Below are 70,675 nucleotides of genomic sequence, written 5' to 3'. Positions count from 1 at the left end.
GGGAGAGGTGATATTACTACCAGTATTGCAAGGGGTGTACACCCCTCCTGTGATACTGTTTCTTATATCCAGGAAAGGAGAAGATGGTGTTAGTACCAATATTGAAGGGATGAACAGCTGCCATGGGATATTGTTCTAAAGATACAGGTTGAAAGAAAATGAGATTCCATCCAATATAACAAGGGGTGTATACCCCGCCTGTGATATGAATCCTAAAACCTAAAAGAAGAGAGAATGACATTGCTTCCAAAAACACACAGGGTGTACACCCACCCTGTGATATTGTTCCTGTCATCTAAAGGAAGAGATGATGATACTACTCCCACTACCGCCAACCAACTACCACTTCTTTAAGCATCTTGACAACTTTTTGCAGGGAAAACAAGTACACAACCAGCAGGATGTAGAAAATGCTTTTCAAGAGTTCATCCAACCCTGAAAGCACAGAATAAACAACTTTATTTCTCATTGGCAAAAATGTATTCATTGTAATGGTTTCTTTTCTTTTTCTTTTTCTTTTTTTTTTTGACAGAGTCTCACTCTGTCACCCAGGCCAGAGTGCAAAGGTGCAATCTCGGCTCACCGCAACCTCTGCCTCCTGGGTTCAAGAGATTCTCCTGCCTCAGCCTCTTGAGTAGCTGGGATTACAGACACATGCCACCACTCCCGGCTACTTTTTGTCTTTTTAGTAGAGACGGGATTTCACCATGTTGGTCAGGCTGGTCTCAAACTCCTGACCTCCTGATCCGCCTGCCTTAGCCTCCCAAAGTGCTGGGATTACAGGCGTGAGCCACTGTGCCCAGCCCATTGTAATGGGTTCTATTTTGATTAATAAAGATGTGTTGTAGCCTAGTTATATAAATTTAAAATTCATGGTCCAAAACCATAATTACTTTTGCACCAACCTAATACTTTAAGAATTAAAAGAAGCCTTTATATTAGAGAGCCCATGGATGATAAAATCATAAAGAATATTACAATCTCCATAACCCACAAACTTGGTAACTTAGACCAACTGGATGAATTAAAAGACACAATCTATTAATACTAAAACACAGGAGAAATAGGTAATCTATATATATAGATATCTATTAATAAAATGGAATCAATACCTAATAACCTTACAGAAAACTTATATATTCCATAAATCTGACATTCTGTCATGTTATTCTAACTGGTGGGATTCAGGGATTTCCATTTCGATAAGAACATAGGTGAGTCTCACACACTTAATTTTAGTGCTCATTGGTCAGAAAAGCCATGTCCACTATAGGATACTGCGGAGCAATGCGTTATGGAGAATTTAGGCAAGATAATATGATTTTCAGAGTTAAAGGAAGACAACCTGATTTATGTACAATAATTCCTTATAATATCATAGGGGATACCATATTTAAACTTTGGGGTATCCCCAGGTATAATTCTTATTTGAGCCACCTGTGAATTTCAGACACGGAGGCTTCCCAACTTTGGTGGCTTTCAATAAATGTGGAAGTTAACTCACAACCTATTTTGTGGAGGCATAAAATTCAATGAGCACTCATTTAACCTTTTATTTTAAATATTATTTTTGTAAACTTGCATTTCCAGTTAGTTGAAATTTTAAACCTGTTTCAGTTCCTATCCACTTTTTTTTTTCCCCCGAGACGGAGTCTTGCCCTGCCACCTAGGCTGGAGTGCAGTGGCATTGTCTCGACTCACTGTAACCTCCGCCTCCCAGGTTCAAGCGATTCTCCTGCCTCAGCCTCCTGAGTAGCTGGGATTACAGGTGCCTGCCACCACGCCCAGCTAATTTTTGTATTTTTAGTAGAGATAGGGCTTCCCCATGTTAGTCAGGCTGGTCTTGAACCCCTGACCTTGTGATCTGCCCACCTCGGCCTCCTAAAGTGCTCGGATTACAGGCCTTAGCCACCACACCCGGCCTCTCCACTCTTTTTAGGTGGAGGGGAGTAAGGGTTTCTTGGAATTAGGAGGAACTCCCATGTACCCAACCCATTTGGGTAAATTTCTTCCTTCAGAGTTTTTCAAATCAGCATCACCATTGTTAAAGGCCTCCCACATGGTAATAATTGTGCTATAGGGTTTTATAAACATGAAGTTTATGTTTGGCTGAATGAACCTCCTTGCTGTGGCACAAGGGGGCCATAGGTGTTTTCACCAGTTATGAAGCGGGTTCACTGTGCAATGGCTACCAACTTTTCTGAGTACAATGAGGCCAAATACATTCATAGATAAATTCCATGAAGTGAATTTATTACTTACAAATAGCAAACAAAAGACAACAGAAGTCTAGGATTCAATATGAACCACTACCACAAGATCAGGAAGGCTACCCAGAGCAGATGGATAGAGTTTTGACTATAAGTGCTTCACTTGCACTACAACTGAGGGACCCCAGAAAGAAGCCCACATTGAGTTTTCTCCCAGGATGTGGTTTGCTGGACACAAGCGTTAAAGGCCATTCTGTTTCGAGCAGGGACTATAACAGAGCCTGGGCTGTTCTGACCAATGTCACTTGATTATCAGGATATTGCCTTCCCAGCATGTCATACAGTAATCTTGAGAACTACCAGTAAGAAAGGGAGGAAAATGGCCCTGCACCCTTAAAACTGAAGGATCAGGATATTTGCTGTGACAGAGGCACAGACAGTAGCGACAGAGTGTTCTTGTGAGCCATCTACTAGTTCTCTTAACCGGAGCGTGGCACCAGACCGCTTTTCTATTTCCTTTCAATGGAAACTATTTCAGAATATTTTGAATTTCTACATCTATAGAGTTGTGGCACATGATCACTGGCAGTGTAGACTCTCTGCATGGTTAAAGGAAAGAGTTCAGAAGCCCATCAACCCACATTGGAGGAGACCACCTAATCCTCCAGAGAGTGTCACTCCATCTTCCGGGGGTTAGCTCCACATACAGTAAGGCCACTATAACTAAGGCCGTCAAGACTTGCAGTCCAAAGATGAGACTTTTGACATGCTGATAAGCAGCAGTTATAAGAAAAGCCCACACACTGGCCAGGAATTTTTCAATGAAAGCAGCTGAGACGCTTCTTCATATGCTTCGGTAGGGGCTAATATCAAACTAGTTCTTCCCATTTTCTTTACTCAGCAGTGCCTGAACCATGAGGCACCATAGATGTACACCTCATCAGGAGGGTGTATGGTATAGCAGCAAGGGGAGCAGCAGCACAAGAAACAAACAAGGCCACTACTTCTGCTTACATAATAACTATTGTCTTGGAGTGTAAAATAATTAATAATGTTCACATGGCTGCCCTAAGCACACAGAGATGGTGACCAGAGCAGATGCAGGGACTACAGACATACAGCCTGATTCTTGCTAATTAGGACTTAAGTGTTGGCTTACGTGCTGTGCTTTTGTGCATTCATAAGCCAGGGCCTCAAAACTGCCTGCTAAGCACAGGCCAAAGGTCATGCTGGGGTGCAGTTAAACATTGATGTCTAGGAGATGAGAGCATTTTAGTGTGGAAGAAGATGACAACACCTGAAGACCACAAAACACTGTGCAGACCAAAGGGAACGCCCATCGTCAGCTCACGGTTCTGACCCAGGTGACTGCTGATGTGTTACGGAACAGTCAGCCCACAGCAGGTAGGTCAAGTTGAGCTGGTGTCCTTCATGAGGGCTGATCCATTCCATTCGTGTTGCCAATTGTTTCAATAGCGTCTCATGCACCCCACTGGTGAGGAAGGAATTAGCACCCTACGTTTACTGACACCGTTAAACACATAACATCTATTACTAAACAGATAAGCCAGATATCGGTTATTAATTACATACAGGAGGATGGTGTAAGCTCCCACAGGCCCAAACAGGGATTAACTTGAGCGTAGAGAGTGGTATAGCATTTAAAAAGTGAGGATATTCCTTTTTTTTTTTTTTTTTTGACACAGAATCTCGCTCTGTCACCCTTGCTGGAGTGCAGTGGTGTGATCTCAGTGCACTGCAAGCTCCGTCTCCTGGGTAAACTGTATGTACTTAGGAATTAATACCAACTCATTATTAGCAAAAAATAAATATCTTTACATCAAGAGTAGTTTTTCATTTAACAAAAATAGGTGGGATGTGTATAATGGACAAGGGATAATCAAAATTTGCCAAATGAGGCTAGTAAGACAATCCCAAGAATTCACAATAATTATTCACTGGTCCATTAATCACAGGACAATACATACAAATGAAACTTACCTGACCGGGCGCAGTGGCTCATGCCTGTAATCCCAGCACTTTGGGAGGCTGAGGCGGGCAAATCATGAGGTCAGGAGTTCAAGACCAGCCTAGCCAACATGATGAAACCCTGTCTCTACTAAAAATACAAAGAATTAGCTGGATGTAGTGGCGTTCACCTGTAGTCCCAGCTACTCGGAAGGCTGAGGCAGGAGAATCGCTTAAACCCAGGGGGCGGAGGTTGCAGTGAGCCGAGATCGAACCACTGCACTCTAGCCTGGGCAACAGAGTGAGACTCCATCTCAAAAAGAAATAATAATGAAATAAAAAAAATTAAACTTACCTACATGTCCGGAGCTGCACGCCCCGGCCATAGCGAGTAGTAGCTGACGATTGAAGACGCCTGAGCTATGTTCGTTTCCACCCCACACCTTCTCCCTATCTTTGCCTTTTTTCCCTGTATTAATACCTCATAAAAGATGGCGCTCTTCCTGCTTCTTCTTCACCTATTTTTCCCGCGCCCGCGAAAATTACTACCTGACAGCGCAGGTGCAACATGACGTTCGACCAGAGAAACCAATACCTACTTGGTCACGCCCTCTGCGATGAGATCATCTCCGCCTCTGGCCCAACCCCTTTCCCTCCAAGTGTATATAAGGCACTGCATTACCGCCATTAAAGAAGACTTGATCAGAGCACTGTCTTGTCTCCATTTCTCGTATCTCTTGTTCCCCAAATTCCCACCCCCTCTTCCAGGGCCTGCTTCGACTATCCCGCGGGTCGGGAGACCTACATATTAGAAAAACATCCAAATTCAACCATGAATCCAGCACATTATCAAATGAATAGACAAAAATTCTACCAACAGACTTAAGAAAATATCATTATCTATGAAATTCAAGTACTACTGCTTAAAGAACATTTACAGAACTCTCACCTCAAGGTTTCCCTGCAACACAAGGTGAAATGCATACTCAAGACTCTTTAAGAATGGGCCACTGATAAAAACAATATACTTGTAACTTGTGTAACATTTCATAGATTTTTTTTCAAGCACTGCACGATAATTAATTTGCATCAGGCTTTCCAAATTAGAAAAGCTTCACTTACAGAACTTCTTTCCCGTGGGAGTTTTCACACGGCTTTTCAAGTAAATGTTAAAACTGAAAATATTCTTGCAGTTTCTAAACTATTAGAGTTTTAATCCTGTGTACGTTCTTGTATTTACAAGGTCCAGCCAGCTACAGCGTGCATTTACATATGTCCTTGAGTGGGTATGAGAGAAATGAAACACTCAAACATTCTGGACATTCATAGGGTTTTTCTCAGGAATGAGCTGATGTCTTCAAATGGAACTAATACAACCGAAGGCCTTACCATAAATTTAAATTCAAAACCTTTTCTCCACTCTGAGCCCTCCCAAATCTTCAGGAAAATCTGAAGGCTTGACCACATTTCCTACATTCTTAAGGTTTCTCTGCAGTGTGAGCTCTTTCATGTTTATGAGGGAATGGGAAAGAGTAAATGTTTTACCACATTTCTTACATTCAAGGGGCTTTATTTATTTATTTATTTATTTATTTATTTTTGAGATGGAGTCTCACTCTGTCACCAGGCTGGAGTGCAGTGACACAATGTCAGCTCCCTGCAACCTCCGCCTCCTGGGTTCAAGTGATTCTCCTGCCTCAGCCTCCTGAGTAGCTGGGATTACAAGCATATGCTACCACACCCAGCTATTTTTGTATTTTTAGTAGAGACGAGGTTTCACCATGTTGGCCAGGATGGTCTCGATCTCCTGACCTCGTGATCCGCATGCACAGGGCTTCCCCCCAAGCCCCTGTGGCCTTTTATGTCCTTGAAAAAGAACTAAGACAACTGAAATGTGCCACCATGCCCAGCTAATTATTTTCTTTGTTTTTGTTTTGAGACGGAGTCTGCTTCTGTCGCCCAAGCTGGAGCGCAGTGGTGCGATCTCAGCTCACTGCAAGCTCCGCCTCCCAGGTTCACGCCATTCTCCTGCCTCAGCCTCCCGAGTAGCTGGCGTGAGCCACCGGTCCCGGCTTTATTTTATTTTTTGTACAGACAGGGTTTCATCACGATGCCCAGGTTGTTTCACATTGTTTTAATCCAGGCTGGTTATGAACTCCTGGGCTCAAGCAATACACACACCTTGGCCTCCCAAAGTGCTGGGATTATAGGCTGAGGCACTACACCCAACCTCTATATCATGACTTCTTTAGTGGCGCATAAGGTAACTGGAACGAGTGTAGGCTTTACCGCATCTCTTACATTCATAGGGTTTTTCTCCAGTATGAATTCTTTCGTGGAGGTGAAGGGAACTGAGGCGACTGAAGGCTTGGTCACATTGTTTACATTCATAGGGTTTCTCTCCAGTATGAGTACTTCTATGGTTACAAAGGGAACTCAAACGACTAAAGGCTTTGCCACATTGTTTACATTCATAGGGTCTCTCTCCAGTATGAATGCTTCCATGGTCATGAAGGGAAGTGGAACAACTGAAGGCTTTATCACATTTGGTACATCTCTCTCCAGTGTGAGTCCTTTCATGCATCTTAAAACAAGAAAATCTGAGTGTTTTCCCACATTCCTTACATTCGTAGGGTTTCTCTCCAGTGTGAGTTCATCCATGTATTAAACAAGAACCAGAAACAGTGAATGCTTTACCACATTGTTTACATTTATAGGGTTTTTCTCCTGTGTGAGTTCTCTGATGTCTTTCAACTGAATTGAGAAAATGAAAAGCTTTCCCACATATCGTACATTTATAAGCTGGATTTCCACTGTGCGTTATCTTGTGTCTTCTAACACCTGGAACAGAAACAAAGAGTTTCCCTCACTGTTCACATTTATATTGCTTCTCTCCATATGGTTTGTATCCTGAGTGAGCTAGGATGTGCCTATTAAGGAGGGAATGATGTACAAAGACTTTTCCACAAATACTGCATTCACATTGTTTTAATCCAGTAGAAATGTTCTCATTCAGATCAAGATTTGGAATGTGGCTGACAACTTGTCCATACTGACTACCTTCTTTGCTTTCACACAGTCTCTGTACCATATGATTTCTGTAAAAAAAAAAATGACAAGCACATTACTATTGGTTGGTTTAATAACTTTCTACTCATTCATAGGTCTTTGACTTACACTGCTACCAATACTAGGGAAAATGCATTTTTGTTTTGTTTTGTTTTTGTTTTTGTGCCATGACTGAATTATTTGAAAGTAAATGGGCTACTACTGAAAACACAGCTACCACCTGCATGGCTATGACCAAAATAGTAACATTCATATACACAATTTTGTAGTACTATTTTCAAGTAAACTGTTTTCCAAACACTGACTGCTACACTGATGTATGTTACATTTTGGGTGAAATTTTTCTAAAAGGAAATGAATTTCAAGTGACTCTTATTTGCTTTGATTGCTTGTTTTCAAATTCATGACATGCTAAGATTCCTTCAGAGGACTTTATTTCCTCTTCTCGGTGCAAATTATCTTGTATCTTTCCCGTTTTTTGAAGTGATCTTCAATATTCTGGTCTTTCCGTTTTTTCCTAAAATGCAGATGCACAAAATTATCATGAATTATTTCAAACTATAGAAACATTACTAGATTTCATGTTCATTGTACACAGTGCCCATGCCTGATTTATTCACCAAATCATTCCCTTGCCCCATTCCAAATCACAAATAGCACTGATGATAGGGAAATACTTCTGTAATTAAGTGAAATGTGTTGTCATTCTTAGCTACAGAAGCCAGGTTCCTGCAGGTTTCCTGCATCACTTCTCTGGAGAGATTCTTCTGAGAAGAATCTAGCAAAGCCCATTCCTGCTGGGTAAAGTTCACAGCCACATCCTCAAAAGCCATGGAGTCCTAAAACATTCCACACATGTGGATAGAAGGATGAGTGAGACTGAGAGCACTGGGAATGTATACTCAATTCATAAGCTGTTTACATGATTCTAAAATTTCCAAGCATTTATTCTATGACTTGATTGTCACAACTCTTACTCTGTTCACACATACTCCCTCCCACACAGCAGTACTAATGCTAGAATTGAATTATTCAAAAAGGCAACAGCAAAGTAGAAACACCCATCTCATTAGAGAATCCAGGGAGTGAGATTACGATATGCTGCTAGGAGTTACCTTTTAACTTCACTTTGTACATTTCTAGTATCTGTAATACTAAAGTCCTACCTGATGTGCATAAGTGCGTTAATATTATCAGTCCTGAGACTACTTATTCTTAAAAATACCTGCTCGCAAAGTTCAATCTTTGTTTGTATTAGGAACTTACATTTTGAAAGGGATTCCACCAACCCAAGTAATAAGAATGACTCACTGCATCTAAATGGCTTATGCAGTATATTTTCCAAAACTTCTTCTGCTGAAAGTCTATTATTTTGTGTCACTGCAGTGGTACTTAGGGAACCAGACACAAAAACACAGTCTGAACACTAGTGTTCCATTAATTTCCCTGGTAGACAATATTTTACATGTGCTGTCACTTGTTAACTGTGGAAGTGAACCCATTCCACGTGATTACACCAAGAGAGAATAGGCTTATTAAATTTAATTGAGTAGTAAATAAAACCAATAATTGATATTTAACAATACTAATACAACAATTTTTCAAATTTCTATTGCACAATATCAAGGCAGAAAGGAATAAGAGGAAATAGGACACATGCTTTTTAAAATGACATTAATATCACCACCTCCAGATGCTATTCCTATGAAACCACATAAATTCCCAAATCAGGTGGTTTTAGGCAAGAAAATCTACTCTTTCATATGCAGTAAAAATGACCAATGTCTAATCATTTTTAGTCATCTAAAAAAAGAATGATGGCTTGTCTACATACTTCTAAGATTTTCAAACAAAAATATTCAGGACAGCACAGTGTTAGCAAAGAGATGAGCAAGCAGACCAAAGGAAAAAAAAAGTCTTAATGACCCAGCATCTATATAGAAAGTTGAGGAATGATAGAGTAGGCACTATAGAATAGACAAAGAAATTACATGCACTTTAAAATATGAGGCAAACCAGGCTGGCATCTACTTGGGAAAATGTATTGCATTCTTCTCTATTCCATGAACAATAATCATCTTATTATATATTCAAATACAAAAGATAAAACCAGAATACTTTCAGAAGTCACAGGAAGATTTTTTTTAATGAAGGATTAGGCAGAATTTTTTTATGTAAGAAAAAAGTGATAAAGGAACAGACAAACTCAAACATATTAAAATTTAGGGAATAAAAAGAAAATAGAGTGGGCCAGGCGTCGTGGCTCACGCCTGTAATCCCAGCACCTTGGGAGGCTGAAGCAGGGGATCACCTGAGGTCAGGAGGTTGAGACCAGCCTGGCCAACATGGCAAAAATCCCGTCTTTTTGTTGTTTGTTTGTTTGTTTATTTGTTTTTGAGATGGAGTCTCACATTGTCCCTTGGGCTGGGGTGCAGTGGCAAGATCTTGGCTCACTGCAACCTCCACCTCCTGGGTTCAAGCAATTCTCTTGCCTCAGCCTCCCGAGTAGCTGGGATTACAGGTGCCTGCCACCACGCCTGGCTAATTTTTTCGTATTTTTAGTAGAGACAGGGTTTCATCATGTTGGCCAGGCTGCTCTGGAACTCCTGACCTCGTGATCCGACCACCTTGGCCTCCCAAAGGGCTGGGATTACAGGCATAAGCCACCGTGCCAGGCCTAAAACCCTGTGTTTACTAAAAATATGAAAATTAGCTGGGTGTGGTGGTGGGTGCCTATAATCCCAGTTCCTCGGGAGGCTGACACAGGAGAATCACTTGAACTCGGGAGGCGGAGGTTGCAATAAGCAGAGATGGCGCCACTGCACTCTAGCCGGGCTACAGAGCAAGACAGCATCTCCAAAAAACAAAAAAACAACACTCAGACACCCAGATAAGAGGATACACATGTGTCCACTGTCATAAATTCTTCACCAAGCTACAAGAGGGGAACTGACATTTTGGTGAATCTTTATAAATCATCAATTTATCTAACACATTTTATTTCACCAGTAGCATTTACAAAGCTAAGTCCTACAATTCCATTTGAAATTACCCTTAAAAAGAACAGAACTTTAAAACTTACTACACTCACTCTGGGGAAGAAATAAATACGAATTTTTAGCAAATGAAATACATCATTTTACCTTGCCTCTTTGGAAATAGTATTTTTATCTTTCAAGCTGTACTGACAAAATGTATCTTACAGTCAGTGAAAACCTGAAACTCAAATAAGCGGACAAGCCTTTTCAAGGTAACAAACTCAGGGAGAGGCAGTGCTGACTCCAACGCAGACCTTTCTAAGTGTCACGGCAGGCCATTCTATCCCTTAGGACACCCATCCTGTTCAGTAAAGTACTCAATGACCACCTACGAGGCACTGGCACTGCTCTTTGTCCTCCTGTGTGCCTTAAGTGCATTTTAATATTCAGGTGCTTGCACATACTCTCTGGGGTGGGTTTTCCTTGTCCTTTGGGATGGTTTTTCTCTCTTCACAGGTCTGAGACAAGCTAGAGAGCAGAAATCATTTATGTCTTTTCCTCTCAATATCAGCATCCAATTGGCAAACCATCAATGTGTCTTCGAGGAATAAAAACTCGGGCCGGAGGAATAATTTTAATGACCTAACTTTCATGACATTACATTGTATTGTCCATTAATTTTAATGTCCTAAAATTTTAATGACCCTAAGGGGTCACCATTTTAGATGAAACTATACCAGGAGATTCCTCTAAGGCCAAGAGCATCCAGCTGCTCCCCTGAGAGACTCTACCCCCTACCTCAGGCTGTCCTTGGGGATGAGATGACCCCAGGGCTGATACTCACTAGACCCTCCAATAGACATGGCCACTGTGGGTATCCTGGGTCATCCCCCAGACAGTTCTAAAATGCCAGGACTAGGAAAAGACAGGAGAGTGGCTAAGAACACAACACCCTGTAAAGTTTTCACGGGGGGACCTCAACCTAAAGACATTTTGGTAATATGTACACTTAGGAAAGATGAAAAGAAGAGAGGTACAAAGATTTATTTTTAGAGTGTCAGATGATTTATTCTCCGCTTTCCTCTCATGTAAAATGTTTGGAAACAGAAAAATATTTTGGCCAAGGTGCCTCACGCCTGTAATCCAGGCGCTTTAGGAGGCCGAGGAGGGTGATCAATTAAGGTCAGGAGTTCGAAACCAACCTAGCCAACATGGCGAAACCCTGTCTCTACTAAACATACAAAAATTAGCTGGACGTGGTGGTGGCGCCTATACGCCCAGCTACTTGGGAGGCTGAGGCAGGAGAATCGCTTGAACCCGGGAGTCAGAGGTTGCAGTGAGCTGAGACTGCATCATTGCACTCCAGCCTAGCGACAGGGTGAGACTCCGTCTCAAAAAAAAAGAAAAAAGAAAAAAATATATATATATATGTGGGTATATGTGTATATATATGTATATATATGTGTGTGTATATATATGTATGGTTTGCTTCCTCATTCACCTTATCAAAGCCTCTCATTTACGCCCCTCCCGTGAACCCCAAACCACAAACCATGACTGCGGTACCCGTTTATGAATCGCATTTGCTCAAACACGCTGTTTAACGTTTTAACAAAGCCTCAGGTTAATTTTAGGGGGAGAAAGGTGGGACCGGAAGCTCCATGAACCACAGCTTCTCCCACGCTGGAACCCCGCACAGGGAGTCGGGGCTCTCCCGGATCACCCTCCCGTGCTCACCGCACTACCTGGGTTGGGGAGGCGCGGGGTTCCCGAGAGGGCTCCGGCCGGCGGAAGTGGCGCCCGCAGGTACAGACAGGACGCAGGGGTCCCGCTGCCCGCGCCGCCCAGCCCTGCGCAGAAGGTGACTGAGGCCCGGCTGCGCCCGGCGACTCGATCCGCAGGTTCCGCAGCCCATGGCTGGTTCCAGCAGGTTTCACCCAGCCCTCTTCCCCACTTCCGGAAGCCAGGCGCAGTCCACTCACGGTTCCTCGGCTTCCCGGGTGTCCCGGCGTCAGCTAGGGATGTCCCAACACCCGCAGGTCACAGGGTGGCCGAGGCTGCTGCAGAGCCACCGGGCCTCCCAGAGCCAGGAAGCAGCAGCGGAGACTCACAGGAAGAGCCTACGGTGGCGAAGGCGAGACAAAGCGCCCGCCAGCCAGATCCCGGAAGCCGCCCTCTCCTTTCCGGCGGTGCGCCTGATTGACGGGCCCCCACTCCAGCGTCCCTGATTGTCTGGGGCTTCAGGCCCCGCCCCCTCAGGCCCTGAGTGACAGGAGATTGCGATCTCACGTGAGGCTGGATGAGGCCAGAATGACCGTTTTGGCCTAGCGGTTTATAGGGGGTGCGTCCTTCCTGCGCTGGGATCTGACCATGCAAGGAGCACATTCGCATTTAACCTTGTATACAAGATTATAGCTATTTGTGCATAATATAGATATAAAATTGCAAGCAATATAATGGCAATTCTGTAACTGCCCAGTGGGTTCACCTTGCCCGCTACCTAGACAGAGCCGATTTCTCAAGACGGGGGGAATAGCAATAGAGAAGGAGTAATTCACGCAGAGTCGGCTGTGCGGGAGACCAGAGATTTGATTTTTATTTTATTTTATTTCATTTCATTTCATTTTATTTTATTATTTCTGAAACAGAGTCTTGCTCTGTCGCCCAGGCTGGAGTGCAGCCTCGGAGTTTTATGATTATTCAAATCAGTCTCCCTGAGCATTTGGGGAAAAGAGTATTTAGAAAGTTTATTTTGCCAAGGTTGGGGATGCTTGTGCATGACACAGCCTCAGGAAGTCCTGATGACAGTTGCCCAAGGTGGTCAGAGCACAGCTTAGTTTTGTTGGAGATAAATGCTCGGTGACGCAAAGTGAAACCAGCACTTAAGCAAAAGTTTTCTCAGCAACGCAATTTACCTCTGCGGAAGCGTGCTGCTCGCATCAATCACAATCGCAAGAGCACACAGAACAAAGGAAAGCAGGGGTTTTTATTCCTAATGCTATCCCTACCTCTGGCATGGGCTGGGGCCAGACCTCAAGATCTAAACTGACCCCGTTGGCTATTTGTGAATACTTTCCCAAATAAGGAAGGGGGAAGGGAGTCGTGAGTTACAATGGTGGGACGTGTGGTTTGGAAGGGAGAAATGGGTGCAGAGCAGGTAACCAAGGGAACAGATGTGACTGATTGATTAGAACTGACGGGGGGAAGGTTGTTTACAGTAACTAAGGGCAAGAAGGCATGGAGAATAAGAAAGTTGAGTTCGAGAACAAAACACAAGAACGTTAACATGCCGAACCTAGGAAGAGAAACTGACTGTATCTGACGGTTTTACACATTTTAGGGAGACAGGAGACATCAATCAACATATGTAAGATGAACACTGGTTCGATCCGGTACAACCTGAAGCAAAAGTGGGTCAACTCGAAGCCAGGAGGGGGCTTCCAGGTCACAGGTAGGTGAGAAAGGAAGGGTTGCATTCTTCTGAGTTTCTCATGAGCCTTTCCAAAGGAGGCAATAAGATATGCATTCTTCTCAGCGAGCAGCGGATGACTTTGAATAGAATGGGAGGCAGGTTTGCCCTAAGCAGTTCCCAGATTGATTTTTCCCTTTATCTTAGTGATTTGCGGGGCCCAAAATATTTTCCTTTCCAATTTTCCCCTTTTGTTTTAAAAATATTTTGGAGAAAGCATTTTAGAAGAAAATCAGTCTCTGGTGGCAGGTTTTGTCTGACTTCTCATGGAGTAGCTGAGATTACAGGCGAGCGACACCACACCTCGCTAATTTTTTTTTTTTTTTTTTGGTAGAAACGGGGGTCTTCCTCGGTTGCCCACGCTGTCTCTGGTGCCCAACGCAGGGCTCCCCGTAATCTCTACAAATAATACAGTGAAGGAACACCAGAGCGTGGAAAGCTGAGGACGACCGACAAAGGACTCCCGAGTAGGTTTTCACTTCAAGCTCTAGGGTAAGGAGGGCGCTCGGGGAATTCCAGGGAAACCTTGGGAAAATGTGGGTCGAGCTGAGAGCAAGTTCGCTAATTACTTAAGCCTTGTGCAGCAGTTACTGCGCCGCGGAGGGGTAATTGTCAGTACCCAAAATCTCACATCTTTGTTCCATCTGGTAGACAAGTATTCTCCTTGGTTCCCGGAATATGGAACCATGAATGTAGAAGATTGGGACAAGGCCGGATCAGACTTAAAACGAGCACAACAAGAGGGCCGCGATATTCCCGTCTCTGCTTGGTCTGTGTGGTCTGCAATTAAAACAGCCCTGGAGCCCTTCCACACTGAGGAGGAGAAGGAGGATTTTCAGGATGACATAGGAAAGTTGAATAATCAGGAGTCTAATTATCAGCTAAGTGAACCATGACAGTCTCCTTTAAAAAAGGGCGAGAAACGGGAAGGTATGTATGCTAATCTCCAAAGACTTATAAAAGAAACTGCCACCTACTGCGCCTTTAGGGGAAGGTCTGGAATGGCCACCCCCAGGCCAGCCTCGTGAATACTTGGAAGGGGAGCCTGAGACCCGCACCTTGCCGCTCCCATTGTGGCAGGCCCCGCCAGTAACTATGGCGAAGGGAAGTTTCAGGCTTGTCCAACAGCCAATTAGGATGAGGGAATGATCTAGGCTTGCCCACCTGTTAGTTATGGTAGAGGAGTGCTGTGAGCGGGTCCAAATACAAATTATGGCACAGGGACAATCCAGGCATCCATTCACCAGGCACAAGAAATGGGGGATTTGAATGCTTGGCAGTTTCTGGTAATTATTTCACCAGCTGAGGAGGCTAGAGAACTTGTTCAAGCATGCTGGGAGCCATTTCCTTTTAAAATATTAAAAGACTTAAAGCAAGCAATTGGACAATATGGGCCAAATTCCCCTTATGTTCATTCCTTGTTACAATGTGTGGCTTATAACAGATGTTGAATACGTGTGGATTGGGAGGCATTAGCCCGATCCACCCTGTCCCCCTCTGAATTTCTCCAATTGAAAACCTGGTGGACGGATGAAGCAACAAATCGGGCAGAAATGCTCAAGCCCAACGTCCCGTTAATATCACACCTGATCAATTGCTTGGAATCGGATAGGCATGGGGTACTCTAAATCAACAGATGGTAATGGGTGATGAGGCTGTTGATCAGCTCAGAACTACATGCCTAAGAGCCTGGGAAAAAATTCACGACCCTGCTACTGTTTATCCTTCTTTTCACACATTTCAACAGGATCCAAGGGAGCCTTATCCTGATTCTATCGCCAGTTTGCAGGATGTGGCTCAAAAGGCTATTTCCAATTCTCATGCCAAGAAAGTGATCGTTCAGCTGCTTGCTCATGAAAATGCTAAGACAGAATGTCAGGCAGCAGTTAGACCTATTAAGGGAATGGCAGATCTAAATGAGGAAAAACTTTAAGTAAATACATTAAAGCCAGCGATGGCACTGGGGGGCACTTATATAAGGCCAGCCTCCTTATATAAGGCCAGGGGGAGAGAGGGGGATGTTATTACTCCCCATATCGTGGGGGGTTCCTCATGCCCTGCGATGTGGATTGTAACAGTGAGGGGGAGAGAAAGGATTGCTATTACTCCCCTTTACGATGTGGATCTTAATAATTGTTCCCCCCTGAAATGTGTGTCCATTATTAGCAGTCTCTTTTGTTCACGATATTAGGAACAATTTCACAGGTTATGTGTACACAGCCTGCGATGGGAGAAAGATTACCATCCTCTGCACCGCCCGATATTAGGAACCATATCACACAATGGGTGTACACTTTTTCGGAGATTTGGGGTAATGTCTTCCTATTTTTCCCTGAATATTCGGAGACATATCACAGGGTGGCTGTACACCCACTACTCTCTTGGCATGAACATCATACTTTACCTACTGGAAATTAGGAGCAATAGCACAGACTGGGTGTGAAGCCACTGTCATACTGCAAGTAATATCATGCTCTTCCCCCAAGTTATGAGGAACAATATCACAGGGGGGTGTGTACCTTCTCCAGTAGTGGGAGTAGTATCATCATCTCTTCCTTTAGATGACAGGAACAATATCACAGGGTGGGTGTACACCCCGTGTGTTTTTGGAAGCAATGTCATTCTCTCTTCTTCTAGGTTTTTGGATTCATATCACAGGCAGGGTGTACACCCCTTGTTGTATTGGAGGGAGTCTCATCCTCTTTCAACCTGCATCTTTAGAACAATATCCCATGGGGGCTGTCCATCCCTTCAATATTGGTACTAATACAATCTTCTCCTTTCCTGGATATAAGAAACAATATCACAGGAGGGGTGTACACCCCTTGCAATATTGGTAGTAATATCACCTCTCCCTTGTGGTTATTAAGGACAAAATCCCAGGGTGACTGAACGGTTCCTACTTTATTGGGAATAATATCCACTCACCTCCTGGATATCAGGAACCATATCACTGAAGAAGTGTCCACCCACTTCGATATTGTCAGCCATGTCATCTTCTTCCCACCTGGATATTAGGAACGATATCCCGGGTTTGGGGGCGCTGTACACCCACTGCGATATTGAAAGTAAAATCAGCCTCTTTCCCGCTGGATATTAGGAACTCTATCACAGGTGTGTGTGCACTTTCTGGGATATTGGGAGTACTATGAGCCTCCACCCCGCTGCATATTAGGAACAATATACGGGGGGGCAGGGTGGTTACAGCCCCTGCGATATTGAGAGCAATAGTCTTCTCTTTCCCCTGTACATTAGGGTCTACATCACAGGGGTCTGTACACCTTCTGCGATATTGGGATTAATGTTGTCCTCTCCCCTATTGAATGTCAAAAGCAGTATCATAGAAGGGTGTACCCCCCCTGCGATATGGCCAGTAATATCATCGTCTCTACCTTTGGATACTAGGAACAACATCACAGAGGGTGTGTACACTCCCCTGCAATATTGGGCATAATGTTATCCTCTCTTCCCCTGGATATTAGGACTGATATCCCTGGTGGTGGGAGGTGGAGTACATTAAGAACAATATCACTGGGTGGGTGTACACCCTGAGATACTGGGTGTAGTATCCTCCTCTCTTCCCTAGGATATTAAGAACAATATCACTGGAGGGGTGTACCTCTGCAGCCCCTGTGTCATTGGGAGCAATAGCATCTTCTCCCCCTCTCGATATAAGGAACAATATCCCAGGATGGGTGTACATCCCCTGCGATATTGGGCGTAATGTCTTCGTCTTCCAACGTGGATATTGGGCATAGTGTCACAGGGGGGTGTAAGCTTTCTTCGATATTGGGAGCAGTATCACCCTCTCCCCTCAGGATTGTAGGCAAAATATTGAAGTGGTTTTACAACTCGTGTGATATGGGCAGTAATATCATCCTCTCCCCACCTAGATGTTAGGAACTATATCACAGGCAGCTGTACATTTCTTTTTTTTTTTTTTTTTGAGACGGAGTCTAGCTCTTCGCCTGGGCTGGAGTGCAGTGGCCGGATCTCAGCTCCCGGGTTTATGCCATTCTCCTGCCTCAGCCTCCCGAGTAGCTGGGACTACAGGCGCCCACCACCTCGCCCAGCTAGTTTTTTGTATTTTTAGTAGAGACAGGGTTTCACTGTGTTAGCCAGGATGGTCTCAATCTCCTGACCTCGTGATCCTCCCGTCTTGGCCTCCCAAAGTGCTAGGATGACAGGCGTGAGCCACCGTGCCCGGCCTCGACTGTACACTTCTTGTGATATTGGGAGTCATATCATCCTCTCCCATCATGGATATTAAGAACAATATTACAAAGGAGGTGTACACCCCCTGCCATATTGAGAGTAATATTATTCTCTCCCCTTTGGGATACTAAGAACAATACCGCAGGAGGTGTGTACAACCCCTGTGATATTGAGAGTAATATCATCCTCTCCCCCTGAATATAAGAAACAATATCACAGGAGGATGTACACTTCCTGTGATATTGGGAGTCATATCATTTTCTCTTTCTCTGGATATTTGGAACAATATCACAGTGGGTGTGTACACCCCCTGCGATATTGCCACTAGTATCATCGTCTCCCTTCCAGGATATAAGGTATACACCCCCTTGTGATATTGGGGGTAATATCTTCCTCTTCCCCACTGGCTATTAGGAGCAATGTCACAGAAGGGGTGTACACCCCCTGCTCTATTGGGAGTGATATAGTCCTCTCTGCCCCTGGATATTAAGAACAATATCACTAGGGAGTGTACACCTCCTGCAATATTGAAACTAATATCATCCTCTCGCCTCCTGGATATTAGGAACCATATCACAGGGGTGGTGTACACCCCCTGCGAAATCAGAAGAAATGTCATCCTTTCCACTTTTGGATGTTAGGGACAATATCACGGGGGAGGTCTACGCCCTCTGCGATATTTGGAGTCCTATCATCCTCTCCCACCCAGGATATAAGGAATGAGATGACCGAAGGGTTGTACACCCACTGCGATAGTTTCAATAATGTCATCCTCTACCCCCTAGCTGTTAGGAATAACATCATAGAGGGGTGTATACTTTCTTTGATATTGGGAGTAATATCCTCTCCCCGCCGGATATCAGGAACAAGTCTATTAATTATTAATATTAATAAATATAAGAAAAATTAAGAGTAATCATCGATGTTAATAATCACAATAAAGATAGTAAAAATTAATACTGGTTAAAAATGTTAATGATTAGTATTAATAATTAATAGTAAAATCACTGTTAATAATAAAATAATGATATCAGCAATAATGTTACTTAAATCAATACTAAGTGATGCTGGTAATAAAATAATAATTAATATTAAGAACTAATAATATTGTTAAACGTGATTAATGTTAATAATTAATTTTAAGTATGCATAATCATATATTTAAAATAATTATCCATAATTAATAAATGGATTCCTATTAATAGTATCATTGATAATTATTAAAATCAATCATTAATGTTTAATAATTAATTATATTATTACTCCTAATACCGCAGGGGGTGTACACCTACCTGTGATGCTGTTCCTAATATCCAGGGACGGAGAGCATGGTTTTAGTTTTAATACCACAGTAGGTGTACACTCACCGCGCGACACTGATCCTAATATAAACGGGGGTAGAGTATGACATGACTCCAAACATAGCAATGAATGGACAGCTACCCGGTAATATTGCTCCTAATATTCATGGAAAGTGTGTATTATATTACCCCCAATATCACAGGGAGGGTACAGCTCTTCTGTGATATTGTTCCTGGTATACGGAGGGGGAGAGGATGATAATAATTCGCAGGCTGTGTTCACCCGCCCAGTGATATTGTAATTAATATCCTGGGAGGGAGAGGATGATATTACTCCCCGTGGAGCAGGAGGTGTACACCCAACCTGGGATATTGTTCCAAATATCCATGGAGGGGAGCGGTTGATATTACTCCAAATATGGCAGGGGATGTACATCCACCCTGTGACATTCTTCTCAATATCTCAAGGCCGAGAGGCTGATATTACTCCCAGTATCACAGACACTGTACACCCCTGTGTGATAGTCTTCCTGATATCCCGAAGGGGAGAAGACGGTATTAATCCCCATATTGCAGGAGGTGAACACCCACTCTGTGATATCTTTCCGAATTTGCACGGGTAGAGAGGATAATATTCCCAATATTGCAGAAGATGTACACACCCCCTCCCCCTGTGATATTATCCTGAATATACCAAGGCACAGAAGATGATGTTACTCCCAATATCGCAGAAAGTGTACACCCCCCAGGGATGTTGTTCCCATGATCCAAGAGGGGAGAGGATGATACGACTTTCAATATCGCAGGGGTGTACACACCCCCAGTGATACTGTTCCTAATTTCCACCTGGGAGAGGATGATATTACTCCCAATATCGCAGGGGTCATAAACACTCCTTTGATATTGTTCCTAATATTCAGGCGGGGAGAGGATGATATTCCTCCCTATATTGCAGAGGGTGTACACCCGTCTTTGATACTGTTTGTAATGTCTAGAGGGGGAGATGATATTACTCTCAGAATCGTAAACACGCTATGTGTCCACCGTGGATCCTAATATCCAGGGAGGGAAATTACTCCCCAAGACGTGGGGGGTGTCCACCCCGCCTGTCACATTGTTTCCTATACCCAGGGAGGAGAGGATGATATCGCTACCAATATCGAAGAAGTGTACACGCCCCCTGTGATATGGTTCCTAATATCTTCGTTGGGAGAGGATGATATTACTCTCAGTATCACAGGGGTTGTCCATCCCGCCTGAGATATTGTTCCTACTATTGAGAATAAGAGAGAATGATATTACTTCCAATAGTGCAGGGGGTGTCCCCCCGCCATGTGATATTGTTCTCAAGAGCTAAAGGAAGAGAAGAGAATATTATTCTTTGTACTGCAGGGAGTGTACAACCAACTGCGATATTGTGAGGCACCCCTTGTGAAAACAAGAAAGACTGGAATTTGATGAGATTCCAGTACCACCTGGGCAGCTCTGCCTTCCCCACAGTCTCTCCAGCTCCCTTTTCTGTCCCGTGGGTGTAGAACAGCTCTCCGCAGCAGGGTCCCACCCAGGGCTTCAGAGGACTTGATGGATTCACTCTTTCCTTCTGTTAGCAACACCAGGCATGGCTCTCTGCTGCGGATACTAACAAAACATTTTCTCTGTTTAATTTCTGAAAGGAATTTCTCTGGGATTTCCTGAACCATCACGAGGGTCCCTGCATAGGAGATCATTTAAGCCACGGGGAGATCAACTTACATGAATTTTCAAAAGAAACAACTAATCAGTTGCTTGCATTTTCTGTTGTACTGTTACTCAGATCTGTTGATGAAGGTCTACTATCAGTTTTTAAGGTAATTTACAGGGAAGAAAATCATTAATTAGATTAACTCATTCAGCTATGAAAGGATATAGTTTATTTTTCAAATGTAATTAACTATTAATCATCTTTTAGTATATCTGAGTTACAGTATCCTCCATCAGAAAAAAAAGTGACTGGATTACACATAAGTTTATATTCTCTATCACAGATCAATCAATATTAATCTTAGCTAAAATAATTTAACTTGTTTCTTAAAAACACATTTGCTTTTGTATGTAACAGCAGCTAAGTATTGGAAATCAAAGAGCAAATTATAAAACAGGATTAACCAAATATTAGGAAATTTTTACAGATGTTTGCTGCATCGATGGGGTAGGATATTTGCATCATCAATAAACTAATTATTTTATTATTTCAAAGTAAATAATTTAGGTTAGAATATTTGTTATTGACATTTTAATCTTTTTTTCAAATTATACATTTGACAGTTACTTTAAAAATGTTTAATGTTCAAAGAAAAATTACTAGAAATAGAAAAACTAATGTGAAAAGTGACAGCCCTCAAGAATTCCATCTCCCAGAAATAACTACTGTTAATAATTAGGTAGTGTTGCTACCACATTTTTGCTATGAGTGTACTAAAGTGAGTTCGTAGGAAGGTACATTGTGTGTTATAGCTAGCATTTTTCATTAACAGTGTGTTTTTGGCATCTTTGTTCTGCCTTATTCTTTTTGTCAGCTGTTTGATATTCCATTTTATCAATATGTTATTATTTACCTAAGCAGTCCTTCATTGATGGATGAGTTGTAATGTTCCTGATGTAGAAAATTCCTAATTATTATGCTGAAATGAACATCTTTGTTCATTTGGGCACTTATGTAAATACTCTTAAAAAGTAAAGTTCTAAGACAAAAGATATCAATAAGGTTTTTTAAATTCTTTTCTTTTATTTATTTATTTTTTTTTTATGAGACAGGGTCTCGCTCTGTCGCCCAGGCTAGAGTGCAGTGGTGCAGTCATGGCTTATGATAGCCTCGACCTCCTGGGCTCAAGCCATCCTCTTGCCTCAGCCTCCCGAGTAGCTGGGACCACAGGCGCGAGCCATCATATCCAGCCAAGATTGTTTTTATTTTCATTCTTTTTTTATGTTTACTAGATGTTTATAATTATTTCATTAATTGCCTATTAATGTATTTTCTCCATTTGTTTCAGTTTCATTTTTCCCACTAGTTCATTAGCCTTATTTGGGTACATATTGCTTTGTTATTTGTTCATAGGTTTTGATTTTTTTTTTCTCTGGCTTCACATTTGGAGTCATTCTGAAAAGAATCTTTGCTTTTCAAAATTAAAAATATAGGTATACATTTTCTCTGGTACTTCTATTTTTTCTTTTTCTTTTCTTTTTTTTTTTTTTTTTTTTTTTTGAGACAAAGTCTCACTCTGTCACCCAGGCTGGAGTGCAGTAGCACAATCTCAGCTCACTGCAACCTCTGCCTCCTGGGTTCAAGCAGTTCTCTGCCTCAGCCTCCCGAGTAGCTGGGATTACAGGTGTCTGCCACCACGCCCGGCTAGTTTTTTTGTATTTTTAATAGAGGCGGGGTATCATCATGTTGGTCAGACTGGTCTTGAACTCCTGACCTTGTGTTCCACCCGCCTCAGCCTCCCAAAGTGCTGGGATTACAGGCATGAGCCAACGTGCCCTATCTACTATTTTTTCTTTATTTTCCATTTACGTCTTTGGATCCAACTGGAATTTATTTCATCTTGAGAGTAAGGTACAGAGTCTAGCTTTACTTTAAAAAAAAATTAATAGTTATTATTCTGTGTAAACTTGGACAAAGATAAAACCCCAAAAACAAATAAGAACACCTCATGGATTGAGTTAGGGATAATTGACATTTTTCACAATATTGAAGCTTATTCAGGGACACAGTGTCTCCCCATCTTCATTTCTCAAGTCCTCCCATCTACGTGGCACCTCCAGCCTCCCAGGTGGCTGCTCAGGTTGGAAGCCTCAGATTCCTCTCCTCTCTTCATACTCCGTCCTTGAAGCAGGTTTTAGAAATATGTTCCACAGTCCGGGCACGGTGGCTCATGCCTGTAATCCCAGCACTTTGGGAGGTCAAGGCAGGTGGATCACCTGAGGTCAGAAGTTCGAGACCAGCCTGGCCAACATGGTGAAACCATGTTTCTAATAAAAATACAAAAACTAGCTGGGCATGGTGGTGGGTGCCTGTAGTCCTGAGAATAGCTTGAACACGGAAGGCAGATGTTATAGTGAACTGAGATTGTGCCACTGCTTTCCAGCCTGAGTGACAGAGCAAGACTCCGTCTCAAAAAAAAGAAAAAGAAAAAGAAATATGTTCCACATCTGCTTCTTCCTGTCCCTCCTGTGCCACCACCTGGCCATACCGCCTTGGTCCCTCCCTGGAATGTCGCTGGCACTGACTGGTCTGCCCACCGACTTCTGCGAGCCCTTCCCCTTGTCAAAACACAGCAGCCAGACTGATCCTTCCCCAACATGTCTTCCTCTCCTCAGAAGCCCTCAGATGGGTTCATGTCTTGGAACAGAAGCCAGGTGCTCTGCAGTGGCACACATACGCCGCTCTGCAGTGGGATATGTACGCTGCTCTGCAGTGACACATACACTGCTCTGCAGTGGGATATGTAGGCTGCTCTACAGTGGCACAAATACGCCGCTCTGCAGTGGGATACATACTCTGCTCTGCAGTGGCACACATGCTGCGTGTGGGTCTGCCCTGTAGGGACATCACCCGTGCAGGCACATGTGTGTGCCTCCCGTGTTCTGCCCAGCACACTCCCTAGTGCACTCCAGGCTCTCACACATCTGAGTGAAGGGAAGGCCAGCACATTTCTTCCATAGTTAACATCTAGCTACTTGAGTTGTTTGTTTTGTGCTTTTAAGAATTGTAGGTAGCGGGCCGGGTGCAGTGGCTAACACCTGTAATCCCAGCACCTTGGGAGGCCGAGGCAGGTGGTTCACCTGAGGTCAGGAGTTCAAGACCAGTGTGGCCAAAAGTGGTGAAACCCCGTCTCTAATAAAAATACGAAAAAATTAGCCAGACGTGGTGGTGGATGCCTGTAATCCCAGCTACTCAGGAGGCTGAAGCTGGAGAATCACTTGAACCTGGGAGGCAGAGGTTGCAGTGAGCTGAGATCACACCAGTGCACTCCAGCCTGGGCAAAAAGAGTAAGACTGTGTCTCAAAAAAAAAAAAAAGAAAAAAGAAAAGTAAAAAGAATTGTAGGTAGTTACAGATTTTTTAATTTGTCAACTATCAATTCACTGACTTTGTTTCTCATAGGTTTCAGCTGACTGACTTGGATTTTTAAGTTATGTGGTTATATCAGCTTCAAATGATGTAATTTTTATGCTTGTAAAAATATGTATTTGCTTAGCAATTAAATGATTATGTGTTTTTTTTTAGTTGTATTGTTTTTTAGTGTTTAAGTAACTATTTCCTAGTTAAATTTCCAATTGTTTGGAATCCTTTTTTTCTTATTCATCTCCAGTTTTGTGCACAGAGGGTGGGTGTGGCATTTGTGATCTATTATTGTTAATGGCCTCCATTTAAAATCATTTTATTGGCTGTGATTTCCTTGCCATGTGAAACCTATTTTAGTGAAGCGTTTGCTTTTCTAGCTGCAAAAAATTGTTTGAAGAAAGATAATGAGAAATGGGGACTCTAATTGGCCTACAGTTCAATAGAAGAAAACTAAAAGTCTACCCAAACACGATAGTAGCCACTGTTTTCTCTAAACTAGGAAAAAGCAGCAGTAGAATTGTTGATTAGTCTTGCAGAAGGCTATAGTTCTCGCTGCCATCCAGTTTTTCAGCTTAAAACACAGGTATGCCGAATGCAGGGTGCTGGGAGGGGTGTGTACGTCTCTGAAACCACCTGTCTTTTGCAGAGATGCTGGAAGGGTGCAGTTTGACTGCTGAGTCAGACTTTGAGTTGGGCAGATCCAGCTTTCTAGCCAGCGTGGTGCTTGCTGTGGCCCTGGCCTGGTTGCTTAGTCTTCTGAGCCTCAAGTTCCATGTCTCGCTGTTGAAAGTAATGCAGTGCTGATGGCACTGAGGTTTTTAGTGTTAAATGGATGAGCACTGGGAAGTGTTTTTGCTGAATCCCCTGGCAGGCTTTTATTGCTGTAGGCAGTAACGCAGAGCTGGGAGCAGTTTTTATTTGTCAGTGGTGAGTAATGTCAGTTTTTCTTCTCCTACATGGACTAGCTTTTGTTAACTTACTGAAACAAACAATTTTTTAAGCATTTCTGCCAGGAAGTTCCAATTTGGCAATCAGTAAAGGTGCTTTATTCTACTTACGGGAGGATACAAGGGTAGTGCAAGGGGATGAAAAAGACAGTCCCCAAGAATATAAGCATCGTGACAGCTGTGCAGGTGAAAATTCATAAATGAGACTACCTCTAAAAGGAAGCTGTAAAATCAACACACAGCGGGTCAGGAGAGATTTGCAAAGGGGCTTTAAAGAAATGGTGCCTTGAGAAGTCGGAGGCCTCCTTGAGAATGCCTTAAGGAAAATACTGTCAGAAGGGGGTTGTCAGCAGTGAAGTTGGGAAAACAGCCTCCTGGAGGTGTGGCTTGGAGGCAGAGCATCGGGCTGCACTGGTCGGATGCCATTCCCCGTTGGCGCCGCAGATCAGCTTTACCAGTGGGGATTGCCATGCTTTCCAAGCGCAAGCCCTTAGGAAGGTAGAGGTGGGCAGGTAGGGGGAAGGGAAGATTTAGGAAGGAAGAGGAGCTTCAAGAAGGCAGCCTTTGTCTTCCAACCAGAGCCGCTGAGGCTCCAGACCATCCTCTCCTGCGCCCCACGGTGGCTATTTGGGTCCTTACCACTTCCTGTCCCCCTCCTGGCATCTCACAGGTATTCAGGCAGCTTTGCATCCAGGGCTTCGGTTATTCCTGCTGTTGAGACCACTCACGCTCCGTGGTGTCACCAGCCACCGTTTGACTTGCTCATGTGCTAGTGGGTTAGAAATGGGGAGCATCTGCCAAGGGATCTGTCCTGTGGCCTGGCCTGGGTGTGGACGGCTGTGGTCCCCCAGGGCTTCGTGGATGTTGCATCTGAGAAGACTGGAAGTTGGCCAGAGGTCTCATGGGGGTCCTGCAGGGACAGTCTCAAGGTGACAGCGGCTGCACCCCGAGCGCGGCCTGAACTGGAGAGGCACTTGCGCCTCTGACATGGCTTTGCATAACACGCAGCATCTTCACACCTGCTGTGTTCTGCTGGTTCCAGGCCAGTCATCAGAGCTCGTGCAGATTTGGTGGGGTCCTCCCTCTCAATGGCAGGTGTCGAAAGAACCTGTGGATATGGTCATAGCCACCCCAGACGTTCACTCCCTACCAATCCCCTAGTGGTTTCCCCAGCCTTCCCCCATCTGTAGTGAAGAACTGACACCCGCCCTCTGGTTTTAAAATGTTTAGAATTTGTAATAATTTTATAGATACGTATTTTCTAGAGAGTGATGTAACATCCATAACAATCTAAAAACAGATTTTCTAGGAAGTTACCGTGAAATCTACAAAGTCAATAAAATATTTCATCCCAGGTGCTGAGCTTTGAGGAGAGTATCAGGGTTTGGGCTCTGCTGCCTTTCCCCGAAGAACTCACTTGGGAAGCAGTCAGGTACGTGGCATCCTGGGGCCTGGCTGACATCAAGCTTGTCTGGTACTGTTAGTTTCAGCAGCATTTCTTCTTTAGCGAGGCTGTTGGAAGATAAAAGGGGAAGGAGGAATTTCTGGGCCTTGGTGGCTGTGAGGAGCTGCAAGTGATGCTGAATGCAATCTTCCAGCTGGCCTGGGGCCCTGGTGGAGACTGAACATGGAATGAGGGGCAGGTTTTGTGGGTAGACAATGGCGTCCATGAGAACTACTGAGTAGGCAGAAAGAAAGATGGGTCTGAAGCTCAGGAGAGAAGTGGGGATGGAGGCATGCATTCTGGAATCGTAGACAACAGCAGACATACTTGTTCAGCAGGAGGAATATGCAGGTGGTTCATCGTCTCGTCATCAGTCATCATTGGACTTTGCTTTTCACATGGGGCATCGTTTCTTTCTCCACTGCCCCGTGATGGTGGCTTTTTACATTTTATATTTGGGGAAACTAAGATTCACAGTCAGGTTGCTGCTCAGTGAACCATTAACCATTATTGTGCATGGGCACTAATGTGGGCATTTTAATTGTCATGTATCTTTAAATATTTTCTATTTTTCAGATTAGAAGATAATTCTGAAACAAATGCCAGCCACTCTTTAATTACAAAAATGACGGATGAGCTGTATCACCATGTGCCTGAGAATCATTGTGTTTTAAAGGACTTGGATCATCTTCCTACTGAGACGTAAGTTCCAGGACATCCTGACAACTGTTGAAACATTGATTCTGCAGATTAGCATAGCAAACTTAGACATTTCCTATGTTTTAGATTTTATAAAGTAGTCTTAGAATCCCACTGTTACTACTCCAAGAGGAATTATGAGATCAGTTTTGACAATCTCTGTGCAAGCGCGGCACATCTGATGAGGCTATGAATGTCACATTCTGTTTGCCACAATTCAGTGTATTTAATTAACACTTGCCGCATGTCACAGTTGTCCCTGCAGACCCACCAGTGATACGCAGCTAGCCCTGGCTCCCAGAAAGCCGCAGCCTTGCAGGTACAGGAGAGTGAGGTACAGGTGAGGATCACAATGCCTGCTCCAAGTCTGACTCTGTTTGCAGGTGGCCCCAGCTGCTCCGTGAGCTCTGCAGCACACCCTTTCCTACCCTCTTCTGCCCCAGGATTGTGCTGGAAGTGTTGGTTGTGCTCCAAAGCATCGGCAAGCAGTGTCACCACATGTCTGGCCAGGTCACCATTGCCTCAGAGCTGAGACACAGGCAGTGGGTGGAGAGGATGCTGCGGTCTCGCCAGCGGCAGAACTACCTGCGTATATGGAGTAGGTGCGCGCTCACTTTCCTGTTTTGGAGGGGCACTGTGGGGCAGGAAGTTGTCACAGATTCAGTTCCAGTCCCCACTGAAGACACACACAGTAGGCCCCTCACTAAACCCATCGACAGGTGTTGATATACTTGGAGTTCACAACTGAGAGTATGAACCCAACGTATCTGAGACAGGTCTCAATCCTTTTAGAAAGTTTACTTTCCCAGGGTTAAGGACATGCTGTGACAGCCTCAGGAGGTCCTGACAGCATGTGCCCCAGGTACTTGGGGCACAGCTTGCTTTTATACATTTTTATAAATTTTAAGGAGACATAAGACATCAGTCAGTAGGTGTAAGGTGTACATTGGTTCCATCTGGAAAGGCAGGAAAACACAAAGGTGGGGGCCTTCCAGGTTATAGGTGGACAAGAGACAAAGGATTGCATTGTTTTGAGATTTTTATAGGCCTTTCGGTGAATACACAATTGACTTGTGAGTGGGGGTAGAGGAATAGTGACTTACACCTTAGTGTGGCTCAGTGAAGCTGCATTTTACACAGGGCAGAGGAAGCAATCATATAGGTATTTGTCTCAGGTGAGCTGAGGGATGACGCCCTGTCCCACCCCTGGGAAGATCAGCTGGCAACTGCATTGCCAGGGTGAAATTCAGCAGAAGCCTTTCCGGGTAGAGATCTTGAGGCCCACGAGGCATTTCCTTGTAGACAAACTGTGAGGGAGGTCTGTATGTACCTTTTTTCTCTTGTAGCCACATTATTTAGGAATAAAATAGGAGGCAGGTTTGCCTGAGGCAGTTCCCAGCTTGACTTTTCCCTTTGGCTTAGTGAGTTTGGGGTACTGAGATTTATTTTCCTTGCACGGTGGAAACAAAAGTTAAGTTCCCACAGCATGTTTCTGGTCATAAAAATATTGCCAAACTTCTAAAGAAAGACCCAAAACACTTAAAGTGTTAAACATTGAGGCACATATGAGCTCTATGGACATTTAAGAAAGATGAATAAAAACAAGTGAGAACTACTCACTGTTTGGCGAGGCAGTGAGTGACGGCAGTCCGGCAGTCCTGTGGTGGTTAAATGAGGCAGTAAATGTTTGCAGAGCGAGACCTCCCCAGGCGCAGCCCCTTCCCCCCACCCACAGCTCCAGCACCAACAGGAACAAATGTGTGGGTCACTGAGCACTTTTGTACCGACACGCACTGTCGAGCACTTGTATGATGATGGTAGACTTTACAAGTTCTTATAATTTGTATTCATTCATTCATTCATTCATTCATTTTCCAACCTGTTCATTCCAGTTCAGAGTTGTGGGTGGCTGGAGCCTATCCCGGCAGCTCCGGGTACAAGGCAGGACCCACCCTGGACAGGACGTGGTTCCTTCGCAGGGCCAGTCACACACCCACACTCACTCTGGGACCATGGAGATGCGTCAGTTCACCTAATATGCATGGCTCTGAGATGTGGGAGGAAACTGGGGGATGGGAAAAAACCCATGCAGAACGTGCTTCTCCACACAGACCATGGCCCTCAAGGTGTATCGATTTCTTTTCTCACTGATGTTGTGATGAAACGGTGTTGAATGAAATGATGTTATCTGAGGACTGTGAGGACTCCCCATGCTGATTTTCATAGAAAGTTATAGTACATACTATTTTAAATAGTGTTTGTAATTTGGCCTATGGAAATGTGGGTTCTATCTACCTAAATGAATATTTGGATTTAAAGTATAACAGCGGATTAACTGGATTTGGATTTAAAATATAACAACAGATTAACTTAATAGCAGATTAACAGCATTATGGTTCCTTCACTTACAGTGTATATTTTAGAATGTGCTACATCCTTAAGAAATGACCATTGTGGATACATTTCTAGAACTTTTGGGTTGAGTGGTATCTGTGTTTTTAAAGCTTTAAATAGATATCACTGGATTCCCCTCCAGAAGGGTGCTACTCAATTTACACTCTTACCAGCAGTTTATAAGACAAGGTCATTCTCTTATTACCACTCTCCAAAACCAGAATATTTTTAAATGTCTCAACTAGTTTCATGGGAAAAATAAGATCTTACTTTAGTTGGGATTTCTTTAATCTGGTGGCATTGAGCCTGCTTTCGTATTGAGGCCATTTGTTTTCCTCTAGTGAGAGTCCCTCCCTAGATGTCAGAGGGCAGGGCGCAGGGGGGCTGCTGGGCGCAGAGTGGGCCTGCCTGGTGCTCTGTGAGTGTGCAGAGCCCCTGGCAACCCTGACGTAGGCCGTCAGATGTCTGAGAGTCTCAGATGATGACTGATGAGCAAGGAATGCAGACGTGCAGGATGGGCCAGGAGCAAGGGCTACACTGGGCACTCCTGCCACCCACGGGCCTGGGGGCTGGAAGCAGGCATTGGGCTCTGAGGATTAGGAAAATTATTTTTTGAGAAGTTGGGACTTAAGGATGTTGATGAGGTGAAACATCTTTTTCCTGATGAAGGTGGAAAATACTAACATTCCTCACGTTTGAATTTACTTTCATCTGTTTTTAGTATCAGACTACTCTCCCCTGTGCTCAGCCTGATCCGGTTCCTCATTACGCTGCAGTTGGTCAATGGGAAGAATTCTGTTCATGGGAAGAATGAACAGAGTCCATGCTGTTCATGGGAAGAATGCGCATGAGTATCAGCAGTACCTAAAGTGAGTATGTTCCACTTCTCTGTAGTCGCATTGCATCGTGGGCCAGATTGGGGGTGAGCCTGTAAGAGTGAGACTGGGGCAGCATGAGGGCCACCATCTCCTTGCTGGCCCCACCACCGTCTCAGGCAAGGGTATGACATCTGGCCTGCAAGAAGAACTCCCACATCCAAATGTCTCAAAACCACATTTTGTTTGTTTGTTTCTTTTTCGAAGACAGAGTTCCATCTGGAAAGGCAGGAAAACACAAAGGTGGGGATCTTCCAGCATATATGTGGACAAGAGACAAAGGATTGCATTGTTTTGAGTCTTTCATAAGCCTTTCGGTGAATACACAATTGACTTGTGAGTGGGGGTAGAGGAATAGTGACTTACACCTTAGTGTGGCACAGTGAAGCTGCATTTTACAAAGGGCAGAAAAGCAATCATATAGGTATTTGTTCAGGTGAGCTCAGGGATGGAGCCCTGTCCCACCCCTAACACTACCCATAATCCTAATGCTAACCCTAATCCAAACCCTAACACAAACCTTAACCCTAACCCTAACCCAAAAACCCTAACCCTAACCCCTAACCCTAACCCCTAACCTTAACAAGCCCTATCCCTAACACCTAAATCAAACCCTAATCCCTAACCCTAACCCTAAACCCTGACCCTCACCCTCACCCTCACCCTGACCCTAACCCCTAACCCCTAACCTTAATCCGTAACCCTGATCCTGACCATAAACCTAACCCCTAACCCCTAACTCTAACCCTAACCCAACCATAACCCTAACCCCTAACCCTAACCCTAACACTTAACCCTTAACTCAAATGCTGTAATGCTAACCCTAACCACCCTAAACCTAACCCTAACACTCTAATCCTAACCCTAACCCTAAACCCTAACACTGAATCCTAACCCTAACCCTAACCTTAAACCCTAACCCTAACTCTAACCCTAACCCTAAACCCTAACCCTAGCCCTAGCCCTAACCCTAACCCTAACACTAACCAAAACCCCTAACCCTAACCCCTAACCCCTAATCCTAACCCCAAACCCTGACCCTAAACCCTAATCCTAACCCTAAGCCCTAACCCTAACCCTAAACCCTAAGCCGAACCCTAACCCTAAGCCCTAACCATAACCCTAACCCTAACCCTAACCCTAACCCTAACCCGAACTCCTAACCCTAACCCTAAACCCTAAGCCGAACCCTAACCTTAACCCCTAACCATAACCCTAACCCGAACCCTAACCCTAACCCGAACTCCTAACCCTAACCCCTAACCCTAACCCGAACCCGCACCCTAACCCTAACCCTAACCATAACCCTAATGCTAACCCTAATCCAAACCCTAACACAAACCCTAACCCTAACCCTAACCCTAACCCGAACCCGCACCCTAACCCTAACCCTAACCTCTAACCCTAAACCGAACCCAAACCCGAACCCGAAACCTAACCCTAACCCGAACCCGAAACCAAACCTGAACCCGAACTCAAACCCGAACCCGAACCCGAACCCTAACCCTAAACCCTAAACCTAACCCAAACCAGAACCAGAACCCTAAACCCGAACCCGAACCCAAACTTTAAACCCTAACCAGAACCCGAACCAAAACCCGAACCCTAACCCAAACCCTAAACCCTAACCCTAAACCCTAACATCAATCCTAACACTAACCCTAACCCCAACACTTAACCCCTAGCACTAGCCCTACCCCTAGCCCTAACCCTAACCCCTAACACCAAACCCTAAACCTAACCCTCTAACCCTAACCCTAACCCTAAACTAACCCTAACCCTACCCTCACCCTCCCCCTACCACTCCCCCTAACCCTACCCCAACCCTAACCCTAACCCTAGCCCTAGCCCTAACCCTAACCCTCTAACCCTAACCCTAACACTACCCAACCCTAACCCTAACTGCTAACCCTTAACCCCAACCCCTAACCCCTAACCCTAAGCCTAATCCTAAACACTTAACCCTAAACCTAAGCCGTAACCCTAGCCCTAGCCCTAACCCTAGCCCTAACACTAACCCTAGCCCTAGCCCGAACCCTAACCCCTAACCCTAACCCGAACCCGAACCCTAACCCCAACCCTAACCCGAACCCCAACCCGAACCCGCACCCTAACCCTAACCCCTAACCATAACCCTAACCCCAACCTGAACCCGAACCCAAACCTGAACCCTAATCCTCATCCTCTAACCCTAACCCCCTAACCCCCTAACCCTAGCCCTAACCCTAGCCCTAACCCTAACCCTAGCCCTAACCCTAGCCCTAGCCCTAACCCTAAACCCTAAACTTAACCCCAACCCCAACCCCTAACCCTAACCCCAACCCCTAACCCTGACCCTGACCCCTAACCCCTAACCCCAACCCCAACCCTAAACCCTTAACCCTACCGTGACCCTGACCCTGTCCCTGACCCTAATCCTAATTACCGGGAACTGCCATGCTTGCAGACCTCCGTGTTTTGTGGCTTTATCACTGATTTGATGCAGTGTATTATCTCGGCCACTAGGTCGTGCTGTCAGATTAAATACTGTCGCTGTGGGTTACTGGTGTCGTGCCATGCTTTATCAATGGTTTCATGCAGTGTACTACGTTGTCCACTAGGTGGTGCTGTGGGATCAAACACCATCGCTCTGGGTTGCTGATACGGTGCCATGCTTTATCAATGGTTTCATGCAGTGTACTACGTTGTCCACTAGGTGGTGCTGTGGGATCAAACACCATCGCTCTGGGTTGCTGATACGGTGCCATGCTTTATCAATGGTTTCATGCAGTGTACTACGTTGTCCACTAGGTGGTGCTGTGGGATCAAACACCACCGCTGTGGGTTGCTGATACGGTGCCGTGCTTTATCAATGGTTTCATGCAGTGTACCACCTTGTCCACTAGGTGGTGCTGTAGGATCAAACACCACCGCTCTGGGTTGCTGGTGTGGTGCCCTGCTTTATCAATGGTTTCATGCAGTGTACCACCTTGTCCACTAGGTGGTGCTGTAGAACTGAACACCATCGCCTCGGGTTGCTCCTATTGTACCACGCTGTTTGGCACCGGACACACCGCTTGAGGTCTGTATTGAACCTCGGAGGTGGCCCGTACTGAAACTCGGCTGGTGGCCAGTATTGATAAACTACTGGCAGTTGGGTCTGCAGCGCAGACCGGCGCAGACGCAGAGTCGCGCGCCAGGCACGACGCAGACCGGCGCAGGAGCAGTCTCAGGCCAGGTCGTCGCAGGCGCAGAGTCGCAGACCGGCGCAGACGCAGAGTCGCAGGCTGGCGCGTCGCAGGCTGGCGCGGCGCAGGCGCAGACTCACACGCCAGGCCCGGCGCAGGGCGGCGCCGATGCAGAGTCGCGGGCCGCGAGGCGCAGGCGCAGAGTCGCGCACCATGCGAGGCGCAGGCCAGGGCAGACGCAGAGTCGCCCGCCAGGCGCGACGCAGAAGGGCGCAGGCGCAGAGTCTCAGGCAGCACGTCGCTGGCTCAGAGTCGCAGGCCAGGGCGGCGCAGGCGCAGAGTCGCGCGCCAGGCGCGTCGCAGGCCGTCGCAGACACAGAGTCGCAGGCCGGCGCGGCGCAGGCACAGAGTTGCGCGCCAGGCGCGGCGCAGACCGGCGCAGGCGCAGTCTCAGGCCGGCTCGTCGCAGGCTCAGAGTCGCAGGCCGGCGCGGCGCAGGCGCAGAATCGCACGCCTGGCGCGGCGCAGGCCGCCGCAGGCGCAGAGTAGCAGGCTGGTGAGGCGCAGGCGCAGAGTTGCGCGCCAGGTGCGGCGCACACCGGCGCAGGCGCAGAGTCTCAAGCCAGCGCGGTGCAGACGCAGAGTCGCGCGCCAGGAGCGACGCAGAACGGCGCAGGCGCAGAGTCTCCGGCCAGAGCGTCGCTGGCTCAGAGTCGCAGGCCGGGGCGGCGCAGGCGCAGAGTCGCGCGCCAAGGCCGGCGCAGGTGCAGAGTCTCAGGCCGGCGCGTCGTAGGCTCAGAGTCGCAGGCCGGTGGGGCGCAGGCGCAGAATCGCACGCCAGGTGCGGCGCAGGCGCGGAGTCGCACGCCCGCGCCGTGGGGGGTGGGTCGTGGCCAGAGACGCGTGTCACATGGGCCTGAGGGGGCGTGGTGCAGGCGCAGAGACGCACGCCGCTGGGGGAGCGGCGCAGAGACGGGCGGAACATCAGTAATCTGAAAAGCCGGGCTCGGGTGCGCCCTGCTTGCAGCCGCGCACTACAGGGCCCTCTTGCTCACGGTGCTGTGCCAGTGCTGCCCCTGCTGGCGACTAGAGCAGCTGCAAGGCCCTCTGTCTTACAGTGGTGGCCAATGCCCCCTGCTGGCGCCCGGGCACTGCAGGGACCTCTTGCTGTCAGTATAGTGACGGCAAGCTGCCTGCTGGCAGTTGGGGACATTGCAGGGCTCTCTGGCTCTAACCCTGACCCTGACCCTAACGCTAACCCTGACCCTAAACCTAATGCGGACCCTAACACTAACCCTGACCCTGACCCGAACCCGAACCCTGACCCGAACCCTAACCCGGACCCTGGCCCTGACCCTTATCCCTAACCCTAACCCTTAACCCTGACCGTAACCCTAACCGTTTACCCTGACCCTAACCCTAACCCCTAACCCTGACCCTGAACCTAATCCTAATTACCGGGAACTGCCATGCTTGCAGATCTCCGTTTTGTGGCTTTATCAATGATTTGATGCAGTGTGCTACCTTGCCCACTAGATGGTGCTGTAGGATCAAACACCACCGCTGTGGGTTGCTGATACGGTGCCGTGCTTTATCAGTGGTTTCATGCAGTGTACTACCTTGTCCACCAGGTGGTGCTGTAGGATCAAACACCGCTGTGGGTTGCTGGTGTGGTGCCGTGCTTTATCAATGGTTTCATGCAGTGTACCACCTTGTCCACTAGGTGGTGCTGTAGGATTGAACACCATCGCCTCGGGTTGCTCATATTGTACCACGCTGTTTGGCACCGGACACACCGCTTGAGGTCTGTATTGAACCTCGGAGGTGGCCCATACTGAAACTCGGCTGGTGGCCAGTATTGATCAACTACTGGCAGTTGGGTCTTATTTTCTACTGGATGATATTGTGGATACTGTGTCTGGATTGGCATTGCCAGGATACTCTATCCTTTTCTACTTGATACTCTCCTGGGATTTACAGTTGTCTAACCTGCATTTGAGGTTGTAATGTTATAGGCATCTGAACTGCAGGAGGAGGAGTTGATGGCCATCGTGGTTTAGGCTGTGATGGCCCCAGTAATTCTGGGCCTCCTTGCCCCAATTTTGATGATTCAGGATATATTACCTCCTGTAATTGATTGTAGTCAACATTTTGCGTTGACCAAGCCATTACAGATTCTGCTACATTTTTACAATGTGAACCTTCCGTTCCTTTCTTTAACTCTGTCCCTGACTCTTCTTCACAATCTATCACACAGCTTTCAGGGGCGTCGGAAACTCAAATGCTATCTTCTGTTGAAATGGTTCTAAAGTTGCTTTAATAATGGCCCAATCATTCTACACTGTAAGTGGGATGATTTTACCTTCCCTATTTGCTTGTTTTAATTCTTTGCCAATTTTTCCCCAATCTTTTAGATCTAAAGTTCCCTGTTCTGGAAACCAAGGGCAGAATTGTTCTATTGTTTTAAATAGCATAGATTTTCTGTAGAAGCTCTAACTCCCCCTCTTCTTAAAAGAATTTTAATGAAGCTAAGAGGCATATTTACTTTCAGTTTGTCCCATTGTTACCCTGGGTTCCTCTGAGTGCACAAGCTTACTGCAAGGCTGACCGTGGACGTACTCGGGAATCTCTCGTCAACTCGTCCTCAATTCTCACATTCTTAGTGTACCTTCACCCTAGAGAAAGGCACCCACACTGGGTGCCAGATGAAGGGGTGGCCTGCCCCTCCACAGGAGTATTTCTCGTCAGGTGGTACGAGAGACAGAAAAGAAATAAGACACAGAGAGAAAGTATACAGAAAAAACAGTGGGCCCAGGAGACTGGCGCTCAGCATACGGAGGACCTGCACTGGTACCGGTCTCTGAGTTCCCTCAGTATTTATTGATTACTATTTTCACTATCTCAGCAAGGGGAATATGGCAGGAGAACAGGGTGATAGTGGAGAGGAGGTCAGCAAGAAAACATGTGAGCAAAGGAATCTGTGTCACAAATAAGTTCAAGGGAAGGTACTATGCCTGGATGTGCACATAGGCCAGATTTAGGGATCTCTCCACCCAGACATCTCAGTGTAGTAAAGAATAACAGCAGCATTGCCGCCAGCATGTCTCACCTCCAGCCACAGGGCGGTCTTCTCCTATCTCAGAATAGAATGAATGTACAACCGGGTTTTATACCAAGTCATTCCATTCCCAGGGGCATGCAGGAGACAGAGGCCTTCCTCTTATCCCAATCACAAGAGGCCTTCCTCTTTTACTCATCCTTCTCAGCACAGACCCTTCACAGGTGTCGGGCTGGGGGATGGTTAGGTCTTTCACGTCCCATGAGGCCATATCTCAGGCTGTCTCAGTGGGGAGAAACCTTGGACGATACCCAGCTTTCCTGGGCAAAGGTCCCTGCAGCTTTCTGCGGTGCATTGTGCCCCTGGTTAATTGAGAATGGAGAATGGTGATGACTTTTACCCAGCACACTGCCTGTAAACATACTGTTAACAAGGCACATCCTGCACAGCCCTAGATCCCTTAAACCTTGATTCCATACAGCACACGTTTCTGTGAGCACAGGGTTGGGGCTAAAGTTACAGATTAACAGCATCTCAAGGCAAAACAATTGTTCAGGGTACAGATCAAAATGGAGTTTCTTATGTCTTCCTTTTCTACATAGACACAGTAACAGTCTGATCTTTCTTTTCCTTATTCTTAACCTGCTCCTCAGTCACCCCTAGGGAGAACCATGTTCACTGGCTTCTGATTTGTCCTTGCCATTTTTATTGTGGAAAGAAGCAAATATGTGTTTCTGGTACATTCTGATTTCCCCTTTTTTCTCACACAGTAGGTAGTGCAGTCTCTCCAGTGCTCTGAATCTTGCTTTTATCACTTGTGCAAACCAGGTGGCAAATATATTCCTTATTTTTTATGGCTGCATACATTGTGTGGATGGACTACAGTTTATCTGATCAGTCCCCTATGGGTAGGCATTGGTCTGACTCTAATCAATCATGTTGTTGCTATCTGCTAGTTCTCTTCTTAACTTTTTTAAATATAATTATGGGTTCACAGGTAGTTGCAAAAGTAGTAGAGGGAATCTCTTGGATGACTCACTTGGCTTCCCCTAACAGTGCCGTCTCACAGAACAGCAGGACACCATCCAACCAGGCATTGGCATTGGTTGACTATTGTTAAGACTACCGACCTTGTCAGACTATGGACCTTATGCAGCCTTCGGTGTTTATATGCAGTGTGTGTGTGTGTGTGTGTGTGCACGTGTGTGTGTGTGCTATGCATGATCTCATGTGTAGTATCTTGTAACCATCTCCACCCCTGCCATTGCCACAGAACTGTTTCCTCACTGAGTAGAACTCACCTCCCTTGTCATTCTTCTTTTGAGTCACATCCCCACACATTGCCCCTGTGTCCCTGGCAGCCACAAATCTGTTCTCTGTTCTCCATCTCTAGTTTTGTCATATGGAGGATGTTATGTATGTGGAACCGTGTAGTGTGTAACCTTTTATAAGGCTGGCCTTTTCCACCAAGTTTCCTGCTGTTATGATCCTCCAGGTTGTGGCCTGTATCAGTGGTTGATTTCTTTTTACTCCTGGGTGGTATTCTCTTGTACAGATATCCTAGAGTTTGTTGACTCCTTCACCATTGAAAGATGTTTGGGTGGTTTCCACTGTGAGGCTATTCTGAATAAAGCTCTTAGGAACATGCATGTACAGGTTTTTGTGAACCTGAATTTTCATTCTTTGGGGTAAATGCCAAAGAATACAGTTACTGAGTCACATGGGAAGTACATGTTTGGTTTTTTAAGAAACTGCCAAATTCTTTTCTAAAGTGGCTGTACCATTTTTCAGTCACACTGGCGATGTATGAGATGTTCAGTTTTCTTGCTTTCCTGCTAGCACTTGGTGTTATTTTTTATCTTACCCATTCTAACTGGCATAGTGAGAGCTCATTGTGGTTTTAATGTGCATTTCTCTAATGGCCAGTGGTGCTGACCATATTTACATGTGCACATTTGCTGTTCAGCTACTTTGGTGAAATGTCTGTCGATGTCTTTTGTCTCATTTCTCATGGGATTTTTAAAAAATGTGTTGAGTTTTGAGAGTTCTTCATAGATTCCAGATAAAAGTCCTTTGTTGGATATGTGGTTGTGGTTATTTTCACTCGGTCTGCAGTGTCTTTTCATCCTCTCAATATGATGCTTCACAGAGCAAAAGGCCTCCATTTTCATGAAGCCCATTTTATCAGTTTTTATTTCTATAAATTATTATTTTGGTGCCATCTCTAAGAACTGGGTGTTGAATATTTCCATGTTTTTCCTTACTCACTAGTCTTCTTTCTACGTGAGAGGAAAAGGAGTTGCCTCTGCTACTCCTCGCATCCTGTTCCTGAGAAGAAAACACTGAACCCCCAGAAGCTGCGTGCTGTGCTGACCTGGCTGCCACTCTCCCCACACTCCCTGGTGTGAGGAGGCTTGGTGCTCCCTCCCACCACCTCCAGCCACACCTTTCCTTTCTTCAAAAACCTACAACGCTGTTCTCACTCTGAAGTTGTTTCAAGAAGCTTCTAAAACAGTGTCTCAAACTTCTGTGAATTCTTCCCACAGTCATAAAGACATTTCACAAGAAGACCCCCTACTCACATCTTTACCCACAGTCATAAAGATGTTTCACAGGGAGACCCTCTAGATACTCACATCTTTATCAATTTAGCAAATGTTTCGCAGCACAGCACTTACCTTTGTGACATGTGATGCACACTGATAGTTTGTATTGTGCTACACTGCGCTATTCTTCTAAAAGCCAGTCATAGCTGACCAAATGGATGTCACCACTTTCTAACACATCTAGGTCTGCAACTAAAATACTCCAAATATTCCAGCAAGGACCAAAAATCTCGGGCCTAGATTTGCCAACAGTGCCCTCTTCTGGGCAGCTTTATTATAAGCAGTGTCTTGAAACACTTGTGTGATTGTCAATATATGTATGTGTGCACTGAGTCTCACCAGAAAATGTATCTATGTCTGCTGGTTACCGTCTAAAATGTTTAAGAAACCATGTTTAGAAGTTTTCCTAGTCAGGAAAGGCCAAATAAAAAGGGTATCGTGTGTGTGAGTAATGGGGGCTCTCATATCACTAAGGAGATGACAGAGGCCGTGCAGATGTTTTTCTCTGTGATCTCCTCTCCTCCTACAAATCATGCCCAGAGGAGGGATCTCAGGGGTCTCCCCCTGCCTCTCCAGACCCTTCCCCATACCCAGGTCAGCCTGGGCAGAGGGCAGCAGAGCTCACATCTGTGTGGAGAGCAGCCGTGCACTTTACCCAAGTGGTGAAGGCCTAGGGGGCACCACCTGGGAGGCACCATGAAGCGGGTAAGGACACCTGCCCCAGCCTCTTGTGCCCTAGGTGTTGGGATGAGACAGGGCCTGGGGAGAGATGCACCATCAGTCCTGTTGTCTCCTGGGGCCCCAAGTCAGAAAGGGTCAGCTCAGGTGGGCCCATTGGTGTCCACTAGGTGGTACTGCTGTCCTGTCTCACTGCTGTGCCTTTGAGGCACGGGATTGCACTTCTCCCAGAGAAAGCTTTCTGTGGTATCAAACTCTCAGTGAGGTGCCTCAGTGCCACTCTCCTCCTGCACGTCATCCCCTGCACTCCGCAGCTCAGAGCCCCAGCCCGGGGCCCCCAAGAAAGGCGCTGGTGGAGAACCTACGCATGAAGGCTGCCAACCGGTCCATAGGCAGGCCTGGCTGCCTCCGGCTGGGTGGACAGACGGGGGTTGGAGAAGGGGAGAAGAGGAAAGAGGGGCTGCCTGCCCTGTCTCCCACCTGAGGCTGAGGAAGGGGAGGAAGATGACATGGAAATGTGCTGTTGGGGAGGCAGCTGTGACTCAAAGCCTGAGCCTCCGTTCCCACAAAGGCAGGACCATCAGGCACCGAAGGGATTCTGCCAGCATAGTGTTCCTGGACCAGTGACACACCCGGCCCCGTCCTGGCCAAGCTGCCAGCCTGGATCTGAGCCCTCGTGCAGGTCAATGCCACCTTTGGTTCGGCCATTGCTGCTGTGTGGAAGTTCAGTCCTGCCTTTTCCTTTCCCGAGAGCCTCCACCACCCCGAGATGGCATTTCTCACTGCCTTCTGTCTGCCCAGTTTCACCAGGAGAAGTCGGCCTCTTCCTGACAGGCAACTGCACCACTGCCTGGTGCTGCGCCGCCTTCGCTCTGCCCACTGGAGACAGTGTCTGTCATGGGCCTGGTCTGCAGGGATCGCGCTACAAAGGTGAAACCCAGGAGTGTGTGGAGTCCAGAGTGCTGCCAGGACCCAGACACAAGCATTAGTGCCCACTGGAGAAAGCAAGTGGACCCCGAAGAAATGGTAGGTCTGGGCCATCCTTGAGGTCTTCCCAGGGCAGCTCCCCTCTGTGGAATCGAATCTATCTTCCATCCCACATGGCTGAGGGCCAGGCTTCTCACTGGGCCTCTGCAGGAGGCTGCCTTTTCTGTCCTGCCCACCTTCTTAGAGGCGAGATGGAGCAGACGCATCTGCTTCTGCCATTTCTATGATAACTACAGTTAGCTGCCCTGGACTATTCACCCTCCAGTCTCAATTTAGAAAGATCCGCATGGCCACAGGGCTCCCGCCCGGGGTGCTTGTCACTTTCCCCACCTTCTTCCTGAGTCACTCCTGCAGCCCTGCTCCCTAACCTGCCCCACAGCCCTGCCTGGATTTGTATCTCCCTGGCTTGGTGCCAGTTCCTCCAAGTCGATGGCACCTCCCTCCCTCTCAACTACTTGAGCCAACTCCAAGACACCTTCTACTCCAACACCAGCAATGGTGCCAAGGGCCATTAGGCTCTCAGCATGACTATTTTTAGAGACCCCGTGTCTGTCACTGAAAGCTTTTTTCTGTGGGAGACTATTCCTCCCACCTGCAACAGCTGCCCCTGCTGACTGCACCTCTCTCCTCCCTCTGACCCCAGAGAAATGGGTCAGCTGGGATCTTCTGCCCCCATTGCCTAGGGACCAACAGGGGCAGGAGGAAAGTCACTGACCCCCAGACGTCTGCGTCCTGGGCCCTTTATTAAAAGCGCGCTGTTGGTTTCTGCTCAGTTCCTTATTGATCTGTGTGCTGCTTTCTCTGGAAGCCTCCTTAGAGAAGAACACACTGGTGCAGGCTGGGTGGAGCCGCCCCCCGTGGAGCACAGGAGGACAGAAGCCCCCGCCCCAGCCGTGTGGCCTCAGGCCAGCCTTCCGCTCCTTGCAGGTGGTCTCCGCACAGTGCTGGTTCCATCACCACCCGCTCCCAGGGAAGCAGGTCTCAGCGGGTTGTCCTGGCTGTATCCATGTCAGAGCAACAGCCCAAGTCTAGGTCTGGGGGAGGAAGGTGTCATGGAGCCCCCTAGGATTCCCAGTCGTCCTCGTCCTCCTCTGCCTGTGGCTGCTGCGGTGGTGGCAGAGGAGGGATGGAGTCTGACACGCGGGCAAAGGCTCCTCCGGGCCCCTCACCAGCCCCGGGTCCTTTCCCAGAGATGCCTGGAGGGAAAAGGCTGAGTGAGGGTGGTTGGTGGGAAACCCTGGTTCCCCCATCCCCCAGAGACTTAAATACAGGAAGAAAAAGGCAGGAGAGTATTACAATGGGCCGGCCCAGGGTGGGCAGCGGCCCTGCCTCCTACCCTTGCGCCTCATGACCAGCTTGTTGAAGAGATCCGACATCAGGTCCCCACCTTGGCTCGTGGCTCTCACTGCAACGGGAAAGCCATAGACTAGGGTGAAGAGTTCAGTCACAGGCGACCCGTGGCTCCCTGTCCCCACTCGTGACACTCCCCAGCCCTCCAAGGCCACCGTGCTTCCCAGTTAGCTTGGAGCCTCAGTCTATCCCTGACCCAGCACCAGGCACTGATGAGAGAGTGGTTATGTCTGAGAAGCACTCTCCCAGCCACCTCAGGGACAGGACCAGGGTGTGCAGCACTGACGGATGGGGAAACTGGCCCAGAGAGGTGAGGCAGCTTGCCTGGGGTCACAGAGCAAGGCAAAAGCAGCGCTGGGTACAAGCTCAAAACCACAGTGCCCAGGGCGCTGCTGCCGTACACACAGGCATCGCACCACACCAGTGTCTGGGTTCGCAGCAGGCATCATCAGTAGCCTCAAGAGGCCTCAGGTCCAGTCTCTAAAAACATCTCAGGAGGCTGCAGGGGCTGACCATTGCCTCGGACCACTCAGCAGTCGAAGAAGATTCTCCTTGTCACAGTTTGAGCTGGGTGCGCTTACAGAGGAGAGCTCCACTATGGCTCCCAAACCAGGAAGGAGCCATGGCCCCGGCGGGAGGGCTGAGGACCTCTGTTGGCGGGCCAGGGCTTCCAGCCTGTGCCCTAGGGGAAGCAGGGGCTGGGGCTGGCAGGGGGTGGGCAGGAAACAGCCAGTGGACTCAAGGCTGGAGGAGAGGAGGCCATCTTGCCCAAGGCCCTCCGACCACAGGCTCCAGGGCCCGCTCACCTTGCTCCTGCTCCTTCTGCTTCTTCTTCTCCAGCTTTCGCTCCTTCACGCTGCGCAGTTTGGCCTTGCCGATGCCCCCGGCTTGGCGGATGGACTCCAGCAGAGTGGCCCGGCCACCAGAGGGGTCGACCACTTCCTTGGGAGCTCCCTGGACTGGAGCTGGGAGGTGGGGAACGGGGCAAGGAGAAAAGGCTGCTCAGGCAGGCCTGGGGAAGCTTATTGTGCCAAGAGCCTGCTGGGAGGAAGGCACCTCCCCTCAAACGAGGAGCCCGTGTTGGGGAGGCTGGACCTTTGGAGACTGTGTAGCCCCGTGTTGGGGAGGCTGGACCTTTGGAGACTGTGTAGCCCCGTGTTGGGGAGGCTGGACCTTTGGAGACTGTGTAGCCCGTGTTGGGGAGGCTGGACCTTTGGAGACTGTGTAGCCCGTGTTGGGGAGGCTGGACCTTTGGAGACTGTGTAGGGCCGTGTTGGGGAGGCTGGACCTTTGGAGACTGTGTAGCCCCGTGTTGGGGAGGCTGGACCTTTGGAGACTGTGTAGCCCCGTGTGGGGGAGGCTGGACCTTTGGAGACTGTGTAGGGCCTGAGCACAGGCATCCTGTGTGAGACACTCCCTGCTCCCTCTCCAGCCCCCACCCTGCAGAGCTGGACAGTCTCAGCGGCACACATGAGCCAGCAGAGGGGCTTTGTGCCACTTCTGGATGCTAGGGATAGACTGGGAGATAGAACAGTAAAGCTGAAATGTTGTAATTTCAGTGACACTGAAAAATGTGTTGCTGTAGTTTGTTATTAGACCCCTTCTTTCCATTGGTTTAATTAGGAATGGGGAACCCAGAGCCTCACTTGTTCAGGCTCCCTGCGCACTAGAGGTGAGAATTCCAGAGCTCTACAGCTTGAAAACTACTATTTTATGGACCAAGTAGAACAAGATATTTGAAATGGGAACTATTCAAAAATTCGAGGATTTCTGACCACTGAACAAACCCGCAGAAAATCCACCTGAGTGCACAGAGCACACCAGAAATGAGGTGCCCTCAAAGAGCTGCTCCCACCTGAAGGAGACGTGCTGCTGCTGTTGTCCTGCCTGGCGCCTTGGCCTACAGGGGCCGCGGTTGAGGGTGGGAGTGGGGGTGCACTGGCCAGCACCTCAGGAGCTGGGGGAGGTGGTGGGGGCGGTGGAGGTGGTGGGGGTGCTGTTAGTACCCCATCTTGTAGGTCTGAAACACAAAGTGTGGGGTGTCTAGGGAAGAAGGTATGTGAGCAGGGAGGTCCCTAGCCCAGCCCTCATCCCAGAGCCCAGCTCACCTGTCTTGAGAGGCTCAGCTACCTCAGTGTGGAAGGTGGGCAGTTCTGGAATGGTGCCAGGGGCAGAGGGGGCAATGCCGGGGCCCAGGTCGGCACTGTACATGAGGTCGTTGGCAATGCCGGGCAGGTCAGGCAGGTAGGATGGCACATCAATCTCAGGCACCTGGCCCAGGTCTGGCACATAGAAGTAGTTCTCTGGGACCTGCAAGATTAGGTAGGGACATGTGAGTGGTGACAGGGACCTGCACGGGCAGCCAACAAGACCTTGTGTGCACCCCCCATGGGTGGAATAAGGGGCTCAACAGCCTTGCCTGGAGAGGAGCCCTGGCAGGGCCCCTGGCCACTGCACCTGTCCCCACCCCTGCCCCGCCCCTCCCACCTGCTGTTCCAGCTGCTCTCTCTTGCTGATGGACAAGGGGGCATCAAACAGCTTCTCCTCTGTCTCTGCCCCCAGCATCACATGGGTCTTTGTTACAGCACCAGCCAGGGGGTCCAGGAAGACATACTTCTTGTACCTACAGGGGTGACATGGGGGTCAGGCAAGCTGACACCTGCTGTCCTGAGCCCATGTTCCTGACCTACCTCTCCACATCATCAGGGGCACAGTGTGCACTGTGGGGTCCCAGGCCTCCCAAGCCAAGCCACCCCAGTCACCCCTGGCTCCTGGCCTATGTGCTGTACCTGTGTCTGATGCCCTGGGTCCCCACTAAGCCAGGCTGGGCCTCCCGCCCACACCCCTCGGCCCTGCCTTCTGGCCATACAGGTTCTCGGTGGTGTTGAAGAGCAGCAAGGAGCTGACAGAGCTGATGTTGCTGGGAAGACCCCCAAGTCCCTCTTCGGCGTCGTCCTCAGGCTCCAGCTTGGCGCTCACACACACAGGAAAGTACTTCAGCTTCTCCTGGGAGGGCCAGGATGGCCAAGGGATGGTGAATATTTACTGCTGGGCCTAATCAGCTGCCACCCCATCCCAGTCAGCCTCCTCCGGGGGACAGAACCCTACAGTGGCCCCGGCTCCTCCCCAGTATCCAGTCCTCCTGGTGTGACCCGGGCTATGTTATGTGTGTGGCCAGCAGACCTGCAGGGCCCGCTCGTCCAGGGGGCGGTGCTTGCTCTGGATCCTGTGGCGGGGGCGTCTCTGCGGGCCAGGGTCCTGGGCGCCTGTGAAGATGGAGCCATATTCCTGCAGGCGCTCTGGAGCAGGGTACTTGGCACTGGAGAATACCTGTGGACACAGGGACAAGTCTGAGGGGCCCCAAGAGGCTCAGGGGGCTAGGATTGCCTGGCAGGAGAGGGTGGGGTTGGGGGCTAGGATTGCCTGGCAGGAGAGGGTGGGGTTGGGGGCTAGGATTGCCTGGCAGGAGAGGGTGGGGTTGGGGGCTAGGATTGCCTGGCAGGAGAGGGTGGGGTTGGGGGCTAGGATTGCCTGGCAGGAGAGGGTGGGGTTGGGGGCTAGGATTGCCTGGCAGGAGAGGGCGGGGTTGGGAGCCTGGGCAGGAGGAAAGTCCAAGGTACAGGTGGACAGCGAGGCAGAGACTGGGCAGCCTCAGAGGTACGGGGAAATGGAGGGACTGCCCAGTAGCCTTAGGACACAGGGGCATGGGGGCTACCTTGATGGCCTTCTTGCTGCCCTTGATCTTCTCAATCTTGGCCTGAGCCAAGGAGACCTTCTCTCCAATGGCCTGCACCTGGCTCCGGCTCTGCTCTACTCGCTGGGAGATCCTGCCACGGAGAAGATCACAGAGGCTGGGGCTGCTCCCCACCCCCGGCACACCTCCTGCTCCTAACAGCAGGCCTGCCAGGCCAGGCCTTCAGGCAAGGGCTCCTAAGTCACGGTCACCTGCTTGCCAGGGCCCATCTTGGTACCATCCATGTGGCCTCTACAAGGATAATCTGACCTGCAGGGTCGAGGAGCTGACGGTACTGAGTTCCCCGCACTCTCAGCAGGGACAGACCCTATGCTGGCACCTGTACGTGCTATCTGAAGGACAGCCTCCAGGGCACACAGAGGATGGTATTTACACATGCACACATGGCTACTGATGGGGCAAGCATTTCACAACCCCTCATGATCACGTGAAGCAGACAAAGTGGCCTCTGCAGAGGGGGAATCGAGACCGGAGGCTGGACTGGCAAGGCTGGACCTAAATCCAGACAGGGAACTGCCCCTGCACAGTGAACGGCTCACTGAGCAAACCCTGAGTCCTGACCACGGCCCACGGGCTCTGTGTGGTGTAGCTCCTCACCCGCTCCCATCCTCCCTGGTGCGGGTGGGCCCAGTGATACCAGCTGCCCTGCTGTCCCCCAGATGTACCAAGTGCATTCCTGTGTGCTTGCATCTCATGGAGCACCATTTCCCCAGACATCCCTGTGGCTGGCTCCCGGTGCCCGAGCCCCGGATGCCTGATGCTTTGAGGCACACAACCCCACTCATGCTTTTCCATGTTCTTTGGCCACAGCAAGGCCACTCTCACTGCAAAGTTAACTCTGATGTGTATGTAACACAACATCCTCCTCCCAGTTGCCCCTGTAGCTCCGCTACCTCCAAAAACCCAGCCCTTGCCCACAAGGGCCACACTCCACATTCAGAGCAGCCTCAGCATCCACCTGGCACGCACGAGCCTGTGTGATGCACAGGAATGAGAAGGCAGAGGCGCAACTGGGGTTCATGAGGAAAGGTAGGAGGAGGATGTGGGGTGGTAGAGGGGTTGCAGACTCTGGGCTAGGGAATGCTGGGATTTCTCTAAAGGTTGGAATGAATGGCCTAGAATTGGACCCTAAAAGCCAAAGCCACCTCCACCAACTTTAGAAGGCCTTGGCCCCCAGAGAGCCAATTTCACAATCCAGGAGTCCCTGTGCCCTAATGAGTCTGCCCTGATTACTCCTGGCTCCTCGTGTGCAGGGCGCTCAGGCATGGCAGGGCTGGGAGTACCAGCAAGCACCCAAGCAGCTTAAGTGTTCCATGACAGACTGGTATGAAGGTGGCCACAACTCAGAAAGAAAAAAGAAGAGCACCATCTCCTTCCAGTGAGAAAGTGGGGCCCCACCCAGCGTGTGCTCCATCTTTTCTGGCTGGGGAGAGGCCTTCATCTGCTGTTAAGGGTCCTCCAGCACAAGCTGTTTTAATTTACCCTAGTTCCCAAGGCAGCCTCGTTCTGCCCCTGGGTGTTGACGCGACCTTCAGAAGTTGCATAAGCTCTGCACTCGAGATCCACAGGGGCAGTGGGAGGGAACTGAGACTGGGGAGGGACAAAGGCTGCTCTGTCCTGGTGCTCCCACAGAGGAGAGAAGGGCTGATCACTCAAAGGTGCAAACACCAAGCCCAACAATGAGCCCTGAAAAAATTTCTGCAATGGATTATTAAACAGAGAATCTGTAAGCACTTAGAAAAGGCAGCGGTGAGTCCCAGGGGCCAGCACGGCTCGAAATGCACAGCGTTTCTCTCTGTAACACGGTTATGAGCCTGCTGTGCCCGGGAAAAACTTGCAGCACAGTGCATCTTGAGTCAGCACGGATTTTGACGGCTTCTAACAAAATCTTGAAGACAAGATAGAGCTATGGGGGTTGGAGGAGAGAACATACAGGAAAAATCAGAGCCAAATGAACCATGGCCCCAAAGGGCACAGTTGAACAATGGACTGATTCCAGCCTTGCACGGAGGGACCTGGCAGAGTCCATCCAGTTCATTCAACACCCGGTTAGAAAACTGGGGCCAGCACATAGGGGAAGGGTACACTGGTCTGCATGATCGAATCAAGGCTCAGATAATTTTTAAAGGCCAGAGGGTAGACTGCAATCACCAAGACGAAATTTACAAGGAACAAATGTGAAGCCCAACATCTAGGTTTTAAAAAGTGCATAAATATAGAAGGTGGAGGGAACTTGGTTTAGACACAGTTCAGGTGAAGAAAGACCTGGAAGCTTCTGTTAACTATAAGCTCAGTAGGAGCTAAAAGCATGTTAATTAGCATAAAAAGGCAATGCGATCTTAGGGCACACAGCTCCCCGTCCCTCTTACGCCCTTCATCCTTCTTTGAATCAGCAGGGACCATGCACTCTCTTAGAGGCACCACAGAAAACAGAGTCCTGGAATCATGAACGAATCCATGCCAGGCACCAGTCTCGGCCAGTCACATCTCTTTAAACTGAATCCACACTGTAAGAGGACTCTGAACTTGCCTGCAGCCTGCAAAGTCTGTCTCATTCACTGCTATGTCTCCAGCACCCGGGACGGGGCCTGATGTGTCACAGCCGCTGGCTGAACAGAAAGTGACAAATGAGCAAACATCTCCGGGAGGGTGATGAGGATGGTGATGAGTGAGAAACTCCCGACATATGAAGATAACTGAAGGATGTTCTGACTAAAGATCAGAAGACTTTGAGAATATGATCATTCCCTTCGAATATCAAAAATATCAGAAGGGCTGTCAGGTGGAGAAGTGAGTACACTGACATCAGGAATTGTGGGCAGAGTTGCAAGGAAACAGATCTCTGTTCTGTTAAAAAAAATTCTAATAAACAACTGCATCACTTTGCAGAGCAATTAGGTTGCAGCTCGCAAGCGCCTTCCGGGGTGCCCCAAGGGCGAATCCTGGATAAGGTGGAGGTGGAGACATGATCCTGGGGCTCTCTCCTTAGCCAAGAGTCCATGAGACTAAGGAACTTGTGCTTGTTGACAAGGCCCCCAATAGTCTATTCTCATGGTCACAGGCTATAGTGCCGAGGACGATGCAGACTCAGGATCAGAGAGCTTGCAGCGTATCTGCTATCCCCATGGACTAGCCGGATGGTCTGGAAGGCTGTGTCGGGAAGGCCTGTAGGCCTCACTGGGGCCAGGCCATGGAACAATGTCCACCCTGCGGGTGGGGGGGATGGTGCCATGAGAGCCATTTGTTTGTCATTCCTGGTCCAGACACCTTTGGCTCGGTGGCCTACTTCAAGGCAGGTCAGTTTACAAGCTCAGTGCTGAAGCCATACCTACGGCTCCCCCAGCACTACAGAGGAAGCTGCCTCTATGGCTATCAGGGATGGAAGTGGCTCACCCAGCCTGTTCTGCGCGTGGTCTCACTAAGGGTCCGTCTTCCTCTAGCTGCCCTGGAGGGGCCATCTCCAAGCATCCCTTGCTTTCCTTCTCCCCCCCTCCACCCCTGCTTTCCTTCTCCCCCCTCCACCCCTGCTTTCCTTCTCCCCCCCTCCACCCCTGCTTTCCTTCTCCCCCCTCCACCCCTGCTTTCCTTCTCCCCCCTCCACCCCTGCTTTCCTTCTCCCCCCTCCACCCCTGCTTTCCTTCTCCCCCCTCCACCCCTGCTTTCCTTCTCCCCCCTCCACCCCTGCTTTCCTTCTCCCCCCTCCACCCCTGTTTTCCTTCTCCCCCCTCCACCCCTGCTTTCCTTCTCCCCTCCTCCACCCCTGCTTTCCTTCTCCCCTCCTCCACCCCTGCTTTCCTTCTCCCCCCTCCACCCCCGCTTTCCTTCTCCCCCCTCCACCCCCGCTTTCCTTCTCCCCCCTCCACCCCCGCTTTCCTTCTCCCCCCTCCACCCCCGCTTTCCTTCTCCCCTGCTCCACCCCCGCTTTCCTTCTCCCCTGCTCCACCCCCGCTTTCCTTCTCCCCTGCTCCACCCCCGCTTTCCTTCTACCCCCTCCACCCCCGCTTTCCTTCTACCCCCTCCACCCCCGCTTTCCTTCTCCCCCCTCCACCCCCGCTTTCCTTCTCCCCCCTCCACCCCTGCTTTCCTTCTCCCCCCTCCACCCCTGCTTTCCTTCTCCCCCCTCCACCCCTGCTTTCCTTCTCCCCCCTCCACCCCTGCTTTCCTTCTCCCCTGCTCCACCCCTGCTTTCCTTCTCCCCTGCTCCACCCCTGCTTTCCTTCTCCCCGCTCCACCCCTGCTTTCCTTCTCCCCCCTCCACCCCTGCTTTCCTTCTCCCCCCTCCACCCCTGCTTTCCTTCTCCCCCCACCCCTGCTTTCCTTCTCCCCCCTCCACCCCTGCTTTCCTTCTCCCCCCCACCCCGCTTTCCTTCTCCCCCCACCCCTGCTTTCCTTCTCCCCCCTCCACCCCTGCTTTCCTTTCCCCCCCCACCCCTGCTTTCCTTCTCCCCGCTCCACCCCTGCTTTCCTTCTCCCCCCTCCACCCCTGCTTTCCTTCTCCCCCTCCACCCCTGCTTTCCTTCTCCCCCTCCACCCCTGCTTTCCTTCTCCCCCCACCCCTGCTTTCCTTCTCCCCCCCACCCCTGCTTTCCTTCTCCCCCCTCCACCCCTGCTTTCCTTCTCCCCCTCCACCCCTGCTTTCCTTCTCCCCCTCCACCCCTGCTTTCCTTCTCCCCCTCCACCCCTGCTTTCCTTCTCCCCCTCCACCCCTGCTTTCCTTCTCCCCCCTCCACCCGTGACTGCTCAATAACTTGAGTGCATCTCGTTTGTCAAGCACAGTGCTGGGGCCGCGGGAGTCAAAGACGAACCAGACGACACACATCCACATTCAAAGGGACTCAGGGCTCCTGGGGAAGTGAGAAATGAATATCAACAACCACCACATCCCACAGGCCTGGGTTTCACATCTGTTTAGCAGCAGTATGACCCTGGGGAAGTCACTAACTGGTCTTTGCCTCAGCTTCTTCCACTGAAAAACAGGAATGGTCCCTTCTACATCACGGGATTACTGTGAAAGTAAGAAGGAGCTGATCATGGCCCATCACCATCAGCACACCAGTCCCCCTAGAGGCTGCTGGGGAGGAAGAAGCAGGGAGCACCCACTCCTGACCCAGATTCACTGCTTCTCCTCCCCTGCCTCTGTCACTACCCCAGGGAAATGGACCCTGAACCTGGGCTCCTGCCTTCGCCTTTATCTTCTCCACTCTGGGATAATTAAGAATGACTTGGTAATTATGCAGCGATCTAGTGCAGTGTGTAACATTGGGGGCCACCAGGTGCCAATCAGTAGAGAGAATGGGGGAGAAGGAAGGATGGAGGAAGTGAGGACAAGGGGAAAGGGGAAAGGAGGAAGAGGAGAAGAAAGGAAGAGGTGGGGAAAAGGAAAAAGAAAGAGATGGAGGAAAGGACCAAGAGCTTTGCAGAGAAAATCACCCTTCCCAGGGGGAAGGTGCTGGGCAGTGGCACTGCCTCTTGGGGGAAGAGGTTGGGCAGAGGCTGATGGGCAATGGCAGATGACAGCATCCAAACTTCCACACATAGTCTGTTCCTTCCTCTTCCCCGTGCCATCCCAACTCCCTCCTGCCTTGTCTTCTACATCATGGGAAGCAGGTGACATATCTGGACTGCTATTTTGGGGGCCTGGTTTCTGGTGAAGCAGGTGAAGAGGTGACAGATGGAGGGGCAGAAAGAGGGGGCAGGGAGGGTCTGGAGGACACAGCTGAAGAGCGCCTGGGAGGTGCTTGTCATCCCCTCCAGTCTCTGCACACTCCCGGCTGCAGCAGAGCAGGAGGAGAGAGCACAGCCTGGAATGCTAATTTGCCAGGAGCTCACCTGCCTGCGCCACTGGGCACTGACACCAGTGAGTCCAGAGGCCGGGCTGTGCTGGGGCCTGAGATGGGGTGGTGGGGAGAGAGTCTATCCTCCATCCCTGTCTCTTCTATGCAGGAGGTTTCTAAGCAGGAGGAGCATGTTTAAGGGGAGAGATTCAAAGCTGGTCACATCCCCACCAAAAAAAGTCCACGAAAAATGAAAAGCTCACATGCTTGTCCAGTGCCACAGGAGGGGCAAGTGGAGGAGGACGTGTCAGTGCTCCCCACTCCATCGCCAGTCATCACTGACTCTCCCTTTCCTTCCTCCTCGTTCCCCATCTGTCACCATTTCCTGTCGTCGTTTCTTCTGAATGTCTCACCCTGCCCTCCCTGTTTGCAAGTCCCCTGTCTGCAGCCTTATCCCTGTCACATCCTGACTACGACAACAGCTTCTGGGTGTCCCTGGCATCCACCCTCTCTCCCTTCTTGTCCCTTCCATGGCGGATGCCTGATGAACCTTCCCCAAAGTCTTCGGTCCCATCCCTGCCCTGCTCAAAATCCAAGCACAGCTCCCTGACACTCCTGAATCAAACCTGAAGTCCCGTCCTGAGCACTCCGTGGGCCCTAACCCACTCATCCCAACTCTTCACTCACTGCCTTGCCCCACACCCTGCCAGGGAGCCTCCCATGGCACCGTGGGGACACAAAGGAACCAAGGCAAAGCTCCCTCAGCACCATTCAAAGAGGCCTGGCCCACAGGCTCATGGGAAGTCAGCCTCTCATGCCCTGAGAGCTGAGTGCAACGGAGCTGCAGCGCTGTCTGTGCTTCCCATGCAGAAGCACCCCCCTCCCAGCACTGTGCAGGCCGGCCTTCCCCGCAGACCACCATACACCACATTCCAAGTCACACTGAGGCTTCTTGCCAAGCCTGCGGCCCCTATTTCTAGACCCCACCAGGGCAACCTGCACAGCCACCTCCCTACCCCCTGCCCCGTCCTCCAGGAGCCTGCCCTATGTGGAGAGGCACATGGTTTTCCTCTCCAGCAACTAGTTCCTTTTTACTCAAGCAATGGCCCCATTTCCCTTGGGGAATCCATCTCTCTCACAGGCTTGGTCCCAGAGCTTCAGGTGGGGCTGCCCAGAGCTCCTCAGTCTGAGCCAAGTGGCGTGTCATAGTCCCCTGGCCCCAACAATGGATGCTGGGACAGACATGAGGACCAAGCCAGGAGGGATGGGTGAGCGTGCCTTCTGGAGGAAGTGGGGACACGGGAGAACATTCTTTCCCGCTGGACTGGCCCTGTGTCCTGTCACCTTTCCACCACGAACGCACGGCCTGTCTGGGAATGCAGCCAGACCCAAAGCAGCAAACTGACATGGAAGGAAAGCAAAACCCGGCCCTGATAACATCATTTTAGCCTTTACTCCAAAGGCTGCTCTACTGATTGGTTACTTTTTGCTTAGCTTGGTTTGGGGAGTTCTGACAGGTGTGCCACCAATTCTTACTGATTTCTCTCCACTCTAGACTCTGAGAAGCCCACGAGGTTCATGCTAGCAATTAACAATCAATCTCGCCCTATGTGTTCCCATTCCAGCCTCTAGGACACAGTGTCAGCCACATAACAGCCTCTAGGACACAGTGTCAGCCACATAACTGGTGTCTCCTAAGGTCCAGCATGAAGTGGAGCACATGGTGGAGAGACAGATGCAGTGACCTGGAAGCCAGTAGTGAGGGAGCCAGGACTCAGACCCAAGGCTCCTGAGAAGCATCCGCCCCTCCCTGGGCCGTGCCAGCAGCTTGGAGAACCCACACTCAATGAACGCAGCACTCCACTACCCAGGAAATGCCCTCCTGCCCTCTCCTCATCCCACCCCCGGGCAGGGGACATACAACTGTCTACAAGGTGCCAAACACCAGGACAGGTCAGGAAAGACGCCAAAATCCAGGGCTGCCCTCAGAGAAGGGCAACCATGCAGCCCCCGTCTTGGCGAGGAAACAGTTTCCGAGGGATGGTTTTGGCCTGCATTCTAAGTGCTGGACATGGGGTGGCCATAATCCGGAGCTGATGGCTCTTAAAGACCTGCATCCTCTTCCCTAGGCGTCCCTTGGGCACATTTAGTACAACAATAAGCACAAAAGGTGCATCCGGCACTTTCTGTTACTATTGGTGGCAGGTTAAGGCAGTGTACGGGTCAAGATTATCAACAGGCAAGAGCCAGCATTTCCAGGTGCCAGGCACTGTTCCATTCCTTTGCATGTTTTCATTAATTTAATCTTTACAATAATTCTACCAGGAAGCTACCATTATTACCACAACTTCACAAATGAGAACACTGAGGCTTAGAGGGGTTGAGTTGCCCAGCGTTACAGGGGAAGCAAACAGGGCAGCCGGATCTGAGCCAAGGCATCAGCTCCGAGGTAACCCCTCAGCCACTTCAGTGCATGGCCCCTGGTTACAGGGACATTCTTGACAAGCTGGTGAGTCAGTGCAGTGGGGACTTTCAGGAAGAGGTGGGTTCCCAGCTGGTGACAGAAGAGGAGGCCGCACAGTGAAGGAGCAGGGGCTCCAGGTCTGGCGACAACCAGGGAAGGGGCAAAGCAGGGGTGACGTGGACCACGAAAGGGACCTGAGTCAGGCAGTCACATACTTCCCACTGGGGTCTACCATGTGAGGCACGGTGTGGGATCCTGGGAAGGAGACCAAGCCTCATTTCAGGCTGCTTATGGCCAAAGACAGGACCTGTGTATAAAACAAACCCTGGGACCTTTGCCAAGAAAGAGCAAACACCATTCACTCACTCATGTTAGATAAACACTGAGTGAAGTCACTGGAGCCCAACGACTGTGCCAGGTCAGCGCTGCCAATACAAGAAGCCGCACCGCTCCAGCTCGGCTCCCTCAATGGCCACTCCATGCTCCAGCCATGCTGGCTTCCTTTTAGGTCCTTCACCTCAAAGCTGTAGTTCATGTGCTTCTTTCTGGCATGTTCTTCCTGACCTACCCACTCAACCCTCAGACTTTACCATAAATGTCATTTCCTCACATCCGCCTTCCCTGACCCAAGACCAAGCCAGGCCTCCCATGATGAGCCTTGCAGCACCCCATCTCCCCCTAACAGACGCGGTAATAACCCACAGAACCCAAGCCAGGCCTCCCATGATGAACCTCGCAGCACCCCATCTCCCCCTAACAGACGCGGTAATAACCCACAGAACCCAAGCCAGGCCTCCCATGATGAATCTCGCAGCACCCCATCTCCACCTAACAGATGTGGTAATAACCCACAGAACCCGGGGTCATGATCTATGGCTTTGAATCCTGGCTCTGTCACTTAGCCAGGTCTCTCATCCTTTCTGTGCCTCAGTTTCCTCATCTATAAAATGGAGATGACAGCAGTGCCTGCTCATAAAGTGTGAGTTAAATGCACTCAAATCAATGGTGGTGCATGGTTTATGCTATATGAATATTAGTGATTACAAAATATTATCAATAGACCTTGTCACAATTATCATTAAAGAACTAATCATGCATTGGTTATTTAGGTCTTTCTCTCCTGCCAGAATGTGCGCTCCAGTTGGAGAGGTGTTGCCTTATCCATGGCTGGATATACAGAGATTCCCACAATGCCGTGCACACAAGCACTATTGGGTAAATATTTGCTGGCTGCAAGAAAAAGTGAAGGAATAGGCCCTCCAATGGGAGGAAGAGCATAAGCTGTGAGGACAGAGCCACCGCAGGAAACCAGGAGGCTAAGTGGGGCGGAAGGGAGTGAGCTCTCAGACTCCCAGGAGCAAAACCTTCCAAGTTGGGCTCTCACTTAGGCCCCTCCCACATAGGGAAGCCAGATGGGTTCCCCAGGACCAGGATTCCCCAGGGGGGCTGCTCCCAGAGGGTGCGTTGCTGGGACTGCCCAGGATGGGAACGGCCCTCTGATCAGGTGGGGGTGGATGGCAGCACCCACCGGCTGAAGATGTCTCCGGAGACCTTCTGCAGGTGCTGCAGGGCATCCGCCATCTGCTGGACGGCCTCCTCTCGCCGCAGGTCGGGCTGGATGAGGGGCACGGCATAGGTCTGACCTGCCAGGGAGTGCTGCGTCCTCACAGGAGTCATGGTGCCTGTGGACGGGAGCCGGAGCATCAGAGCCGCCCACGTCCACCCGCACTCACCCACCACAGGGCGAGGTGGTGTTGAGACAACACAGCCCTCATCGCAGCCATGCACATAGCTTCAGCCTGCACAGATAGGGGAGGAGAGGACACAGCATTTGGTGGGAGGCCAGGAGCACATAGATGGGATTCTGCTGATGCCTGTTGAGTGAATGAGGGAGGGAAAGGGCAGGATCGGGGACTAGGGAATTTGTAGGGTCAATGGAGGAGTTCAGAGAAGGTGCAACATTTCTGACCCCCCACAAGGTGCTTGGTGCCTGCCAGGCACCCTTTCCATACATTGTCTCAGTTCAGCTCCCCACCTTGGATAAATAAGAAAGAAACCTTGGTTGCAGAGGAAAAAAGAGGCTAGAAACAGAGGAGCAGAAATGGGGTAGTGGGGGAGATTGCCTGAACAACTGTCAAATGGTACCCAGTTCTGGAAAAGCACAAAAAATGTGCACACACGGGTTCTTCCCACTTTAACCCCTGAGGAATTTGAGGGCTGCTCCTGAAACAGACTGGGCAGTGGCTAGTGACTCTCTAGGTATAAGAGTGTCCAGCCCTCCTCACCCAGGCTAGAGCTTAGCTTTTAAAAGAGGAAAGAGGTGCATGTGGGGGTGGAGGACAGGAAGGAAAAACACTTCTGGAATTGCAAAGTGAGGGCAGAGTCTATTTATATTGGGTTTAATTAACTCCTCTCCCTGGTGCCACTAAAGCAGCAATCACACTGCAGACGGTACTGATTTGATTGGCAAGAGATGTGCCAGGCAGCATATTAAGGGACCAGGCCCCTATAAATAGGACTAATCACAGCCCCTCGCTGGAAAATGGTAAGGAAGACATTAATCAGCCCTGGCACTGTGCCCTAGACCTGCTCTCCTAGGCACTACAGTGGGGCCCTTGGTTGCGATACAAGTAGGTAGGGATGGATGAGTGTGGCATGAAGGGCCTAGGTTTCATTTGGGTTTAAAATGCTGTGACCTTGAGTAAGCTGCAGTCTCTGAATCTGATCCTTTCCATTTGCCATTCTCCAGACTGAGAACTAGCACGGCTGAGATGTGGTTATTCCCAATAATAATTTGCATATTTCACACAATGTACCACACCAACATCTTCACCCAGCTGGAGCCTACTCCTTTGCTCCCCCTGCTGGCTTCCCCAGCCCTTCCTCCTGCCCTCCTCAGGCCAGTACTTTTCATGATCTGAGATGACCATCCTGCTCTTCAGCTTTTCTCCAGCAGTGAGTTCCTCCTTTGCATACAGGCTTTCCAGATCTGTACTTGCCTTGAAAACTCATCAGGGCCCAGGAGTTACTCCTCACCTCCCACTTATTTTTCCTCCAATCAAATAACTAAAGCATGGTCAGCTGATACCCAGCCAACTGAAAAGCCTAACCCTCTGAGACCACAACACCTCTATGAAGAATGTTCCTCCCTCCCCTTCTTTGTATTTTTTTTTTTTTTTTTTTGAGACGGAGTCTCGCTCTGTCGCCCAGGCTGGAGTGCAGTGGCGCTATCTCGGCTCACTGCAAGCTCCGCCTCCCGGGTTTACGCCATTCTCCTGCCTCAGCCTCCCGAGTAGCTGGGACTACAGGCGCCCGCCACCTCGCCCGGCTAATTTTTTTGTATTTTTAGTAGAGACGGGGTTTCATTGTGTTAGCCAGGATGGTCTCGATCTCCTGACCTCGTGATCCGCCCGTCTCGGCCTCCCAAAGTGCTGGGATTACAGGCTTGAGCCACCGCGCCCGGCCCCTTCTTTGTATTTATACTGATGCAAGTTTGCTGGCCGTCCTAACTTATTTCTGTGCCTCTGTTCTCCCATAGGTAAGATCAGAAAGGGAATAAAGATGCAAGATATTTCCTGTACACATCTTCAGATGAATTCCTTGTTAGTGTATGCGTGTTTGCTCACACACATGCATGAGAGAAGAGTACATACACAACCTCCTCAAAAGGAAAGCAGCAAGCCCATTCAAGAATAGGACCGAATATACCTGATGAGTGGTTTACCTTCTGTTTGCAAACATCTACTGATCATCTATTCGGTGCAGGCCATGATCACAACAAAGATAAATAACACACTACACTAGCCAGGGAGATAGTCTCAAAAACAACTAAACTCAAATTAAATTCACTCTAATTCAGCCATGAGTACAAAGCTAAGGAGTGACAAATCCCTTTTGGAGTCAGGGGAGTCAGGAAAACGCTCTTGGCAGAATGTGTGCCTCTCGGTCAGGTGCGGTGGCTCACGCCTGTAACCCCAGCACTTTGGGAGGCTAAGGCAGGCAGATCACCTGAGGTTGGGAGTTCCAGACCAGTCTGAGCAACATGGTGAAACTCCATCTCTACTAAAAATACAAAAGTAGCCGGGCGTGGTGGTGCATGCCTGTAATCCCAGCTACTCGGGAGGCTGAGGAAGGAGAATCACTTTAACTGGGGAGGTGGAGGTTGCAGTGAGCCGAGATCGCACCACTGCACTCCAGCCTAGGCAACAAGAGTGAACCAGGTCCAGGAAGAAGGTGCAAAGATAGCATTCCAGGTAAAAGAAACAGCTCGAACAAAAAGTGTGTAGGGGAACAGCAAGTGGTCTTGAGTGCTGAGGGTACAATCACCCTCGGGGAAGTACTAGAAGAAAGAATGATAAACAGAGGCCACTTTGTTAAAAACACTCAAAATTACAGCTAGGAGTTTGAACTTGTGGCAGGAATGAAATGCTTAGACCTGTGCTGTCCAACATGGTAGCCACCAGGCACATGCAGCCACTGAGCACTTGAAATGTGGCTAGTCCAAATTGAGATGTGCTGTAAGTGTAAAACATGCACCAAATTTCAAAGACTAGAAAAAAAGAATGTAAAATCTCTTATTTTACATTGATTACATGCTAAAATAACCGTATTTGGGATATACTGGATTTAAAAATATATTACTCATTTCATCTGTTTCCTTTTACTTTTAGAAATCACATATGTGACTTAAATATTTTTCTTTTTCTGTCCTCTCACTCGTGTCCTGATTCCAAAGAAATGAGTCTCTGCTCTTTTTGGGCAGGAGATATCCTAGAATGGACTCTGACCTAAGCATCAAAATTAATGATCATAACGTTATTATTTTATGGCCCCTTCTTCCTGTATCTGGTAGCTTTTAAATGATGATCATGTAGATAACTTTTATTGTCCCTCATTCAGCAGACGGTATTTTCTTATGCTGCAATATGACTGCTAATAATACCTACATATGTTAGAACCATTCTGACTCCTCAAGAATCTCATTTAACTCTTAATATCAGTGAATTTATCATCATCCCCAATTTCAGATAAGGAAATGGGGTTAAAAAGACCAAATAACACTTTTTTCAACACCAAAACACTAGCTTGAGATAAAGCCCAGACTTGGATCTGTTGTCTGAATTCCAAGCTTTTTGTTATTTATTTTTTGTTCTTATGCATTAATAATGCAAATCTTAGTTCGAAAACTTTGTTAGTACTACCAACTGTAAGTCACCTTACCTTGATACTTTGTCTTTATAAATCTAAATTAGATCTGTTTTTGATAGAGGGAAGAACAAGGGAATCTAACACTAACCAGCCCCTAGTGTGTGGTCAACACTTTCCTTACTTTAGTATACATCACCCCAACTGTTTGTCTTCACCACACACTTGATTTTGTTGGGGCAAAAAGAAAAATTTTATCAAAAGTCGTCTTCTATCAGGGAGTCTAATAATGAGAAACCCTGGCTCCTCAGTTCCACAGTGGGTAATTGCAATTCATTCTAGGTCTGCGATATTTCCTGCCTATCCATCTTGTTAACAACTCTTCAATGCGTTCCATGAATGCGTATTCTATAATAACGGTGTTTTTCTTGCATCTATGCCATGTTCATCAAGTTTTTTTCAAATTCTTTTTAAGCGACAAAACTTGTACATGTGTATCGCACAGTATTTCTAGTGGACAGCACTGCTTTACAGAACGTAGTGTAAACTGCGCACTCCCAGGAAAATGCAGACACCGCACGCCTCTTTGGGACCACGGCTTATAATTTCCGAGTGCTCGGAGCCCTTCCTGCAGACCGTTCTCCCACACCCCGCTCCAGGGTCTCTCCCCGAGTTACAGGCCTCGCTGTAGGCCCCGGGAACCCAAAGCGGTGTCAGAGAAGTGGGGTCCCCTAGGAGGGCGCAGGCGCTCCGGGCGGGCGGCAGCTGCGGAAAAGCCGCGCGAGGCTTCCCAGAATCCGGCCCGGGCGGGAAGGCGCAGGAGTGGGGAGGCGGAACCGCGACCCCGCAGAGCCCGGGTCCCTGCGCCCCACAGGCCTCGGCTTCCCTGCTAGGGCCGGGCAAGGCCGGGTGCAGGGCGCGGCTCCAGGGAGGAGGCTCCGGGGCAAGCCCCAGACGCCTCCCGGGCGGTCGGGGCCCAGCGGCGGCGTCAGCAGTGGAGCCGAGCACCGTGCCGCGGCCGCGGGACACAAGCTTGGCGCAGGCTTCTCGGCCAGGAAGGGTCCTGGTCCTCCCCCCCGCCTCCCTCCAGCCCCTCCCGGTCCCCGACTTCGCCCCGCCATCCCCCACGACCCCACTTCCCGCCGCCCCCGACGCCTCCTCACCTACGCGCCACCCTCCCGGAAGCTCCCGCCGCCGCTTCCGCTTCGCCGGAGCCGCTGGGTCCTAGCCCCGCCGGCCGCAGCCCGCCCGCGCCCCCGGGTCCTAACGCCGCCGTTCACCCTGCGCTGCGCCCTCCCCAAGCGCGGCTCCCGGACCCCGTCGACCCGGAGCGCTGGCCTAGCGGGCCGAGTCGTGGGCCTGAGCACGGAGCTCACGCGCACTCCGAGCTCCCGACGTGCACACGGCTCCATCTGTTGTCTTACGAGCGCCAGGCCGCCCTTACCCGTGCTTTCTGCTCTGCAGACCCTCTTCCTAGGCCTCCGTCCTTTGTCCCCTCGCTGCCTTCCCTTCAAGCTCGGGGTCAAGCTGTCCGCCAGCCTCGGCTCCTCCGGGCATCCCTCGGCCTGGGTGCGCCCCGGGGCAGGACCCCCAGCCCAGGCCCAGGGCCCGCGCCTGCCCTCCAGCCTACACCTTGACCTTCTTTCCTGCGTCTCTCAGCATACCTCACCTTGTCTTTACCTCTGTGGGCAGCTCCCTTGTGATCTGCTTGGTTCCCACCCCCCTTTAAGAATTAACTAGAGAAGCCAGACGCAGAAGTACAGATATCGTATGAGTCCACTTTTGTGAGGTGCCTAGAATAGTCAAAATTCATAGAGACAGAGCAGTGGTTGCCAAGAATGGGGAAGCAAGGCGGAGCCGGGCAGCTTGTGTTCAATGGGTCGAGTTTCAGGCTGGGGTGATGGAAGAGTGGTGGAAATGAATGGTGGTGATGGCGGCACAACAGTGTGAATCTACTTAATCCCACCGAACTGCATGCTTAAAAATGGTTTAGACGGTGAATTTTAGGTTATGTATGTTTTACCAGTTTTTAAAAAGCTAGTGAAAAGCTGGTAAAAAGAAAGAAAAGAGGCTTTTTTAAAACAGTTAAGTATGTAAAAAGAACATCAGTCCAAAGTCCAGCAGTCTTCCCTCCTGGAATCCGTTGGCTTGACTCCGGCATTTTTGGCCCTTGCCTTTTAGGGTGGCCAGATTAAAACAGGATGCCCAGTTAGTTTGAATTTTAGATAAACAACGAAGAATTTCTTAGCATAAATATGTCCCAAGCTTAGTTTGGGACATACTTATGCTAAAAAGTATTATTGGTGGTTTATCTGAGATTCAAAATTAAGCATTTTATATTTTATTTGCTACGTCTGGCCACCCTCTTCTCTTCCTAATACTCTCTCCCTCTCCCAGTTTTGTCCGCCTTCCCTGCCCCCTCTTCTGGGGGAGTTGGATCGAATTGTAACAGAACATGCCACTGTCTCACTGGCTGCAGCGTGTGGTCCCCTCACCAGAGGTAAGGAAGAGATGGATCTCCACTCCTGTTGTAGACAGAATGTTTATGTCTTCCCCCAAATTCTTATGTTGAAACCCTAACCCGTAATGTGACGGTATGTGGAGATGGGCCTTTGGTAGGTAATTAGCGTTAGATGAGGTCGTCGGGTAGGGCCCTCATTATAGATCTGGTAAGAAAAGAGAGCATTGTCTCTCTGTCTCACTCTCTCCCTCTCGCTCTCTCTCTGATTTCTCTCTCCTCTCTCTCTTTCTCTCCTCTGTCTTTTCCCACCAAGTGAGGATGCAAAGAGAAGGTGGCTTTCTGCAAACCAGGAAGAGAGCCCTCACCAGGAACCCGTCCAACTGCCACCTTGAACTTGGACTTCCAAGCCTCCAGAACTGTGAGGGATAAATGTATGATTTTAAAGTCAACAGTGTGTGGTATTTTGTTTTGACTAATGCAACCTGAAAACATTTTCCCGTCACTCCACCTGAGCAATATCTGAGTGGCTTAAGGTACTGAGGACACAACAAAGGAGAAATGTCCCATGCACAAGGTGCACCCATGCCCGGGTAAAGCAGCCTGGCACAGAGGGAAGCACACAGGCTCAGGGCTCTGCCATTCATTCTGTGTGTGACCCTGGGCAAGCCATGAATGGAGCTTCAGTCGCCCCATTTGTAATGGGATTTAATTGTGCTTGCCCTGCCTCCTTTTGAGGGCTGCAGAGAAAGGACGTCAAAGTATTCTGTCATCTGGCTGGGCACGGTGGCTCACGCCTGTAATCCCAGCACTTTGGTAGGCTGACGCAGGAGGATTGCTTGAGCCCAGGAGTTTGAGATCAGCCTGGGCAATATTGTAAGATTCCATCTCTACAAAAATAAAATAGCCAGGCATGGTGTCACGCACTTGTAGTCCCAGCTACATGGGAGGCTGAGGTGGGAGGATCACTTGAGCTTGGGAGGTCAAGGCTGCAGTGAGCTATGATTGTGCCACTGTGCTCCAGGCTGGGCGACACAGAGACACCCTGTCTCCGAAAAAACAAAAAAAAGTACTTTGTAAGGTTTATTTCAACACACACAAAAAAGTGTATATGCTCCATGATGCCTGTGAATATACACACACCACATCATATACCAAGCCTGGCTGTGTCTTCTCACAAATGCGCTGCTAGGCACCACCCCCAGTTCCAGAACCACACCAGCCAGTTCACCCTCCAGATGGTTCACCCTCAACTTCATAAAAGTTCTTTACCTAATCTACTGACAGACTCATCCCAGACCTAATTTTAAAGATTTCCTAGGAGCTGAATTGCAAAGACTTTTACCCTCAGCCCCTCGAGCTGCATTGGGAATCCTTTACCTCAGCCTGGACAAAGAGCTGCAGGTCGTTCTCATGTGTGGACACAGAAGCCCTGCCTGCCTTTGCTGGTCAGCTGGGCCGAGTGGGGCTAGGGAATTAAGGCTGCAGGGTTGGTCCCACGCAGTCTTGCTGAGGCTTGCCAGCATCCGCCAGCTTCCTGGATTTCCCAGGATCCATGAGCATGGACTTTAGGAATTCCTGGTGGAGGAGTGAAGAAAATGCAGCAGGGTGTCCTAAGCCCTGATCTACAGGAAGAAAACTGGAAATAAGACGGACGACTTAGTTTAAGATGTTCCCTACTCAGCCTCTAGCTTTTTTTTTTTTTTTTTTTTTTTGAGACGGAGTCTCGCTCTGTCCCCCTGGCTGGAGTGCAGTGGCTGGATCTCGGCTCACTGCAAGCTCCGCCTCCCGGGTTCCCGCCATTCTCCTGCCTCAGCCTCCCGAGTAGCTGGGACCACAGGCGCCACCACCGCGCCCGGCTAGTTTTTTGTATTTTTAGTAGAGACGGGGTTTCACTGGGTTATCCAGGAGGGTCTCGATCTCCTGACCTTGTGATCCGCCCGCCTCGGCCTCCCAAAGTGCTGGGATTAGAGGCGTGAGCCACCGCGCCCGGCCCAGCCTCTAGCTTTTGTACTACAGTTCCGGGAGCGCACTCCCCTCTCCTGAAAACCACGTGCCTCTCCAGCATTAAATTTCACCAAGATGTTTGCTTGTGGAAAGGCTTCCAAGGATGCCTGGAGAGAGGAGGATGGAAATGTCCCGCTCTCTAAACAGACAGATGCAGCCAGACAGAAAATAGTTTATCTTGCTGAGGTTTCTAACATCCTTGAAAGAGGCCTGGGTCTAGAAATCTACCCAGAGCGCTCTCTGTTGTGCAGGCAAAGATAAGGACCTTCCCTGTGGGGGTTCCAGAGCCATTTTTAATAAACGCCCATGGGTGACTGTTCAGAGTGAGTTCACACCATCCTGACCTGCCCTGAGTTAGACCTTGCAGGGTCTTCCTCCTCTGCAAAGCCTCTGCAGCCCAGGAACCTCCCTTTATCTGAAATGAACAGCATTTGAAGCTTCACCAGACAGACCAGACAGCTTCGCCCTCGTGCTGTGCTCTTTGGGTTGTTCTCTGAGAGGCAGTAGAGCCTCAGGTTACTGGGAAGGGAAGGGCTTTGGGACTAGACTGCGCCTGCTGGAGTCCTCATTCTGCTGCATGGCCATGTGATCTCAGGCATGTTACCTGTGCCTCAGTTTTCACTCTCTCAATATATGGTAACTGAATCTGTCTTTGTAGTGAGGATTCAGTGAGTTAACATATTTGAAGTGCTTAAAAATGATGCCTGTGTCCACAGATTAATGAATGAATACACAAATTGTGGTGTGGGCATACAGTGGAGTATTAGTCATGAAAAGGAACACAGAGCTGATCCATGGCACCATACGGCTGAATCTCAAAAGCATTAGGTTAAGTGGAAGAAGCCAGACACAGGTCACCTATTATGCAATTCCATTTATAGAAAATATACAGAATGTGTAAATCATTGGAGAAAAAAAGCCAGTTGGTGATTTCCAGGGGCTAAGGTGAGGGGAAAATGGGAAGTGGCTGCTTCATGGGTACAAGGTTTCGTTTTGAGGTGATGAAAATGTTTTGGAACTACGCAGAGATCCTGTTTGCACAGCATTGTGAATTTACTGAATGCCACTGACTGTTCACTTTAAAATGGTCAAATTTATGTGAATTTCACCTCAATTAAAAAAAGAAAAAAAGGACCAGACGTGGTTGCTCACACCTATAATCCCAACACTTTGGTAAAAGGTGAACAATTTTTTTTTTCTTTTCTTTTTCTTTTTTTTATACTTTAAGTTCTAGGGTACGTGTGCACAATGTGCGGGTGGGATACATAGGTATGCATGTGCCATGTTGGTTTGCTGCACCCGTCAACTCATCATTTACATTAGGTATTTCTCCTAATGCTATCCCTACCCCAGCCCCCACCCCCCCGACAGGCCCCGGTGTGTGACGTTCTCTGCCCCATGTCCAAGTGTTCTCATTGTTCAATTCTCACCTATAAGTGAGAACATGCAGTGTTTGGTTTTCTGTCTTTGTGATAGTTTGCTCAGAATGATGGTTTCCAGCTTCATCCATGTCCCTACGAAGGACGTGAACTCATCCTTTTTTATGGCTGCATAGTATCCCATGTTGTATATGTGCCACATTTTCTTAATCCAGTCTATCATTGATGGACATTTGGGTTGGTTCAAAGTCTTTGCTATTGTGAATAGTGCCACAATAAACATACACGTGCATGTGTCTTTGTAGTAGCATGATTTATAATCCTTTGGGTATATACCCAGTAATGGGATTGGTATTTCTGGTTCTAGATCCTTGAGGAATTGCCACACTATCTTCCACAATGGTTGAACTAATTTACACTCCCACCAGCAGTGTAAAAGTGTTCCTATTTCTCCACATCCTCTCCAGCATCTGTTTCCTGACTTTTTTTTTTTTTTTTTTTTTTGAGACAGAGTCTTGCTCTGTCGCCCAGGCTGGAGTGCAGTGGTGCAATCTGGGCTCACTGCAGGCTCCGCCTCCTGGGTTCACGCCATTCTTCTGCCTCAGCCCCCCGAGTAGCTGGGACTACAGGCGCCCACCACCACGCCTGGCTAATTTTGTTTCCTGACTTTTTAATGATTGCCATTCTAATTGGCATGAGATGGTATCTCATTGTGGTTTTGATTTGCATTTCTCTGATGGACCAGTGATGATGAGCATTTTTTCATGTGTTTGTTGGCTGCATGACTGTCTTCTTTTGAGAAGTGTCTGTTCATACCCTTGGCCCACTTTTTGATGGGGCTGTTTGTTTTTTTCTTGTAAATTTGTTTAAGTTCTTTGTAGATTTTGGATATTAGCCCTTTGTCAGATGGGTAGATTGCAAAAATTTTCTCCCATTCTGTAGGTTGCCTGTTCACTCTGATGGTATTTTCTTTTGCCTTGCAGAAGCTCTTCAGCTTAATTAGATTTCATTTGTCTATTTTGGCTATTGTTGCCGTTGCTTTTGGAGTTTTAGTCATGAAGTCTTTGCCCATGCCTATGTCCTGAATGGTATTGCCTAGGTTTTCTTCTAGGGTTTGTATGGTTTTAGGTCTAACATTTAAGTCTTTAATCCATCTTGAATTAATTTTTGTGTAAGGTGTAAGGAAGGGATGCAGTTTCAGCTTCCTACATATGGTTAGCCAGTTTTCCCAGCACCATTTCTTAAATAGGGAATCCTTTCCCCATTTCTTGTTTTTGTCAGGTTTGTCAAAGATTCAATGGTTGTAGATGTGTGGTGTTATTTCCGAGACCTCTTTCTGTTCCATTGGTCTATATCTCTGTTTTGGTACCAGTACCATGCTGTTTTGATTACTGTGGCCTTGTAGTATAGTTTGAAGTCAGGTAGCGTGATGCCTCCATCTTTGTTCTTTTGGCTTAGGATTGTCTTGGCAATGCAGCCTCTTTTTTGGTTCCATTTGAACTTTAAAGTAGTTTTTTCCAATTCTATGAAGAAAGTCATTGGTAGTTTGATGGGGATGGCATTGAATCTATAAATTACCTTGGGCAGTATGGCCATTTTCATGATATTGATTTTTCCTATCCATGAGCATGGGATGTTCTTCCATTTGTTTGTGTCCTCTTTTATTTCATTGAGCACTGGTTTGTAGTTCTCTTTGAAGATGTCCTTCACATCCCTTGTAAGTTGGATTCCTAGGTATTTTATTCTAGCAATTGTGAGTGGGAGTTCACTCATGATTTGGCTCTCTGTTTGTCTGTTATTGGTGTATAGGAATGCTTGTGATTTTTGCACATTGATTTTGTATCCTGAGTCTTTGCTGAAGTTGCTTATCAGCTTAAGGAGATTTTGAGCTGAGACGATGGGGTTTTCTAAATATACAATCATGTCATCTGCAAACAGGGACAATTTGACTTCCTCTTTTCCTAATTGAATACCCTTTATTTCTTTCTCTTGCCTGGTTGCTCTGGCCAGAACTTCCAACATTGTGTTGAATAGGAGTGGTGAGAGAGGGCATCCTTGTCCTGTGCCAGTTTTCCAAAAGAATGCTTCCAGTTTTTGCTCATTCAGTATGATACTGGCTGTGGGTTTGTCATAAATAGCTCTTATTATTTTGAGATACATCCCATCAATACCAAATTTATTGAGAGTTTTTAGCATGACAGGCTGTTGAATTCTGTCAAAGGCCTTTTCTGCATCTATTGAGATAATCATGTGGTTTTTGTCATTGGTTCTGTTTATGTGATGGATTACGTTTATTGATTTGCATATGTTGAACCAGCCTTGCATCCTAGGGATGAAGCCAACTTGATCATTGGTAGATAAGCTTTTTGATGTGCTGCTGGATTTGGTTTGCCAGTATTTTATTGAGGATTTTCACATCAATGTTCGTCAGGGATATTGGTCTAAAATTCTCTTTTTTTGTTGTGTCTCTGCCAGGCTTTGGTATCAGGATGATGCTGGCCTCATAAAATGAATTAGGGAGGATTGTTTCTTTTTCTATTGATTGGAATACTTTCAGAAGGAATGGTACCAGCTCCTTTTTGTACCTCTAGTGGAATTTGGCTGTGAATCCATCTGGTCCTGTACTTTTTTTGGTTGGTAGGCTATTAATTATTGCCTCAATTTCAGAGTGTATTGTTGGTCTATACAGAGATTCAGCTTCTCCCTGGTTTAGTCTTGGGAAGGTGTATGGGTCCAGGAATTTATCCATTTCTTCTAGATTTTCTAGTTTATTTGCATAGAGATGTTTATAGTATTCTCTGATGGTAGTTTGTATTTCTATGGGATCAGTGGTGATAGCCCCTTTATCATTTTTTATTGTGTCTATTTGATTCTTCTCTCTTTTCTTCTTTATTAGTCTTGCTAGCAGTCTATCAATTTTGTTGGTCTTTTCAAAAAACCAGCTCCTGAATTCATTGATTTTTTGAAGGGTTTTTCGTGTCTCCATCTCTTTCAGTTCTGCTCTGATCTTAGTTATTTCTTGCCTTCTGTTAAGCTTTGACTTTGTCTGCTCTTGCTTCTCTAGTTCTTTTAATGTTAATGTTTAATGATCTCTAGTTCTTTTAGATGTTAGGGTGTCAATTTTAGATCTTTCCTGCTTTCTCTTGTGGACATTTAGTGCTATAAATTTCCCTCTACACACTGCTTTAAATGTGTCCCAGAGATTCTGGTATGTTGTGTCTTTGTTCTCATTGGTTTCAAAGAACATCTTTATTTCTGCCTTCATTTCATTATTTACCCAGTAATCATTCAGGAGCAGGTTGTTGAGTTTACATGTAGTTGTGCAGTTTTGAGTGTGTTTCTTAATCCTGAGTTCTAATTTGATTGCACTGTGGTCTGAGGCAGTTTGTTGTGATTTCTGTTCTTTTACATTTGCTGAGGAGTGCTTTACTTCCAACTATGTGGTCAATTTTAGAATAAGTGTGATGTGGTGCTGAGAAGAAAGTATATTCTGTTGATTTGGGGTGAAGAGTTCTGTAGATGTTTATTAGATCCGCTTGTTGCAGAGCTGAGTTCAAGTCCTGTATATCCTTGTTAACCTTCTGTCTCATTGATCTGTGTAATATTGACAGTAGGGTGTTAAAGTCTCCCATTATTACTGTGTGGGAGGCTAAGTCTCTTTGTAGGTCTCTAAGGATTTGCTTTATGAATCTGGGTGCTCCTGTATTGGGTGCATATGTATTTAGGATAGTTAGCTCTTCTTGTTGAACTGATCCCTTTACCATTATGTAATGGCCTTCTTTGTCTCTTTTGATCTTTGTTGGTTTAAAGTTTGTTTATCAGAGACTAGGATTGCAACCCCTGATTTTTGTTTTGTTTTGTTTTGTTTTCCATTTGCTTGGTAGATCTTTCTCCATCCCTTTATTTTGAGCCTATGTGTGTCTCTGCACATGAGATAGGTCTCCTGAATACAGCACACTGTTGGGTCTTGAACCTTTATCCAATTTGCCAGTCTGTGTCTTTTAATTGGGCCATTTAGCCCGTTTACATTTAAGGTTAATATTGTTATATGTGAATTTGATCCTGTCATTATGATGTTCGCTGGTTATTTTGCCTGTTGGTTGATGCAGTTTCTTCATAGCATCAATGGTCTTTACAATTTGACATGTTTTTGCAGTGGCTGGTACCAGTTGTTTCTTTCCATATTTAGTGCTTCCTTCAGGAGCTCTTGTAAGGCAGGCCTGGTGGTGACATAATCTCTCAGCATTTACTTGTCTGTAAAGGCTTTTATTTCTCCTTCATTATAAAGCTTAGTTTGGTTGGATATGAAATTCTGGGTTGAAAATTCTTTTCTTTAAAAATTTTGAATATTGGCCCCCACTCTCTTCTGGCTTGTAGGGTTTCAGCCAAGAGATCCGCTGTTAGTCTGATGGGCTTCCCTTTGTGGGTAACCTGATCTTTCTCTCTGGCTGCCCTTAACATTTTTTCCTTCATTTCAACCTTGGTGAATCTGACAATTATGTGTCTTGGGGTTGTTATTCTTGAGGAGTATCCTTGTGGTGTTCTCTGTATTTGCTGAGTTTGAATGTTGGCCTGCCTTACTAGGTTGGGGAAGTTCTCCTGGATAATATCCTGAAGAGTGTTTTCCAACTTGGTTCCATTCTCCCCATCACTTTCAGGTATACCTATGAAATGTAGATTTGGTCTTTTCACATAGTCCCATACTTCTTGGAGGCTTTGTTCATTTCTTTTTACTGTTTTTTTCTCTAACCTCGTCTTCTCACTTTATTTCATTAATTTGATCTTCAGTCACTGATACCCTTCCTTCCACTTGATCAAATCGGCTATTGAAGCTTGTGCATGTGTCACGAAGTTCTCATCCCATGGTTTTCAGCTCCATTAGGTCATTTAAGGTCTTCTCTACACTGTTTAAATTCTAGTTAGCCATTCGTCTAACCTTTTTTCAAGGTTTTTAGCTTCCTTGCAATAGGTTAGAACATGCTCCTTTAGCTCGGAGAAGTTTGTTGTTATCAACCTTCTGAAGCCTACTTCTGTCAACTCGTCAAAGTCAACTTCCGTCCAGCTTTGTTCCATTCCTGGCAAGCAGCTGCAATCCTTTGGAGAAGAGGTGGAGGCACTCTGGTTTTTAGAATTTTCAGCTTTTCTGCTCTGGTTTCTCCCCATCTTTGTGGTTTTA

The 70,675-nt window shown here is 48.1% G+C and overlaps 2 protein-coding genes and 1 pseudogene across 5 annotated transcripts; 1 reads left to right on the top strand and 2 right to left on the bottom strand.

Moving 5' to 3' along the window:
* Nucleotides 1-2,232: 2,232 nt before the first annotated feature.
* On the bottom strand, nt 2,233-12,596 carry LOC139356928 (zinc finger protein 669-like; annotated as a pseudogene).
* A 14,022-nt stretch (nt 12,597-26,618) lies between these two features.
* Nucleotides 26,619-31,198, top strand: LOC105489256 (endoplasmic reticulum membrane-associated RNA degradation protein-like). Its single transcript, XM_071072403.1, has 4 exons — nt 26,619-26,692; nt 27,281-27,406; nt 27,787-28,005; nt 30,519-31,198. Exons 2-4 carry the CDS (start codon nt 27,330-27,332, stop codon nt 30,646-30,648), a joined length of 426 nt encoding a protein of 141 aa, XP_070928504.1. The 5' UTR covers nt 26,619-26,692; nt 27,281-27,329; the 3' UTR covers nt 30,649-31,198.
* Nucleotides 31,199-41,892: 10,694 nt separating this feature from the next.
* On the bottom strand, nt 41,893-61,213 carry LOC105463797 (WASH complex subunit 1). 4 transcript variants are annotated; one of them, XM_011711102.3, is made up of 11 exons: nt 61,100-61,213; nt 56,039-56,192; nt 46,234-46,345; nt 45,702-45,848; nt 45,388-45,524; nt 45,006-45,141; nt 44,627-44,828; nt 44,374-44,538; nt 43,325-43,483; nt 42,505-42,573; nt 41,893-42,364 (listed from the first exon to the last, which is right to left on the bottom strand). In XM_011711102.3, the coding sequence occupies exons 2-11, from the start codon at nt 56,185-56,187 to the stop codon at nt 42,231-42,233; spliced, it is 1,410 nt and encodes a 469-aa protein (XP_011709404.2). In that variant the 5' UTR covers nt 56,188-56,192; nt 61,100-61,213; the 3' UTR covers nt 41,893-42,230. The 4 variants fall into 4 exon arrangements, with proteins under 4 accessions (XP_011709404.2, XP_011709403.2, XP_011709402.2 ...); XM_011711101.3 differs by lacking the exon at nt 61,100-61,213 and adding an exon at nt 60,819-60,877; XM_011711100.3 differs by lacking the exon at nt 61,100-61,213 and adding an exon at nt 60,819-60,835 and having other exon boundaries at nt 56,039-56,309.
* Nucleotides 61,214-70,675: the final 9,462 nt, after the last annotated feature.

The sequence above is a fragment of the Macaca nemestrina genome, chromosome 10 (assembly GCF_043159975.1).
Source record: "Macaca nemestrina isolate mMacNem1 chromosome 10, mMacNem.hap1, whole genome shotgun sequence".
NCBI classification, from domain to species: domain Eukaryota; kingdom Metazoa; phylum Chordata; class Mammalia; order Primates; family Cercopithecidae; genus Macaca; species Macaca nemestrina.
The sequence above is the reverse complement of the archived record's forward strand: the minus strand, read 5'-3'. Positions and strand labels throughout refer to the sequence as shown.

Excerpts from the sequence above, each read along its gene's own strand:
- LOC105489256 (XM_071072403.1), top strand. The coding sequence starts at position 27,330 with ATGACGGATGAGCTGTATCACCATGTGCCTGAGAATCATTGTGTTTTA. Across the intron at positions 27,407-27,786 it reads GATCATCTTCCTACTGAGAC|GTGGCCCCAGCTGCTCCGTG; the intron begins GTAAGTTCCAGG and ends CTCTGTTTGCAG. Across the intron at positions 28,006-30,518 it reads TACCTGCGTATATGGAGTAG|TATCAGACTACTCTCCCCTG; the intron begins GTGCGCGCTCAC and ends ATCTGTTTTTAG.
- LOC105463797 (XM_011711100.3), bottom strand. The coding sequence starts at position 56,214 with ATGCTCCGGCTCCCGTCCACAGGCACCATGACTCCTGTGAGGACGCAG. Across the intron at positions 46,346-56,038 it reads TCCGGAGACATCTTCAGCCG|GATCTCCCAGCGAGTAGAGC; the intron begins GTGGGTGCTGCC and ends TCTCCGTGGCAG. Across the intron at positions 42,574-43,324 it reads GCAGAAGGAGCAGGAGCAAG|TGAGAGCCACGAGCCAAGGT; the intron begins GTGAGCGGGCCC and ends TTCCCGTTGCAG.